The sequence below is a fragment of the Sceloporus occidentalis genome, unplaced genomic scaffold (assembly GCF_023333645.1).
Source record: "Sceloporus occidentalis isolate IW3139 unplaced genomic scaffold, rSceOcc1.0.p SCAF_54, whole genome shotgun sequence".
In the NCBI taxonomy this organism is placed as follows: Eukaryota; Metazoa; Chordata; class Lepidosauria; order Squamata; family Phrynosomatidae; genus Sceloporus; species Sceloporus occidentalis.
The window spans coordinates 317-72,405 of NW_028317034.1; the positions used below are offsets into that span (position 1 = coordinate 317).

The 72,089-nt window shown below is 38.1% G+C and overlaps 1 protein-coding gene across 1 annotated transcript; it reads left to right on the forward strand.

Annotated features, from left to right (window-relative positions):
• Nucleotides 1-927: 927 nt before the first annotated feature.
• LOC149288003 (polypeptide N-acetylgalactosaminyltransferase 2-like) lies at nucleotides 928-24,658 on the forward strand (the record flags this gene model as incomplete). The annotated part of the gene is made up of 9 exons (XM_089492147.1): nucleotides 928-1,015; nucleotides 5,538-5,625; nucleotides 9,516-9,619; nucleotides 10,254-10,380; nucleotides 12,278-12,370; nucleotides 13,916-13,999; nucleotides 16,887-17,013; nucleotides 20,824-20,943; nucleotides 24,503-24,658. Coding segments are annotated over 9 exons (987 nt in total), but the record flags the coding sequence as incomplete, so codon positions are not given.
• Nucleotides 24,659-72,089: the final 47,431 nt, after the last annotated feature.

Here is a 72,089-nt window from a genome sequence, read left to right on the forward strand (position 1 = left end):
GCTGTTTTTCTGCAAAGGGACCAGGATGACTGATCCGTGTAAAGGAAAGAATGAATGGGGCCATGTATCGTGAGATTTTGAGTGAAAACCTCCTTCCATCAGCAAGGGCATTGAAGATGAAACGTGGCTGGGTCTTTCAGCATGACAATGATCCCAAACACACTGCCCGGGCAAAGAAGCATTTCAAGGTCCTGGAGCGGTCTAGCCAGTCTCCAGATCTCAACCCCATAGAAAACCTTTGGAGGGAGTTGAAAGTCCGTGTTGCCCAGCGACAGCCCCAAAACATCACTGCTCTAGAGGAGATCTGCATGGAGGAATGGTCCAAAATACCAGCAACAGTGTGTGAAAACCTTGTGAAGACTTACAGAAAACGTTTGACCTCTGTCATTGCCAACAAAGGGTATATAACAAAGTATTGATATGAACTTTTGTTATTGACCAAATGCACCATAATTTGCAAATATATTCTTTAAAAATCAGACAATGTGATTTATGGACTTTGTTGTCTCATTCTGTCTCTCATAGTTGAAGTATACCTATGGTGAAAATAAGTGGGAGAACTTGCACAATTGGTGGCTGACTAAATCCTTTTTTGCCCCACTGTATATTGTCAGTTTTTGTTAGCTTTCGCTGTCCTGTCGTAGTAACTCTATGGAAACATGTTCTTTTAATAAATGTAATGTAATATACAGCAACTACAATTGAATATAAAAAAGGTGTTCACTTTGCCCTGTTGTAGCTGATGTATTCTTTTTTAAGGCTTCTATTCCAGGACCTCCATCAATGTAAAGAAAACCCTGTTTTGCTGATTCTTGGACATGCGTAGCAAGGAATTTGTCACTAATATTAATCTACTCGTGGCTGAAAGTATTCTAGGTGATGATTATGTTGTATGTAATTAGTATTTTTCTTGTATATCTGTTGCAGGACAGAACAAGAGTGGTGTCTCCAATAATTGATGTCATTAATATGGACAATTTCCAGTACGTTGGAGCTTCAGCCGACTTAAAAGGAGGTTTGTCACACTAATGTAAAAATACAAACGAGAACAACGGATATGTGCACAAAATTAAGTGGCAATGGGTCATACCGTAAGGTTCCATTCCATTTGCACAGCAGCCTATCTGCCTAGCTATATGTTTTAGAACATATGGATGATGAAAAGTTTTACATGATTCAGAATCATTTCTGAGGATGACTACTAATGTGGCATTTAGATCCAAGTGAACAAATCAGATTCATCAGAGAAAATGGAACAGCACCTTTAAAAATTGCTTCCACCACAGTTGCCATATCAGTTATTATAGTGTGTGTTATGTCTGCTGCGTAATCGTGTGCACTTTTTTCGTTGTAAGCAGGCCCGGACTGAGACAAAATCACAAATCATTCAAGCAATTCATCCACACATGAATCCATTAATTGTCATACGCATTCACACAATTCATCCACACATTTATTCATTCATTCATTCTCATACGCATTCACACTACCCCTTCTCCCCATCTTATCTGCCCCTTCTATGTTCCCCCTTTTCACTATGTACCCCCTTCCCCACTTCTCAATATGTACCCCTCTCCCCATTTCTCACCCTCCTCTGCCCCTTCTCACTGCACCCCCCTCCCTCACCCTACTTACCTTGTTGCTGGAGCAAGCAGCAATTGCTATCGGGACCGCAGCAGGGTCGGATTGACTTAGGGGCTGATGGAGCTTCAGCTCCAGGCCCCTACCTTAAAATAGGCCCAGTCAGGACTGGGCCTATGCGGCCTCTACGGCCGCATTAACGCAGGGTCCCTTAAGCCCGCCACAACTGCGACCCGGTCCGCCACTCTAAGGGGCCGGAAAGCCCCCACCAGGGCTGGCCTTAGGGGTCTGCGGGCGCACAGGGCTTAAATTAAAACATCGGGTTAACAAAAACTTTATTTAACATGGAGGATGTTAAATAAAGTAAAAAAAAAAAAAACCCGATGTTTTAATTTAAACCCTGTGTGGCCGCACACCCGTAAGGCTGGCCCTGGTGGGGGACTTCCCGGCCGCAGTTGCGGCGGGCTTAAGGGGCAGGTGCCCCCTTATGCCCTGCGTTAATGAGGCCGCATAGGCCCAGTCAGTCCGGTCCTGACTGGGCCTATTTTAAGGTAGGAGCCTGGAGCTGCAGCTCCATTAGCCCCTAAGTCAATCCGGCCCTGCCGCGGCCTGGCCCACCGGGCAAATGCCCGGTGTGCCCGATGGCCAGTCCGGGCCTGGTTGTAAGTCATGTGCAAAAGGCACATCGTTGAAATATTTTTTAAATGTAAAATGTCAGCTTCTTTCATTTATGTTTTGTTGTTTTGCCCCGGAGCTGACTTTTTGTGCCTTACTATTATCAGTAATGAGTTAAAAAGTGATGTTCAGGGTAAATTGAATCCTTCTTCCTCAGTGCAGGAACATATGTTTTAGTCATTAGTGAAATTGTACATCAGTCTATTGTGTACGTGGGCAATTTGAAGCAGCTATTAGAATGAATGATTTCTTTAATAGCCAGGAGAATGCATGTGTTGGCCCTCAAGAATACGTAGTGAAATCCTACATAAACAGGAGTATTTTTCATATGCAGTTTTAAACTGATGTTTCTGATATCATTACACATTAACCTAACCATAGATCTTCTTTCATATAGTAAGAAACTTATTCAATTTCAAAGCAACTGTCCATGTGCATACCATAGTTTAACCCCTTAATGGCAAAGCTCAAAATGCATTGTTTTCAATGGATTTAGGGACTACCCATTGTCCTTAAGGGGTTAACACACGGGAGATACAACATGTTGCAGTTCTAAACAAAGATACATTTATTGTAGGTCTAGTGTAAGTCTCTCTCTCTATCCCCTCTCTTCTGTTCCTCTCTTTTTCTTCTGTTCCTCTCTTTTTCTGTCTCCTTTCATTCTTTTCTTCTCCACTTCCTTTATTTGGTCTGTATCCCTCTTTCTTTTCTCTCCTTCCTTATCCCCCCCCTCGCTTTTTTATATACGTTCTCCAATTTTCCTTCTTTCTCTCTCTCCTTCCATTTATTTATTATCTATTTTTTTGCATCCAGCTGCCCATCTATCCCCAGTAATATCTTGCAAAACATCCTTACATATCAGATGATTTTGGTGATGGGCTATCTGGATAATGCAGAAGTTCACCGTGTAGAAATGAATGTCTGTAATCAAATAAACAAAATAAGATAATTTGTTATAAGAAACCTAATGAACGCAGTTGCCCAGGGCCAGACTGGTGATGGCATTTTAAGTCAAGCGGCCGACCGCTGGATAGGCATGGCTGGGCGCTATGTGTTTATGCTCAGGTAGTGTGCCGCTGGACATACCCGGCCGCTGATTGCACTCTATAGCACCGGATCTGCTGTTGGGATTTGGGAAAATGTCCTTTTTAAATTTCAAAATACACTTACCTTTAGTAGAAGCTTCAGCACCCCCCCCTTTTTTTTTTTTTATACACCCGTTTTGGCTGCTTGAAGCAGTTAGTCAATTCTATTTAAATCAGTGGGAGATCTTTTGGCTCGTGTGGGAAGATGGAGCTGGTTTGCAATAAGTATACTGTACATGTTCACTGGTATGAGCAGATGTGTTTAGTCAAACACGTCTCCTGCAAGCCAAGGAGCTGGGAGATGGAGAAGCAGTGCACATGCATAGGAGAAATTCTGATTCATGCCGAAATGGTTAATTTAAAGGAGATATTCCGCTATACATATGCATTAAGGGACTGAAACGACTGGAGTGTCCCTTTAAAGACAGGCAGTCAATGTAACAAAGACTTGGAAAATGCAAGCAGTTTTGTGTTGAGTTCCTGAAGTCAGGCCTCACTTATATTATTGCTTACGGTTTTGGAGACTCCTTCTCCTTGAGAGAGAGATAAAGATGGAGAGAGTTCAGAGAATGACTACTAAAATGTTGAATTGGTTAAATTAGACAAATCGTAAGGGAAATACAAGGGCTGCCTCTGACCTCCCCAGCCTGCCCATTTACACCATGGAGCAATGTGCTTAGCCGGCACAATAGCATGGGGCTGACGATCCCTTGTGGGGGGAAAGGCAGTGCTCATGTGTGTGTGAAAAGATGGGAAAGATGTTTTGTACATAAAATGTTAGGACAAAAGCTCATAGCATAAAACTTGAGGGTCAGGTGATTAGATTTTATGTAAGGAAAAGAGTTGAAACATACAACGAATAAGCATAAGGTCCATAGATCCATATTTTTGTGTTACAGGGTTTGTCATCTAAGATTCTTCAGCACCCTTTTAGAGGTCTTGTGTTATACCTACCGCCTTCAGGGCTTCCTGTACAGCACAGTGGCATGTGGAATGGGAGTTATAATGCGCACACTAGTCCTGCTTAGTAGGAAAGAATAGCTGCAGGAGTATGATGTTTAGTCATTACCGCCAACTACCACCAAGATCACAGAGCAGCAAATCACTATCCATAGGCAGATGGTGACACCTACTGGTAATATCAGACGATGCAGCACCATCATGAATAAAAACAGTGAGAATCTGGACCGTCAAAGAAATTACTTGTGTATAGGTATGCCTTTGTGGTATTAGATAAACATCTAGGCATACTGATGAAAGCCAATATCTATAATTTCTCTATGCCCAGTAAATGTATGCGTGCGCCTTTTATGATCCATTAAGCCACCCTGCAATCCCTTGTCTGGGAGGCAACCTTCGAACAGGCTAAGCATCCTCTGACATTTGCTGTTCAGTTGTGTGTTGTTCATTGTTTGCCTTGTTTCTTTTCACACGCGTAGCTTATCTACCACATTCTCCGTCACAGAACTGCTACACACTGCGGTTTATCTTGGACTGTTGACCGTGGTGTCTTGAATGCTGTGATTAGCCTATAGCGTTCAGCAATAATAGTATAATCTGCGCAAATTATACCGCATCCATTTCTTCATGTAAGTATTATAAATTATGGGGTTCTGAGCAATTCTATGTTTTAAGTCCAGTTTCTTGGATAGCAATAGTAATATGATAGCAGTGCATAAGAAATAGTTGGAATCACTTGCTTTGGGCGTCTATAATCATAAATTCTTCATAGATCTTCCTCATGTCCTCACTCATCTCTAAATACAGTCCTAACCGGTCTCTCCGCTCATCCAGTGTCTCATCCCTCATCTTCTGTCCTCTCTTCTGATGTCTTCTGTAACTTCTGGATGTAATGTGATATGAAAGAAGGCATTAGGCAGCAGACGGGAGGTCTTGAGAAGATTGTTTATGGTTACTTTTTTTCCCCCATTCATTTCCCCTGAAAAACCATTCATTTTTGCTGGTTTGATTTCCCAAGATTCTAATCTGTAAAAGTGTCAAGGCTTCAGTTATTTTTGGAACACATTTAGATTTATTGGCAAGTGAACATAATATCCTTGTGATGAATATATTTATAATAGGTTTCTGCTTGTAGCTCCTGTAACCTGTATTATTGGTATTGATCTGATTCTAATTTTCAGGGTCAAATTAAAGTCTTGTTCGAGTGTTAAAACATTTATTATGTTTTATTTGTAGGTTTTGACTGGAATCTGGTTTTTAAATGGGATTACATGACACCAGAGCAGAGAAGGGCTCGGCAAGGAAACCCAGTAGCTCCAATTAAGTAAGTTTGCATTAGAATCTACTAGTTATTGACCCTTTTATTCATTCTATTCACATATAAAGAATATTTTATTGGTAAAATAAAATTTGTTTTGGGCAAGACCAGAACGTCTAGAGTATTTACTTTATATGGAATTTCAATTGAATTTCTTGGCACCCTTAAAACAAGGGTCTCGGAAGCTGATCATAATTATCCGTCTTCTTAAAAACACACACACACACGTTCAATTTTGTGTCTGAAACATGTCGGGTATAGGACATAGCTTTATAATATTTAAAATTAAATAAAAAATGTTTTTCCAAGACTGATTTGGCTGGTTCGGGGATTGCTCTTTGGTGCACTGCTTAATTAATGGGCCGTTAGGGAGATCCCACATTTCTCCTGTAACTAGCCTAATTACGCCGTGGAAGTCTGGTTCCATTGCGTGCTGCTTGTGTTCAAGTGATGCATCTATATGGTGTTTGGCAGCTTATATGACCCAAAAAAAGTGATGCATCTATATGGCGTTAGGAAAATTGGCAGCTTATATGACCCATCTGGTTGCATGTTTCTGTATATTCTCAGTTCTACTAGAATGTCATAATTCCGTACAACAGCACAACAAGGGGGGTAGGTAGGATGATGGGATAAGAGCAGTGCAATATCCACTTAAATGAAAGAGATATTATGCAACTAGCAGTGTTGAGAAATGTTTATACAGAGAATGCCCAATGTGCTGGGAAAAACACAGATAATGCAGTAAGATAATAAAGTAAAATTCAGATGTGTATGTTTTTGTTTCATAAGTAACTCATACTGACTCAGAAAGGTGCTTGTAAAAATAGCTTTCTGGTTTTACAGAAGTGATACGATTTTTCTTTTTCTGTCATCCAGCATCAAGACCATATCCTTACAATACTGGGATAAGTCTGGGAAGCTAGCTGATAATAGCCTTTTTTTTTCTATTTTGGTCTAGAAACTCATTTTTCTTCTGCATCTCATTAAGAGAATCGCCTTATTGCTTCTTGTCAATATCAGGTTTTCTATTTAACACTTGGTTGAGAGAGAGGATATAGAGTTTTTAGGCCCATAGCAGCCTTTTGATAGGTTAGAAAAACTTAAATCGGTGTCTATGAACATTATATGGAATCACTGATGTAAGGTGGGTTGTGGACTTTCATTTGAGTAAAATCTGAAGAACAGTAATTGGAGTTAACTCAGCATTAGGGCTGCAACTAACGATTATTTTAATAATCAATTAGTTGGCCGATTATTTTTTCGATTAATCGGATAAAAAAATGCAATTTTTTTAAATTTAAAATAATGTAATAAAAAAACGTACAATTTACACTTTCATCTCTTTATTGCAATGGCCTCTCTCTATTCACCTTCTTATTTTACTGACATAATAATAAAAGCTACAAGAACCCAAACACAGTGTTTCTCAAACTAGGTTTTAATACAAAGTTATTAGTAAATATTAATTCATATGTTAACTATTTTTCATATTTAATAAAAACTATGAGAAAAAAGCCTTGTTTATATTTTCTTTTATTTACCAAACTGCCCCCAGTTATGCACATCTGACCCCCAGCTTGCCACTCTGCCCCCATATATGCCTTATACCTCCTATAGGCCATAGGTTCCACTGTGCCCCCGATATGCCTTATACTCCTTATATGCCAGTGATATGCAACTGAGCCCCCTGATATACCTTTTACCCCCAGATATGTCTTCTGCCCCCCTGATATGCCTAATATTGATATGCCACTCACCCCCATTTATGCCTTATACCTCCCTATATGCCACTGTGCACCCTGATATGTCACTCCACCCCCCCCATAAATGCCCTCCACCACCCTGAAATTAATTATACTCCCTGATTCACCACTCTGCCTCCCCCAGATATGCCACTTATACTCCTTATACCCCCATACACCACTCTACCTCCCCCTAACTCCCCCAGATATGCCATTTTGCCTCCCTGAAAATCATTACACCCCCATACACCACTCTGCTACCCTGAAATTCATTATACCCCCCCATACACCACTATAACCCATATACCACTCTGCCTCCTCCCCCCTCCCATACTCCACTCTGCCTCCTCCCCCCTCCCATACACCACTCTGGCCCCTCCCATACACCACTCTGCCTCCTCCCCCTTCCCATACATCACTCTGCCTCCTCCCCCTCCCATACTCCACTCTGCCTCCTCCCCCCTCCCATACACCACTCTGGCTCCTCCCCCCTCCCATACACCACTTTGCCTCCTCCCCCCCTCCCATACTCCACTCTGCCTCCTGTCGGCAACGGAGGTTCACAAGACACCAGGGAGCCGGGTAGAGAGGCATAGTGGTGTATGGGAAGGGGAGGAGCCAGAGTGGTGTATGGGAGGGTGGCTCCCATACACCCCTCTTACTCCTCCCCCCTCCCATACACCACTCTGCCTCTCTCCCGACTCCCTGGTATTTTGTGAACCTCCGTTGCTGACAGGCACTTTCACTGCAGCTTCATAGAGAGAGGCAGAGCCGTGTATGTGAGGGGGGAGGAGTCAGAGGGTTGTATGGGAGGGGGGAGAGAGACGGAAGTGAGAGACCGGCCGACAGTGAGGGGAATCCAGGTCCCCTGCAGCGTTGCGGGGGATCTGGATTCTAGTGTTATAATCCGATCTCTGTTTGAGGTTGGATTATATAAGGAGAGGAGTTTTTCAGAGCATTTGCTCTGAAAAAAACTCTTTTTATAATCGATTAAACTAATCTATAATGAAAATCGTTGTCAACGATTTTAATTATTGATTATTATCGATTTTTATCGATTAGTTGTTTCAGCCCTACTCAGTATTGCCCCAAAAACAGTGCTGACAAATTCCAGTCCTCTAATGAAGGTGTAGGGTTATACTAATTATTTATAGCATTAAACTCACCTTCTATCCTTTTATGGCTAAAATCAGATTCGTTTGTGGAAGCAAAGCTGTAGGCTGAAGCGCTAATAGAGATATGGTCCACTGCTGGAAGGTCACAGTGGACATCTTTTGTAGAAGAAGAGAGGAAATACTAATGCTGGAGAACTTCTTATACTATGCAACAGACTGCAACTGTCAGTGTTGTTCTGAGCCTTAATCTACTTATATGACTGTAAAGAGAGATTTTTCACCTAGAAATAGGATCCTCTCAGGTTCTTTTAACAGACTACATAAAATACATTTGGAGAACATATGCAGCGTAGAATAGACAGTGAACATTTAATGCTGTCCAATGACTTTGGGTTAATTTAGGGTGACCCCATGGTTCCTTTACCAGAGAAGAATATAAAATGAAAATATATCATACAGGGCGGCACATGTTTTAGCACAGCCTTGAATCATACGTTTTGTGTCGTGTTTCCATTTAACTGATCTGGTTGTTGGACCTTTGTTTTTTCTTCCACTCTGACTCCAACATGTTATTACCACTGTCCTGCTAACTTGTGTCTCTATAAAAACCATCAGCCAACCTGTCTATTTAAGGCTGTGTTCTGTATGGGTCTGTCAGAGATTTATCGATAAACGTGATGGACATACTCATTACAATTGCTCTCAAGTTGTTCACAGCACAGCAGAATTCAGTCTCTTTTAATTTAGCCTTAAATTGTCAGTGTTTCCACTTGTATGCCTCCTCCTTTCCTGTCGGTAGCACGTGTATAAGACAAATAGATGTTTCTCCACCATACGTTCCCTGATTTCACTCCACCCAGGAGTTTATAGACCATTACAGTTCCTTGATTTCAACATCTTAGAAAATTCTTATTCAACTATTGGGACTAAGCTGTTACTACATGTTAATACATGTTTTGTATGTGCAGACTTGAATATGCTGCGCCACTGTGTGTGTATTTTATTCAGTTTTTTCCTTTTTTTTTTTTTGTTTTAGAACACCAATGATAGCTGGAGGCCTGTTTGTGATGGATAAATCATATTTTGAAGAACTGGGGAAGTATGACATGATGATGGATGTCTGGGGTGGAGAAAATTTAGGTATGTATGTCGTTTTGTAATTTTTTTCCCAACTATGCCCTATTGGTTCACTAATACATAGCCGAAATCCTAGTTGTGTTTTGAACATTGCAACGTTTAATATCTCTCTAAATACTCTCTGATACAAGCAATAAAAAAGTTAAATGAGCATAAAACTGAGCTTACTGAGTATGTGAATTATTACCTATTAAAAAGAAGTTAAACAACCTGCTATTCCCGAGTCAATCGATAAGCAATTTTGCAAGCACTATGTATCTTCTATATAGGATCTTTTGTAGTTCCAAACATATTAAATTCAGTAACAAAAAGTATTCTGTTGATTAAATTGATGATTTTTAAAGTTCACAAAAAAAAAGTGTGCATTTTATATTACTTGTGCTGTTAAAAAGGGAAAAAAAAGAAATGTTGGCAATCCCGGAAACTTCCTAAAAATGCTGCCCTAATCGAATGGAGCCAGGTGACTAGCGACATATCTAGGAAAGTATAGTTGGAGGACCACATATGAATATTGGCATATACATGAATGCTAGTCCCAATGATTTATTTATTGAAGGTGTTATATGGTTGGCGGAGCGGGGGGGGTTCTTCGGTATTTTTTTTTCCTCACGCAGTCATTTTGTCTTCTTAATCTTAGAAATTTCATTCCGTGTATGGCAATGTAGTGGGAGTCTAGAAATAATCCCTTGCAGTAGAGTAGGCCACGTTTTTCGCAAGCAGCACCCATACACATTCCCTGGTGGCAGTGGAACCGTCTTCGCCAGGTAGGAACTGCTTTATGACCATTGATTTAAGAAATTACTATGTTACTATTTATTGTTAAATGCATAAATACTATTCATTTTTTACAAAAAAAAGTTAAGCACCAGTTCTATCTTTTACATTTATTTATAGTGAATCCATGTAAAATTGTTAGTGTTCTATACACCTGGGCAAGTTTATTTATCATACCATTATCCATTTACAACTCTGATACAGGAAAAGACTTTGGCATGTTGGTGCTTTCTGTAGAAGCCCAATTTTGAATATTCAGAGTGGCCCATACGTTAATTAGATTTTTTAATAGTTAGAATTTTTTAAAAAATACAGAAAAAAAACCCAGGTGTAAAGCAAGTACATTTTTACCAACAATTTTTAATTTCTTATCAAGTGCCTATTGCTTTCGGTGATGGTGACCTTGGAACAGTTTCTGGCTGGGTTTAGAGGATTCCATGTTCTACATCATGCTTAGCCAAAAACACGTTCCCTACACATTTCTATTCCGTGTTATTTATGTCTGTGATGTTCTCTTTGTACAAGTCTAACTACATTAACCCTAACTTGATGGCTGCATGTACATGTAACAGGGAATATAGTTTTGAGGCTATCCATGTTAGTTACGAAAGGGATGAAGGAGATCCAAAAGCAGAGTTTGCTAAAGGTGTCAGCTTGGGAAATATGTGCTATTAAAGGGTATCGGTGCATAACATTTATTTGTAATAAAATATAAAAGTAAGCTTCCCATTAAAAAGTATAGAAACAATAATGGTACCCAGTAATGTAAGTTGACTATAAATTTACAAACAATCTCATTTTAGTCGCTGGTATGGTTATTAAATATCAGCTTTCATTTAAAAATTACAATTATTCCTACAGTTTTTCCAGGAGGAGGCACTAGTTGAATACTTCATGACGACCATTAAAGGCAGAGATAAATGCTATAATATGTTGGTTATAAAAGAACATAAACATTTAAATGGCATGCTAATGATCAAAGCATTGCAATCCAAACCTTCAGTTTCATATTGTTTATAATTATGTTAGTAGCAAAGGAAAATAGAATTCATGTGTATTACTATGGTAAACTGCTGATATTTTATTGGCAGATTCCTCCTCTTAAAATGTTAAATCAATTTGTGTAATAATAAATGTGTAGCTGCCAATTCAACTTTTTACGACTTAGACAAAACAGTAGCATTCTTCAGTATGCCAAGTATAATAAACTATAGCAGATCTGTTATTGTATCGTTTCCGCTGAAGATTTTGTCACCTAAGAACAACACAGAAACTTTTAAGAATAGTATTCTGCTTCGGTGGTGTTTTTTTTGTTTCCATGCGACACTTGAGTGTTTCCAGCAAAAATAACGTATGAGGCAAAATTTTACAGGAGGAAGATATTTCAGGAAAGTTTTGTGTCAACAGCACTAGGAACAGCACCTTTTAAGGGTTACTGCACAGCCATATTATGTGGCTTCTTGTGACTGTCCGGAGCAGTCAGTATAACCTTTGTATGTCCATATATTTTATCTAGCATATTAGTGGATTTATTAGACAATGAGCTTAGTGTTCATATCCGTTTGCAGACTATTTCTGTTTTAGAGCGTATCAAAGTCAAGCTAATGTAGTGTAATGTGTCTTTTGAACAAGCACAGAGATCATGGAGGTTATGTATGAATAGTTGTTCTGGTGTGATGTTGATGAAACGTGATCGTATTGCCATAGTAACCAGTGGAATGGTCTTGCTGATTGGAGCATTTCATCGGTTGCCATAGTGAAATGACCACTTTTGATACTTTGTACAAGAATCGCCCTTTTATACCTAACCTCTTTTTGTGTTCTTCGCACCAGCAGACTATTATTTAACTATATTTAACTTAAATGTTCAAATATTATCTTGCCCAGAAATACACGCAGAGCTGCCGAAGTTTGGATGGATGAATACAAGAATTTCTACTATGCAGCTGTGCCATCAGCTAGGAATGTACCTTTTGGAAAGTAAGTATTACAGCTGGATTCCACATTTCACTTAGAATTACTAGGAATTCCATATCTGCCGATACAGTTATTCTGCCATTGACCTCCTGAGTTAATCAGTTATATTTCTTGAACAAGTATACTAGCACTTAAAAATGAATGGGCGTTGTATGCTTTAGGTTATTTATTGTGTGCTCCAGCTTGGAGCTTGTTTAAATGTGAGAAAAATGGCACAGCAGTCCTATCATAAATTAACATCACAAATGAAATACTAATATAATATATTTGGTGCCATCACAGTCACTTGATGGAACATATACCAAAACAAATAGCAGACAATATACTCTTGCTTCCCACAAATACTTTATTTTATATATTACACTATACTTCAAACGTCGATTTATTTTCTTTTTTTGGTCCCATCTAGCGCTTCTATAAATGATGTCAACATTTTGTTGCTCCGTGTGTAATATTTACAAAAATTATATATTATCATGCAATGTCTTTATTATAATAAATTCTGATATGACTCCTGCCAATAACTAGACCTCTATGTGGTCTAAGTATGCATCTCAAAACCAATGTTTTTGTATGTCGGTAAGGTATAAATCACAAAGAACAAATTGTTTTGATGCTTTTGTTACTGTTACACATTTTATACATAAACCCCTTGTGTCATCCAAGTAAGTCACAAAAATCCTCACAATCAACTCAACAATGATTGTGCCCCACCTAAACATTGCTGCTGTATCTGTTTTTCAGTAGAAAAAAACTGCCATTGCATCTTAGAGGGTATGTCATGGCTAAAGGTGTTTGTCTCAGTGATATTGAGCCATGACTTTGATCAATATAAATGTATAGAGAAGCATTAGAGTAAAGCAGATATTTATGGGAGTACATATTGATGATATTAGGTACTTTTAAAGGCTCCTGCATGTTATAGCATATTCCAGCTATATTGAATGGTTATCTACCATTTGCAATCGTGCCTACTTAGTGAATGGATCAGTAGATCAGTGAATTCTTATCAAAAGTATAACAAATGTATGTGGCCATAGGTATGAGCTTGTTGAGTGGCACAGTTTCTCATTTCATTGAGAAATCCTTTAGAAACCAGGTGGCCTGTCTTGCCTGCTCGTTTTTTCTTCTTGCTATAGGACCTCAACCTTAATTGGATGCTCGGTTTAGCATCAGGATAGTTTATCATAATAATATACAGCAAAAAAAAATAAAAATTATATGGCATGTTATAAGATCTAGTGAGCAGGGCCTCCATTCCCCTGATTATGTCATTGTAATGTTTAACCTTATGCCCATTTTCACATTATGGGTATCTGATTGGTAGTTGGCCCCCTGTCGTATCTGACCCATTTGTTTTATTGAGGTTTGTACCTAGTTGGCATAGCTAGCACTTTTGCTCTGCACCCCGTGTCCTTCATAATCAGATGCTTGGGTGAGGCATTGGGACAGCAACCCTCATACACACGTCACTTGTTATAATATCAAAGGTTGCTTGGTATAGTTCATGCATTAACATATTTGTCATGTCTCTTCTGTTGTTTTCAGTATTCAAAGTCGCCTAGAGCTGAAAAAAAAACTGAATTGCAAACCTTTCAAGTGGTACTTAGAAAATGTTTATCCTGAGTTAAGGTGAGATTATATTTTCGTTTTTAATCATTTACAGTGACTACAGTCATCCAGCTCAGCTTCAGGCAATACAATAATAAAAAAAACAACATGGATAAATACTGATTATTTCTGTCCAAATAGCATTGATGTTGCACTTTGCTACATCTGAAGAAAAAATTTATTGATAATCAGTGCTTTACTAGATTTGTTATTGTCATTTACAGTATCTAAAATGTGGTCTTCTAGAAATGAATCATGCCATTTCACCCATGGCAGATGCAGCTTATATATCAGATGACCTATCTCCCACCGTGTATGATTATTACAGATTAAGAATAAAAGTTTTATTGTTGTTTATAGGCAAAAGGCCACCGTACAAATTAATTCATGGCTGCTGTGCCTTAAGTTTATCTTAAAGCCATTAGTTTATTGCTCATCATGCATGCCAGCATGCACATTTTTTCAGCAATCCATCCAATACAAACATACTTCTTTCTTTTACATTGTGTCTGAGAATAAAGAAAAACTGGCTACAATATCACACAGTGCTGTGTGCTTACTGCTTGATAAAAAATCCTTTCTCTTTTTTTCATTAAACCGCAAAGCTCCACTTCATCTTTTTCTTATTTTTTTTGTTTTGCTTACATGCTTGTACACAGCAAATAGAACAGGAAATTTCAAATAATTGCTTAAATGTATGTTGTCAAAAATTATGCAGTTATTGTCTTTTATTGAAACCTTATGATTAAATATAGGCAGTCCTCCTAATGCTTTGACTACGCTTACTGTATTTTACACTTACACGGTGCTTTCAGTTTAGATCCTTATGGCAAACTTATTTTGTCTTTTATTTATTATTCCTTTTTTGACGACTAATAATGATGCACCTTGTATACCTCTGTTTAACTCCTTAACGACCAATGACGTGCACGGAACGTCATGCCATTAAACAAGCTTATTCGCTTAAATGGTGTTGCTGTAATGCCTCGATGTCAAGTCATTCTGCAACCCCGTGTGACCCCTCCGTCAGGCGTTAATGTCTGGTATACACTCTATGCTGGTGGACGCCTTTTAAAAAGAGCTTAGGAAGCGATCATTGATAAACTTCAATGGTGTCGCTGAAATGTCTCATAGCGTTGACAAGGGCCACCGCTGGGAGATTTTGCCTCACAAGATGGCAGCGTACAACCATGCAAGTCAATGGAGCCTAGCTTTCTAATCACAACAATATTTTTTTTAAATAAATGGAAAAAAAGTTAATAATAAATAAAAATGTGGTAACATGTAAAAATAATTATGCAGTGACATCAGGGGAACCATACAGTTCCAACAAAATGTAAAAAAAAAAATAAAAATTATTTTTATGAGCAAGTGCTAAAATTAGCACTGTATCTTACCAAAAATCCTGACATGGAAAGAGTTAAAATACTAGCATTTCAAATACCCAAGGGGTGTCTACTTTAAAAAAGAAAGTTGGATGGGGTAAATTGCAGTGGCGGAGTTCAAAGATGTCCCAAACAGGGCATAGGCACACACTTACCAAAATGGAAAAAGCGCACTTCCCAAATGTGGCCTTTAGCCCCCCCCCAAAAAAAACAGACAAACCCATGCATGGGTGGTATCGCTGTAGATATTGCTACACACACATTGTAGTGTTGTTTGGCCATATACCAGGAGCTGAAGTACAATTTGTGTGATAAAAAAAACCAAAATAAATAACTACCACTAAGGGTAGTAGTAGAATTAGTGCATACAAAGGGTTAAAATACCAGCATTTGCAATACCTTGCGATGTATAGTTTTAGTTTGATGGGTAAATTGCATTGGCCAGCTTCAAAGATACCCAAAATAGCACATGGGGGCACAATGACCGGATTTGGAAAAAAAAAATTTTAAATAGCAATATGCTACTTGTACTTATTGTCCTATAACTTGCAAAAAACACATAAAAACATTGGGTATTTCTAAACTCAGGACAAATAGTAGAATCTAGTTAACAGTTTTTTAAAAGAGTAAAAGATTTTTCAAATAAAAGTGAGAAAGGGAGCCTTTTGTTTTAAATAGGAAATTAGATGATATCATCAAAAAATGATATCTGAAGAAAGCCCTTCTTGTCCTGAAAAAAATATGTAACTTGTGTGGGTACACTAAATGGGACAGCAGATTATTATAGCTAAACACGAGCACCGCAAAAGTATTAACACAGCCTGTTATGAATATGCTTTGTAAAATATACAGTTGTGCTATCTTTAGTTGCCCTATGTAAAGCAGTGTGTGTGCGATAACTATATACTGTATTGTTTGGTGTATCACATATGCTTAATACGGTGTATTTGTTTGTATTTAAAATCAGAGTCGATTTGCATTACCTTTCAGGGAATCCAATGGCTTTTAGCCGCATTATCATGTAAACGCGACTAAATTTGGTTCATAGATACTGGACGTTCTGCGACTGTAAATAAATGAGACAAGGCGCCACGTCGGTCTGCAGAGATTTAATTCTGATTGATCGTTCTCACTATAATCTAATTTTATGACAAAGTACATATAAATCTGTATTTTATAGTACATTATTATACACTAATTTTGTGTTTGCCTTGTCCTGACCTAAGTTTATGTAAGCTTTTTATTTTGACCAAAACTTAGTTGCGCTGTGTCTAGTAGAGAGAATATCAAAGGTGTCTTTATTTGTTGTTTGTGCATATATTTCATTTATTTGTTCTTTGAATAGGAAAAAATAGCAGTTAAGGCTCGATGGCTTTTTCAACCCGTTTCTTAATCATTACTGCACCCTAATAAGGAACTTATAAATGTACGCATTATTATTATAAACTGTGCACCACTTTCAGATTGAATGTGTGTGTGATTTGTTGTTCTGAGTCTTTAAAACTCTGTTTATATGTTTGCAGGGTTCCTGACCATCAGGATATCGCTTTTGGGGCTTTGCAGCAAGGTACCAATTGCCTTGACACCTTAGGCCACTTCGCAGACGGAGTGGTTGGGGTTTATGAATGCCATAATGCTGGAGGTAACCAGGTATGTATGTATATATAGTATAGCCCCTGTGTTTTTAATGCTGAAGATTTACACCTAAGGTATTTAGGTTAAAGTTATATCACTGAGATATAGGTTAAGCACACAGTTAATGTTATTTCATTTCACCTGTAACTAAAACTTAATGAGTATTTAATGTGTACATGGAGCTGCTTTGATTGTGATTTAAAAGGTAGGTCAATACCAAATATTGTTGCAAAATATTATGCAATATATCTAATAGGGCATTTTTTTAAAAGTATATTTAAATTGTACTCCCTGGTCTATACATCATGGAAAGAAAAAATCTGTAATATCAACAAACAGAATAGTGCAACACCCCATAAGGTTGGGAAATAATACATTGAGATAATAATGCTAATTGTGTTTTATATGGATGTAAATTCCTCCATTGAACAACTAAACATTACATTCGACTTACCAATTACCACTGCAGATAATGGGATTTTCCTGGTGATTGACCATTCCTCTTTTGCTATGTTATAAAACACTTTTCTGTCTCTGCACCAAATCTTCTCTTTATGAATAACCCTCAGTACATTTCGTAAAATAACCAGATTGCTCCATGGCTAATTTAATAGGACTTACAAGGTGTTTTTAAAACATTAGTTGGCACTCTTTAATAACACTGCATTATAACAAGTTTGTTACCCGTATTAGAAACAATACATTGTTTAATTACATGATCCAATTAAAAAAAATGAATAAAACAAAAACAAATAAAGTCCATTAATTTAATGTAGTATTGCAATTAATCATGGAGGAATCTTGCAGTGTTTACTTTGGCTTGCACATGTGTGTGCTTTCCTCTGCATGGCATTATTTTGCTTGTGTTTTGGTTAAATTGGTGTTATCTAGTGGGAAAGAAATGCAGTATAAGGGAAATAACTGTTAAAAATCACCATTCATTTTCATTGTGAATTGTATAATGTTGCTATTAAGATGTCTGGTTGAATTTTGAGTTTGAGCCCCTGGAATTATATTCCTATTATTCTGAAAAGAACATTTTGATTGATTTATGCCTTCCATTGTAGACTGGGGGTAGGCTCCATTTAATGCATGTATTAATGACTGAATGATGATAGATTTGACCTTATATTTTTAGGAGAAACCTTTCCTGTCTGTCTTGTGCTGTGTATGTATATATGTGTGTGTATATGTATATGTGTATGTGTGTGTATATGTGTATGTGTATATATATATGTATATGTGTATATATATATATATATGTGTATATATATATGTGTGTTTATGTGTGTATATATATATATATATATATATATATATATATATGTGTATGTGTATATATTACAGTTTGTGTCACCATAAAAGACTGTATAAATATGGAAGGAGTTATTTTTCCCTATATATTTATGGTTCACTTGTGGTTCAATATTACCTTATAAGAACTTAATAGTGTAGACGGTATTTTAATTCTTAGTAGCTGTACTATCTAGGCATAGTTGATTTTCTGTTTCTTTATTAATGTGTCTATATCCTGCTTCATGGAAATGTTTTCCATTATATGATTTGGAAATTAGCTATGGATTTGAGGATGTAATTGAAAAAAATATAATTAGCTGAGAACTAGCATTATATATATATTTCAGAAAGTGTTTTTTAATGATGTGATGTTCACCACCTTTCAGTTGGCAGTTAAAACAATAAAATTGTAGCGGGTTAATTGTTTTGTTTTTTTTACCTCAATATGCTATTTTGTTTGTTGCAAATGAAGTGCTGCATATGCTCTAAAGATAGCGATGGACATGACCTTGAGGACTAGATTGGATTGCATGTACGAATGTAGTAGGTTGGAGAGAACAGAGCAGAAACATCAATATAAACTAACAATAGAACCTTTATCATACTCCCTCCTCTTAGCTCTGGTGGACATTAGCTAATGTGAGCGAAAGCCAGTGCAGTGTATTCCAAAACAAGTGGGCATTGTTGCTGGTATACTGCTTCACGTTGGTTTTTCACTTGGGGGCAAGAAGATAATTAATGTAGTAGCTGTAATCCATCAATAGTGATGAGGCTACTGTTAAATAGCCATAAAATCATAGTAGAAGGGTATTCCTTAGCATTTGAATGAACCTGTTTTAGTATGACATAAGCCACATAAATCTTGGCTGTGTCTTAAGACCTTGGTGAAATTTTTGATTTGGATCTAGGAGCTATCAAAAAAATAAATAAATCAGGAATCGTGTGTTAACCCCAGGTATGCAATCAAAGATTGTCTGTCGGGCCAATACAACATAAAACACACCTTCCTTCAGTGCTGCGCCACTTTGTACAGTACTTCAGTTATGACAAGGGGTATTTTACACCATTAAGACTCGAGCTTGTATGTTTAACCATTATTTCTCTTTTTGTGTTTAGTGTACCTGCCAAAGATTAAATTATTTAATTTTATTAAAACATATATTCATTGGGGCATGTATCTGGACTTGTTTAAACTCTCACTCATATGCTGTGCAGCAAATATGTTCGAGCTTAAATATGTAATCAGTTTATAGATTAGCGCACACCTACATACAATGCACCTCCTCTCCTCTTACCTCATGGAGACCTGTGTGCACTGCGTGCAGGCTGCCTGCTTTCTCTCTGCCATCACAGGGTCGCATAACGCTACACTCTTATACACTTGCACACACTATCCAACAACGCACACACTATCCAACAACACACACACTATCCAACAACACACACTGGCTAAGACTATACATATATAAAAATATACTCTGTGACACTATGCGCCCACACACACACACTGACTCCAGTACTATACATATACACACACATACTGATTCTGACAGTATACACACACTCACATACACTACAACCCCGCCCTCCCCATCTCACCTTGTGAAAACCGGCTACACCACTACCTATCTTGTGCCATTGTGAAACTGGCGCCTTATGCTGTCCTGCGGAGGTTTGGTGAAGCGGGTGCCGAGAAGTGCCCAACAGGGTCATGTAAGGTGCCGGATTTACAATGACCGCCCTGGTCACTTTTTACCCCCTTGTCCTGCAAAACCCTAGGTAGTTTCTAGTCGCCATGGCAATCTGGCACCCGGCTTTGTCAAGCCCTGTCTTAAGAAATACAGTGGTTTCATGTATTAAACTTGTATCTTTGACAGGTCACTGGAAGAAGCAACATTAGTTAAAATATTTTGTGTTTTAAATATTGTATTATAAGAAAAGGTAGCCATTCAGACACTTTTTTTTTTTTCTAAAAGACGTGAGCACAGAAATTTTGTTTTATGTTTACGTTTTTTTACCTTTTTCCTTGGCTCTTTCACTTGATATTTCACAATTTGTTGTGCAATGTTTTTAGCATGCAGATACCATCACTGTCTTGCTTTATTACACAAACTTGTTTCCTGTAGATGAACCAGTGAAATATTTTCTGGGATATGACTTCTCAATTGGGGATGGTAAAGAGGTGCAGGTGACTCCATTACGCCATCAACTTCTTTCCTCTTGCCTTTTCTAGCATACAGGTTCACGGACGAATATATATATAATATACAATTTATTATCGCAACTGATTAGAAAAAACGTTTTCATGAACTTTAAGTTTCTGATATAGGGAACTCTCCAACTTTTCTATTTATTATTATTATTCATGTTGCCGAGATAAAGGTTTTTATATTTGCCATGTTGGTATAATGTACAGTATGTAATTACATATGTGTCACATATGTCTGGGCATCCAGTGTCTTGCTGACAATTTCTATTTACACAAATAAAAACCAAAACAAAAGACTCTTTACCATTTTGGTCTTTTAGGAATGGGCACTAACCAAGGACAAGTCTGTTAAACATATGGATCTGTGCCTTACTGTTGTTGACAGAGCTCCAGGCTCACTTATAAAACTTCAAGGCTGCAGGGAAAATGACAGCAGACAGGTAAGCATGTGTAAGACCCACGTAAAACTCACATCAATAGCACAGAATAAACATATGAAACACAACGTGTTGTTTATTGCCTTTTTACAGGCAACCTGTGTAGAGTTGCATATGTAAAGATATCATGTATAGGTCAATGTCTGCAACTGAACTTATAATGTTGTACTACAGTATTGCCAAAATTGGGTACATTGCTCATTTGGTTGCTTGCAACAGATACAAACGATAAAGAATGCCTTCTGGTAAGTTTGGGTTTTTAAATGATCATACTGCTTGTGCTATATGAGAATACTATTTCTCTTCTACCATTGCAGTATAGCTTAAATTTAGATGAATGTTTTTTTTTATAAATTAAAATGTATAAGTTTTTCAAAGAAGGAGGAACAGGGAGAGGCACGAAATAAAAGGACCAATATACCTGCAGGTACAAGCATCATACAAATACAGTAAAAATTAGTAGCAAATACTGTGTACATACAATCGGGCAACCACACCTTGAAACCTTGCAAAAGTTAGCACAACAGAGGCACCTGGGCCAAAGGCTTGTCATCTACTAAGTGCATCAAACCGTAGCATCCGTTTTGTATAGAAACGAGAGTAGAGAAAGCCAGCTAAAGAGGGACAGAAGGTCCTACCCTAAGCAGGACCCGGCCTCAGCAGAGCTCCAACTTCCTCAGAGGAGGTGAACTGGGTCCAGACCAACCAGGTCACCTCATATTTCTCATACTGGTCCCCCTGTTCTACCAACTTTTCTTTTGCTCGTAACTCTGTCACTATTCCTTAACTGACCATCGCAACACTTCCCAGCTAACAACAACTTTATCTCCAGCATGTAGATATAGTTACTTTTTATTTAGTGGATAATCTATATATGCATTAGAAAACAGACTGAAGTCATAGAAGAATCTGTTATATCTTAGGGCGTTATTGCAGGTGCCCCCTCTGATGATTAAAGGAATCGCAAAGAAATAAAATAAATAAATAAAAGGAGTCCACTGTAAAAATGTCTCAGAGAAATACATTATATATATATATATATATATAAATATAGAAATTGAAGAAAGACAAATCTGATGCAAAATGTGTCTGTTATTAGGTGTCTGGGACCGCCCAACGCCCCTGTCATTCTTTTGATGCTTCCACATAAGAATACTGGCTACATGGAATCATTAATTAACCTTCGAACATGTCTGCCCTTTAAATGATCTAGACTTTCTAGTCTGTGAGCTCATTTTGACTCATTTCTGGAAGTTCTCTGTTAAATAAGCACGTGTTCAAAAATTGCAGCATTCTGACATTGAAGAGTTCTGACATACTTGCTGCTCCATAGAGAAATCATAAGTTATTTTTGGCTAGCTCTATTCATTGAGGCATGAAGAGCATGTGACAGGTTTGCTCACCAGGGATCTCCTGCCGTCTTCGCTTCTTATGTATTTTCATGCTTTATGTAGACCTTTGTTTGGCCTCAAGAATTTTTTGGAAAATGTGATTTGAAATGAAATATTTTAAAATAATATCTACCAAAGGAACACCTTCCTTTAAAAACATATGGTCACATGAAGCATGGCAGTACTTAGGCATGTACCTATGCTGTAATCTTGGGTGACCATTATGTGTATTCGCAGGAAAACTACCAATTATTGATTGAGATATTTAAAATAAATCATGTCCTTTGGGTGGGAGGCGGGAGACACCGGGGGTGAGAAATAGTAATTTCTCCTTGACACATATGTAGCACTTCATACTTGTTTTCTTTTGTTTCTTTTTTTTTTTTTTTATTGTTTTGTTGTTCTGGTGTTCTACACGTCCTCGCGAACTGGTGTTTTATTTCGAGGCTCTACCAAATTACCATCTTAAAACTTTGCATACTTGATGTGTTCTTGATCGCACTCTCTCTGTCCCTGGTGTATGTATGACTTGCTAAATGGCACCTTGATTCACCTCGTCGAGGGCAATAATAATAATAATTATTATATTTACTCTCAGAGACCTATGGGTTTGGTTGAGCGCTTCCTACAAGCGTTCTTCTCCTCTGTTTTGTTTTTGTTTTTGCTTTTCATCAATACATGCATGGAAGTTTAACCCCTTCAATCCCCTATAGACATACCGGGACGTCCAAAACACGCCTATTAAGAAACCCCTATGGACGTCCCGGGACGTCCAGCCCTTCGTGCAGCGCCAGGGACACATCCCTGCCGCTGCACGGAAGACCAGGCTGTCCCCACTGACAGCAGAAGCCAGCATTGCCGGCTTTCTGCTGTCCGATCTCCTGTAACCCCTGTGGGGATATCCTGCCCTCCGATGAGGCACAGAGACGCTGTGATCTCTATGCAGGTCTGTGAGGACCTGCATAGAGATCACAGTGTGATCGGTGCAGGGGGATCGCGGGGAGGGGAGTGAAAAACCATCTCTCTCACTCCCCCTCCCGTCCTGTAACAGAAAAGCTGAAAAAAAAAACAGTTAGTCATTTAAAAAGAATATTAAATAAATCATTAAAATAATAATAAAAATAAAAAAATAAAAAAAATATATATATATAAAAAAATATTAAAAAACCTTACTTCCCATTGCCCTAGCATAACATCTAGCCAGTATAACCCTCCTGCCCCCATTCACAACCCCCAAACCCATTAAGCCATAGGCATAAAAAATTATACAAAATCTTACACCTTATAGTATGCTCCCTGGTGCTAGGAAAGTCTGGAAAATCTATATAAATTAGGTATTTCTGAAATCAGGACACCTGAATTGATAAGCTTGGAGGGGATTTTCCATCACTTTACCTAATTTTGTGAGGATTCAGAGGGAAAATGTAAAAAAAATTAGTTTTTTTTTAATAATCTTCGCTAGTTTTTACTAAATTTCTCATTCTAAATTTTCAGCTAATCATCCAACTATGGTATCAAACGAAAGCTCTATCTCTCCTTGAAAAAACAATATATAGTTTACATGGGTACACTATTCACAGGAAAGGAGAATAATCGCTTAACCGACAAAATTGCTCCGGGCTTTGAGGTACCAAAAACCCCTGGGATTGAAGGGGTTAACATTCTGCTATAGTCATCCCGATACATGACATTGACACCTGGATTTCCATTTAATGCCTTGCATTAGCTCCTTGGTGAGCTTTATCTGATTCATAGCATGTCTTTGTTAAACTTCACGAAATTGTCGAATTTAAAAATTGTACATCTGTGTGCTGACTTCAATAAAGACAATTAAAAAAAAAAAAAATCATGTCAAGAAATAATTGCTCATTAGGAAAGTAACTGCCACAATCTTCTAATACAAAAACCTAATGTGTGATTTTATTTTTAAATTAAATTTATTGGGTATATTTTCTTAGCATTCATGCTCTGAATCGGATCAGTTTCACATATTTAGAGGATATTTAGTAGGTACATGAGTATAATTATTTAAGTGTAATGGTTTAATTGAGATGATGCCTTAAAGCATTAACATGATGTAAGTGTGTGTATGTGTGTCTATATATATATATATATTTTTATGTGCCTGGATGTCTAACTTTCACATGGTCTTTTTTATTACTCTTTTGTAGAAATGGGAACAGATTGAAAATAATTCCAAATTGAGGCACGTGGGTAGCAACTTTTGCCTAGATAGCCGGAACGCCAAAAATGGAGGTTTAACAGTAGAAGCCTGCAGTCCTTCGCTATCGCAGCAGTGGAAATTTTCGCTTAATCTACAACAATAAAAATGGCTCATGGTTTGGGGAAGATTAGGGTGGGGGGTTAATACCATTTCATGGACATCGGTTCTGAATGCATTGCAGATGTATTTGTTCAACGTCCTGCGGAATTATATACCTCAGTATTCCATCTTGGTTTTGGAATCGTGAGTACATTGGATATGGGGGGGGGAGTCTGAGAGGAGACAAGGCCTCGTGCACCCCTCTGCTCTGATTGGTTAGAAAGTTTGCATTATTGCACTTGAACGGAGGCCTTGAATGGAGTGACAGTGTCAATAAACAGTTATACGGACATTACCAGAGATGAGGTATACAGAGGAGCGTGTGAGGAGCTAGTCTGCTAAATGGAACATTATTTTCACATATGAATTAATTTTACATTCAGTCTTGTATTTCTTCATCAAAGTGAACCAAAAGTATGTTTGTTCCCCCCCCTGGAATTGGTGGTCTATATTCCCTTAAATCCGTTTTACTCTACAAACTTTTTCTAAGATCAACAAGAAAATATTCTTTCTGACCCTGCGGTTTCCGATGTTGGCCAACACAACTTTTTTTTCTCAGTGTTGGTGTGACCGGGATTTTCAGTGCAACCGTTCAGAAGACTCCATTAATACAATACTTTAAGTGGGATACATATTGCCATAGATCTAATTGAAAACACAATGATATCTATGTCTCACGAAGAGTTTTCATACCTTCAAGACTACATGAAGGCACTGATGGAAGAACCAGAATAATCCACTTGATTGCTGTCAGAGGAACGTCGGTTTCTTTAAATGGACATGTATATGTGTGTATTTAATGCAGGTTAATTGCTTTTATCTCATGACTCTAATGTCTTTTTTTCCCCCAAATTGGTGCATATAGCAGTCCCATTTCAGGAAGCTTATTTGACAAAATTGAAATGTATACTTCTAATTTTGCTACAATGATCTTTCAGCTGTTGATCGCTGATTAGTTGCTGTTGACACAAAGGAAAACGTTGTCTTTCATTTTTTTTTTATTTAAAATATTTGGTCGTCCTTGAAGTAGAAGAACCATTGGTCAAGAATCAGATGGTATGTAAAGTCCCCATCCTGGAACTTTGGAATGCAGCGTACAGTATTTTTTGTGATGTATGACTAGTGTTAAGATTTAATAGTCTCTTGCACCAATCATAAATTGTGAAAATGGGGACTACTCTCCACCGGCTATACTCCTAAACTGTGCTACTTTAGACCAACATATTTAACTTAACTTTAAACACTTCAGCCAGACTGTTCTCTAGTAAAGTGTCTTGGCACTTTAAGAAAATAATTGGCCCAATTCCATGCTGTGCATCACTGCAAGGAAGGTCATACCCACAGCATCTTCTCTGGCAAGCCCCTCTAGATGTACAAAGTAATCGACATTGAAGCAGACATATTTTAGGACAATATGTTTTATTGATTTAATGTCTGTATAGAATTCCCTTATTAATGTGGTATCATTTTTATGGACTTATGCAGCACTGTAGCTCACGTGATACTGAACCACTCTCTCTTTATACTGCACATCCCTTTTTGTCCTTTATAATGGCAAATTTTAGGTAACAGTAGAAAATTTTTTCATCCTAATATAGAGTTATTTGTATCACTTGGGTACTGGTGCCTATTGGATGTCATTGACACACCGGGAACCTGTATAGACATAGGTTTCTTTACTCTGTAAGCTTCAGCCCTTGTGAAGGTGCTTTACTATCATTTTCAGGTGTGGATTAACCCTAACTACATATGCAGTGTTTTCTTTCAAAAACCCATAATAAAGAGTATGAGAGGACGTTTACAAAGTCTGCATGAGATTAATCCCGTGATTTTGATATGTACGGCCCCTGCTATGTGATTATTCTTTTCTATACGTATCCTGCTTGGGTGATTGTAAATGGAAAGTATGGCATTAAAATTGTTTGTGAGGCTCTCAATGTTCCCTCTTTAGCAAAATATGTTATATCAAAAAGATACTTCCTATAGTTTTATGAGATTTGTGATGCTCCATGTGAATTTTTCAGTTCAAATATAATGAAAGTTACCAATCTGAGTGTATACTCCTGCTGAAAGCCCAAATGTGATTTTTTTTTTTTAAATAACCTTTTTAAGATGTCTAGCTGTCCCAGTTTCTAAGAACCTTTTAGCATAAAACAATTGTGTGTTTTCCTTTAAAGTGAAGTCTCTTTGGTCAGACCTCTATATGTAAAGCTATTTCTTAAGATAACTCGGTTGCATCGGCTTCTACATATTTAAATCTTAAATAATACACATCTGATTTTAGTGCTCTGTCTTTAAAGAGCACCAAACAGTGGGCTGCCTCCCCACTGCTTTATATTTGGTAAGTAAAAAAGAGAGAGGATTGCTTTTGATGTTAGGTATGTTTACATGACATGGTGTGCCAAAGTCATTTGCTGTGATTTCTGTATAAAGCATTGACTATTCCCAACTGAATATGTAAAACAAACAAAAAAAAAAATATATATATATAACAATTTACTTAAAAAAGGCCCTTGAACAGTGAGCAAAGTCTTATGGGGTCTTTGTTGTGATGTATTCTCATTGTCATCATGGAAATAATACTGATGTAATAACATTATTTTTTTTATTCAAAAAAGTATAGTTTGGTAATTGTTCTATTTCCATTTGGTTAAAATAATAAAATGGTGTCTGCTTTACAGGGCCTGTACTTGTTCATTTTATAAATGCAAAACATCATTGAAAAATTGTTTAACTTAAAGAAAATAAATACTTTATAGATAAAGTCTGTTGTGCTCCATTATTATGCATATCTTGGTTTCAAGCATTCTTTCAAAGGACTGCTATATTTTTAGTAAAAAAACAAAGTATGGTAGTATTCTTTAATTTAAACATTTTGCTTTCTGCTGCTTCCAGGATTGTACACCCAGTGCCCCAATACAGAATAACTAATAGTAAGCTGCGCCCATGTTCTATTTGGGACATCGTGCAGCTGCCAATTCAATTTACACCCTTCAAACCATATGCTTTTAAAACTAGACACCCCAAGGTACATCAACTGCTGGTGTTTTCACACTTTTAATGCACTAACTCTCGATTGCTGATCGCTTAAACACACTTTCCTGCACCTGGGCACTGCCATATTTGAAGACATGCATCGCTCAATAGGGTGAATGTGATCGCTGTGTAGAGGGTCCCTACGTGAGTTGCTGAATGCCTTGATGTCGAGGCATTGCATGAACACTGCATGACTGAAGAAAATATATCACAGAAAAGGTATGACTACTTACATACACCATACTTTGTGTCCACCAACCAGGCTATGGTCCCAGCTATGCAGGACAGTGCCTGAGAATGAGAACTCCCCCATGAAATTCAGGTCACTTATGAAATATGATGTATTTATATATATATATATATATATATACTCAATGTAGCATGTGTTTCATATGTTTTACAGGAGTTCCCCGTTGTTGGAGAAAACAGTTCCTACCTATAGTGCTGTACATTTATATTCATGAATTCTCTATGGATAATCCCGTGTTTTTCGACTCTCTTTCTCTTAATCTTTCCACCTACTATTTTCTCTTGGCATGAAAGACTGTTCTGGCTGCGATCTTTTTCATGCCTTTTTTTCATCCAAAACTGGAAAAGTTCTCACTTGTAGAACTGCTTAATAATTACCTGGTAGTAGTACCGCTTACCGCTCCTTTTTTTTGTTTAGTAAATTTTCAGGGCTCTGGCAAAACTGGCTCAGCTGCATATTATTTCATGTTTATTATGAACACAGTATTATGTAAGGTACAGTAATTAAATCAGAACTAAATGTCATTTTCCTGTAGATGTAAAAACATTTAGTGCTCCAAGGGTGATCTAACCACAGTGAGTAAAAGCCTAAGAATAATGCTGTGTGGGATCTCCAGAGAATGAAAGGGGGGCTGTGGAATATATTGGATGAATATGAAAAAGACAGTTCAAGATATGACATACTACCCCAGATATGACATACTACAGAAGATAAGAAGGGCCTTTCTGAAAAATAGAATGAGGAAGTGCCCAATCATTTTAAACTGGCATCAAGAATACCGTATTTGCTCGATTATAAGACGACCCTGATTATAAGACGACCCCCCAAAATCAAAATATTAATTTAGGGAAAAACCAAAAAACCTGAATATAAGACTACCCTATAGGAAAAAAGTTTTACTAGTAAATATTAATTCATGTAAACTAATTTTCATATTTAATAAAAGCTATGATTGAGAAAAATATATATTTTTTATTTCCTTTTATTTGCCAACCTGCCCCCCCCAGTTATGCACATCTGCCCCCAGGCTTGCCACTCTGCCCCCAGAAATGCCTTATACCCCCCCTATTTGCCACTCTGCCCCATGATGTGCCTTTTAACCCTCTATATGCCACTCTGCCTCCAGAAATGTCTTATACCCTCCTATATGCCACTGTGCCCCATAATATGCCTTTTAACCCCCTATATGCCCCTCTGCCCCTTGATATGCCTTATACCCCTATATGCCACTCTGGCATATAGGGGGTTAAAAGGCATATCATGGGGCTGAGTGGCACATAGGGGGTTAAAATGCATTTCTGGAGGTGTGTATATATATGTATATATATATATATATATATATATATATAAACTGCTAACAGCAATCACACGCCTATCAAGCCAAAGCAGCCAGTACATGCTGGAACCTGTGGATGATAGTAGTGTGATTACAGCCTCCCTATGCCATGCTACCAGGAAAAAACCTTGTCTTATAATTGAGCAAATACGGTAGTTAAGGTGGGCTACGTTTATTACTGGTGAAACCCTCTGATGTTATGTAATGATGTAGATTAGTTTTTTGTAACCTTTCATTTCTTTTGAATGAATTACACCTCTAAAGACATATACTTATGTGTTTCCATTGAAATAATATATATATATATATATATATATATATATATATTATCAGTTGTGATCAAAAGTTTGCATACCCTTGGAGAATTGGTAATATATGTATCATTTTTTAAAGACAACATGAGTATGAGCAGGCAAAGCACATTTCTTTTTCTTATGGGATTCACATTTAACTGTAGGTTATAACAGAATAGCACAATCATAAAACAAAAATGGCAACAAGAGTTCCTTACTACCAAAAAATAAACCAATGGTACTTACAGACCGGTCCGGCGCTACCTATAGGCAAGGTAGACATCAGCCTAGGGCGTGGATCAATTGGTTGAGATAAAGAGAAAAGTTATGGGAGAAGAAGATAGAAAAGGGAGAGAAAGTGAACTGTGAGGAGAGAGAATGTAAAATGGGAGAGATGAGGTACAGAAAAAGAGGAGAGATAATGAGTTGGATAAAAGGGAGAGATAAAGAAGAACAGAAATACAGAGGGTGAGGAGATGGAGAAGGAAGAAAGATAAAAAGGAAGAGGAGAGATAGAAATGAGAGAGAAAGAGAACTAAAGAGAGAAAAGAGACATAAGAAGAGAGATGAAGCAAAATGACAGAGATAATAAGAAGGGGAGGATCAAAGAGTAGGGGAGAGATAAAGAGGGTAATGATAAAATGGAGAGATGGGCAGAAAAGGTAGAACTATGTATACCATTGACTTAATATTCATTTTCATCTTATTTTAAACCTAGTTTCTAGCAGCCCCTCTTACTTACACTTGCTTGCCAACAAGGGAGAAAAAGCTTATCTTAGCGCCCCATAATAACTTAGTCTCCTAGGTAGTTGCCTAGCCCTCTTCTAAGATGGGGCGAATCCTAACCGTATGTAATTTATTCAGATTCATTTTGGAGCAATATTTTCAACAAGAGAGGTCCCTACCAACCTCATTGACTCACATTTCACTTACAGCAGTGACATCTAAGGGCTTAGAAAGAAATCCAGACTAGATTTTGCATTGCAGGACCACCAGCAACAGCAGCACTACACTAATGGATAGGCACATCCGGCAACATGCTGTCGGACCGAATTTCCCAAAGAATTGTACCATTTTTTATGAATTGAAGGAAGGTGATAGAACCACATCAGCAGCAGGACACTGACAGACAGACGGTCAGACCCATCCAGACACATGGTGTGATACTGAATTTCTCCAAAATTTGATAATTCATATGAATGAATCCCTCGGAGTAAGGAGGAGACACACAACATGTGCATAACCCACTTCTCAGGGCAGTATTTTAAAATTTAATAATAAAAAATAATTCTGGTGCAGCTTCAACAGTGGTCCTCTCACCATATTACCAGTAGAATGTTCCTGCTAATTACAATTTTCAGCATGGCTTTTTGTGCGTTTAATCACCAACAACTACCAAGCCATTCCACCTCTTAACCCTAACAAACTCAATTTATTAAAGAAGAAAGGAGAGCGCATGAATTCCGTGATACATTTGTCTGTATTTCAAAGTTTATAGTTATAAACATACTTTGTGTAAATAAAATGACATAACAGAATCTGTGTCCAATTTGGGAATACATTTCTCTTTTACACTTTACATAACGTTGTACAGATCATAATATAAATGTGTTACAATGCATGCTTCCGGTGCTAGACCAGTCATAAGAATGTTGGTTTTTTTATATATATAAACAGTCAGAATTTGCAAAAAAGTGTTTCCTGAATGGCCAGTCCAAGCTGGCCAAATAATGAAAACATACATTTTAGATTTGTAGGAATATCAGTGAAATACAAGAAATACGTTACATATACACCTGTAAATTATTATTTTTTTTTGCATATATTGCTACAAAACAACACTAAGTGTACACATACAACAATCCTAATCCTTTTGCTTGCAGATGTATAACCTTTAGGGTGCCGGGGATATTGTCATTCACTAAAAAGGAAGACACGGCACCTCCAGCCTTCAAAAGACTAAAAATTATTTTTTCTTCTTTAGGGTATAAAAGTGGTTAGGCATGAGGCTCCGTTACTTAATGTAAATATCACTTTCTAACTGGATTGCAGATACAGCTGGAAAGCAACTATACACTTTTTTTGTATTTGACATATAACACAACACACTTTGTTAATGTTAATTATGACCAATACGCCTTTGAAGCACGTACATGTGCTTGGTGCCTATCTACGTTTGGTGATTTGCAATTTGACATCATGTAGTCAGATATTTTATGTTTCTTAGCCTTTCTCTGGCTACTGACATATTTGGCTGTATTTATTAAAAATCCCACACAACCTAATCTACTGTATGCAACATCCTTACAATACAATGTATTCAGGTATCCTTATATCAACATCGGTGAGTGGTTTAGTAATTATACTTTTACTCACGACAGTAAACCATTACTGCCCACCCATTGTTAGTCTACAATTCTTATCATCCTCCATCAGATATATTGATTAACCAGTCCAGTTAAGTCAACCAGAGAGATAGTCCAACAGAAGAAGGTGTCAGTTTTACTGATCCAAATGCCATTTTATCTGAGCTTTAAATATCACTGAATTATCTCTCATCCAGACCCAACCATGTTCTTCATAATGCAAGGTGAAGCTAGGGAGCTCCTGCTTCAGTGAACCTATTGAGCTGTATTGTTCGGCATTCTTGAAGTGTTCTTTAAAGAAATGGCAATGTAAAAACACAGGGACAACTGGGCTTTAACAATAACGTTTGTCCCTGAGATACCATTGTTCTGCAAGGTAATACATAGTACAGAGTGTTTTTCAAGGTAGTACCTTGCGTATCAGGTACTTCAGATTACCATAACAAATCAAAATAATTTTGTATTTTTACTGCATAAAGTATTTTATAGGTTTCCTAAACCTCATATAGTCAACATATACATATTCTGTAATATGATTACACATCTTATACAACACAAAATTACCAACTTCACACAAGATTTTTTCATTGTGTGCGATATGCTGTATTTTTATTTTAAATATAATATTAAACTTGCCTTCCTACAGGAAAAAGTGATTTATTCTTAGGCTGTGACCTGTACAGTGGTGTTCTGTCACTCTTGACCCAACATTCTTTGTCAATATTTTGTGAATGTATGTGTGTGTGTGTTATGAGCATAGAGGATAGAGCATACCTGCTTAGCCTTTTCCACAATTAAGCTTTCTCCAATAGTTTTTTTTTTTTTTTTTGTTTTTTACCAATTCCAAGTTTTATAGAAATATTTTTTTTTTCATTCAGTTGGATCTTATATTCTAAACGGTAAATAACTAAGGACACATTTTTTATACCTATGTCCACTTTGGATATGAGTCTAGACAACCACCCAGTTCACAGTGATTTAAACTGTTTTATTATTTCCTAATTTGCACTTGTCACAGCGTTTTGGGGGTTTATTTACTGAAGCGCGAGTTTGTAGGAGAGATGCAGCTCCTTGTCGTAGAGAACAGAGTGCGATAAGAAGACTTTGTCCCAATAAGGTCCTTCTGCATGAAGACCTTGTTTGACTAGACATGATGTACAGTTATATCTGTGAGATCTCAGTTACCTCTGACTGAACTATGCATTCTGCAGGGTCACCTTAGTGCTATTTAAACGTCATCATCAGGATCAGCATTAATATGTTTTGCAAGTAAAAAACACATTATTTTTCTGTGTAATATGTCCGTTTTACTGATTTAAATGCCATTTTATTGGAACTTTAAATGTCACTGAATTATCATTCATACATTATCTCTCTCGCATTGATGAGTAAGGAATCAATCCATATTTATGTGCGTTTCTTAGTCATGTCCAAATTGGCATTAATGTATATTATCTTGCTTTATGACAATGTGCAATTTAAAGTGTTATAGTGTATATAAAAATGTAAACTAAACTAAATTAAAGTGGTTTAGACTTATTATTTTAAATTAAAATGTAATTTACCACAAGTGGCTTTTAACCTCAAGAAGGCTATGATTTAGGGGCAATGCTAGAAGTACAATTTCTGATCTCCAGTCTTTAAGTAACCTGCATTATCCTCATCACCCTTACAAAGGCTGCTTGAACCGGAACAGTACAGACACACGACAGTTTAATAAAAATATGGTGTTTTTTCTAATCTGAAACATAATTTATTTAAATGACAGATCTACGTATGGCTGAAACTGGATCTGCGGATTCACCTCTAAGTAAGATGTACAGCTCTCAAGCTTAACTTATCGTATTTTGTCTGTTAAGAGTGAATTTATTGAATACTAACAGTCAAGTGCATCCCAGTTTTATCCCCCTAATGCAGTAACTACAACCTTATATTTACAGAGCAAACACCCTCTCCCTTGTGTTCTTTTCTCTGGTTTGATTATCCTCAAAATTAGCTTACAAAACACAGCAGTCATGATCATAGTAATTATTTGGTCGTTTGCATCACTTATAAGGAACCCAAAGGAAGAATGTCCAATGGGCAAGTCAGTAAAATATTGTAATTTTACATTCCATTTCTTTCTGTTTTCTTAAAGGCCTTGTAATGAACCATCTTATTTTTAGATGTTTACATCATGCTACAAATCTCCTGATGATGTTTCAGGTTGCCTGGATATTGCTTTCATGGCTGGAGGTGACTGGAGTGACTGGAGACACTTTTTAATGCATAGTATAGGTCCTTGGATCTTATGGTTTACGAATGTATTTTATTAGTGATATAGGAGTCGCGTTACTCCATAACATGCACCTTTAGATCTGCTGGGTCCATGAGTCTTTTGGACATTGTTTTCTACTTGTTAGGTCATTGTTTTCTACCTTGTTGACGTAGGTATGCTTGCTTGCCATTAAAGGCATCATTGGGTTCATTGCTGACCCCACATGAAAGAGAAAAGCACTGTGAGAGTGTGTACACACCTACCAGGTACTCCTTAATATCAGGAGAAATCAGTTAATCTATTTGGCCCATAAATGTATTTTCGCAAATCACACTGGGGTTGTGTTCATAAACTTGCCTAGTTTAAATAAATTAAATAATTTATACAATATAATAAATGGTATACTCCTTGCTGGTAATAATGAATATGGAAGCTCATAAGGTAGCTAAGGAAGATATTGGCAACCACGTAGATAGGCAGACACAGAACACTTGTTTGCAATTCCTACTGAACCTTGTATTCTGTGGCCAAATATTTGGGATTTCAACATATTTTAGAGAATATTTTATTTAACAAAAAAGAAAAAATACTCATGCATTCACAGTAACTAAATCTAGGAAAACAAACCAAAACATTCACCCTTTCTAGGCAAACTATAGGTACAAGTCACAATGTTGTTATGCGGAAGGCAGCTATAAACGTTTTGGTGTGTCTGTGTGTGTATACAACATATGCAAAAAATGTTTACAGTTCTTGGTTAACAGTTAACCCCTTAACGTCCATTGCCGGGTCAGGCATGTCATGCAAAACGGTCACTTAACGACCTATGACGTGCCTGACACGTCATCAGACTTAAACAAGCTTAGAAAGTGATCAACGATGTCGAGGCATTCAGCAACACCGAGATCGGCATGATGGGCCATCTCTGGCCCCTCCCCGGGGCGTCAAAATCCAGCTTTCTAATCACTATGTGATTAGTAAAATATTTAAAAAAAAAAAAAAGGAAAAAAAGAAAAAGCTTAAAAAAAAACATGGTAACATTTAAAAATTATTATGCTTTAGAGGAACTATCCAGTTCCAGCAAAATGTAAAAAAAAAAAAAGTCCAAAAAGAGTAAAATAAATAAAATAAAAAAAATAAAGTTTATTATTATGAGCAAGTGCTAAAATTAGCGCTGTATCTTCCCAAAAATCCTGACGTGGAAAAATGTAAATAAAAGCATTTCAAATACCCAAGGGGTGTCTAATTAAAAAAAAAAGAATGGTTTAATGGGGTAAATTGGAGTGGCTGGGCTCAAAGATAGGGCATAGGCACAGACTGACCGAAATGGGGGGGGGGAAAAGCGCACTTCCAAAATGTGGCATTTTAACCCCAAACACCAGACAAACCCATACATGTGGGATATGACTGAACTCGGGAGATGTTCCTGGACACATATTAGGGTGTTGTTTGATAGTGACGTATACCTGGAGCTATAAATTAATACCCAAAGTACAATTTGTGTGAAAAAAATACAAAAAAAAATACTACCACAAAGTGTGGCAAAGGCTGGTGGTAGAATCTGATGCATGGAAAGGGTTAAATACTACCATTTTAAGTACCTTGGGGTGTCTAGTTTTCAAAAAGATATGGTTTTATGAGGTAAATTGTAGTGGCCAGGCTCAAAGATTATGCATAGGCACAGACTGACCAAAATAGGGAAAAAAAAGCGCACTTCCCAAATGTGGCCTTTTAACCCCAAACAGCAGTCAAACCCATGCATGGGTGGTATCACTGTACTCGAGAGATGTTGTTGAACACATATTAGGGTGTTGTTTGATAGTGACGTATACCTGGAGCTATAAATGTATACCCAAAGTACAATTTGTGTAAAAAAAAAAATACTAACACAAAGTGTGGCAAAGGCTGGTGGTAGAATCTCATGCATGGAAAGGGTTAAAATATTAGCATTTGAAATACCTTGGGGTGTCTAGTTTTCAAAAATATATGGTTTGATGGGGTAAATTGAATTAGCTGGCTTCAAAGATTCTTCAAAGATCTTTGAAGAATCTTTGAAGCCAGCAAATGACCAGATGTAAAAGTTCCAAGTTAAAAAATGTGCACTTCCTAAATGTGGCGTTTTACCTCCCAAACAACCCAACAAACCCATGCATGGGGGGTATGACTGTACTCGGGAGATGCTGAACATATATTGGGGTGTTTGAAAGTGATGTATACCAGGAGCTGTAAATCCATACCTGAAGAGCAATTTTAGCGATAAAAAACACAAAATAAATTACTGCCACAAAGTTTGACAAAGACTGGTGTTAGAATTAGTGCATGGAAAGAGTTAAAATTCTAGCATTTGAAATACCTTAGGGTGTCTAGTTTTCAAAAATATATGATTTGATGGGGTAAATTGCATTGGCCGGCTTCAAAGATACCCGAAATGGCACATGGGGGGAAGAATTACCAGATTTGGAAAAAATTGTTTTAAAATAGCAAAACGCTACTTGTACTTAATGCTCCATAACGTGCAGAAAAAAGCAAAAAAACATAAAAACATTGGGTATTTCTAAACTCAGGACAAATAGTAGAATATATTTAGTAGGTTTTTTCATTAGCTTTTTTGGATGAGTAAAAGATTTTTGGGGTAAAAGTCAGAAAATGTGGGTTTTTTTTACATTTTTCATCATATTTTATTATTTTTTTTATGGGAAATTAGATAATATGATTAAAACAATGGTATATGAAGAAAGCCCTTCTTGTCCTGAAAAAACAACATATAATTTGTGTGGGTTCACTAAATGAGTAAAGAGAAAATTACATCTAAACACGAACACAGCAAAAGTGTTAAAACAGCCTTGGTCCCAATGGTACAAAAGGTAAAACACAGCCTGGTCCTTAAGGGGTTAACATAACGTATGTAACCAATGCTGAGGTTATCCATTTCCCTGTGAAAGGTGTACCCTTTGTCATTATATTGTAATGCAACCATTTTCCAAAGATCTTGCAAGTTCAAAAGAAGTCTAACCTATGGCAACTTTCAAAGAATATGCAATACTTGGAAAGGCAAATTGCATCAAAGGAACATTGTGAAGTCATTATTCAGGAGCACCTGAATGGACGCGCTCTTGAGGATTAGATCAATTCTGGTAGGTTATAAAAAGAATTACACAATAGAACTGTAAAGCTATACTTTGTTCTCACATTTTTTGTGTCAACATCAATATAGTTTGAAAAAAATCAAGTGTGAGTGTTAATGGGGATAGCGCAGGGGACAAAATATAAATCTATATTATCAATGATAGTCAGCCTGTTTAATATTTTTTTGTGATGTTTAATGCCGTTTTGGTTTTCTTCCATCCATAGAAAGCACTTCACATGGAGAGAGTAACTTCTCCCAACTGAGGTAAGGCAGGTGGTCACTAAACCTTTAAATAAGGGCCATCTGCCTAATTATGCTATGTTTCATTCTCAGGTGGGATGGCTGTGCTTAGGTCAGGGGTGGACTAAGGCAGGTTCAGGGGCTGCACAGCGATCAGGTGCCTGTTTGCATCTCTTTGGTTGCCATAGTATGTGCTATGCCTGTTAGTGTCTGTGTATCATGATGACTCTGCCCTTGGGTTTTTATTCCCCAGGTGCATTACTTTGCATTTATCTACATTAAATGCCAATTGCCACAGCTCTGACAATTTTTCCAGTTTACCTAGATCGTTTACCATTTGGCTTCTTCTTCCAGGAACATCAACCCTGTTGCAAATTTTTGTATCGTCAGCAAATAAACGTACCTTTGTACAGAAGGGAAATGGGACAGGGAGGGATGGGGTTATGAGCTGGACTTCCAAAGCTGTATTTTAGTTGAGGCAACAGCATGTTTGTGCAGAAAAGAGAGAGGAGGAATGTGGGTAGTCACTACAGTTGGCCAGTTGAAATCACACCTATCATCTCATTCATCAATCCGTGGACATTCAATGATGAAAGCAACCTAAATTCAGAACAGGTCAGAAGCTTTGGGTGGTGATGGTGGTATAATATCTCTGCATGTTGTCAGGTAGGCAGAGTTTTCAGTGGACGAAATTAGACAGACTAGACACTGAGAAAACACTTGACGCACAGGCACCTACAGGTAGTTAAGTAAGTAATGCAACTGGCATACTGGCCCCACTGGCCAAACATGCTAGTTACTTCTATTTTTATTGCATTATTAATGTTTTCAGTTTGGGTATTCACTATATTAAATAAATGTGTTGGGCTTGTTACACATGAAATTATAATCTCCTAATAGGGCCTAATACACCAATAACAAAACACAGTTAAAATCCATACAATTAGATAGTATCAATCTAACTAAATGTTTATTGTACTAGGAACCCCACATCTGACACTCTGTAGCACCTACAGAGATTAGGGATTGCTGGAAAAAAATCCTTTACGCAGATGTTAAGCACCCTTAGGTCATTTAAGTGGTATCCTCAAAGAAAACAGGGGAATTGGTACAATAATTCTATTTCTCCATAGAAGAAGCGATTGGCAAATTAGTGACAGTCAGGGCTGCTGTGAACTTGGCATCATCAAGGGCTAAAAAGAACTGTTATTTTATTCATATAAGCAGGAGTTGTCAGGGGTTTTTAAGGGGATTAAAACTGGAAATGCTAATTGTACAGATTGTGATATTGAGCTATTTGTTAGATTTAAGTGTGCAGACCTTCTGTGGTTTAGAAAATCCATTACAGGTACCACTAGGCTCAGATCTACAATTATGCCCAGAGATCCATCCTGGGGATATAAACCTAGTAGTTCAACAACTGATATGCCCTCCATTTCAGCCACTACATATTTTAAGCTATTTCACTTTGAAGTTTGATTACTGCTAGGAGTTAAAATCGGTTAAAAAAAGTGAGTTGCATGGATTATCAACGCAAGACTTGTGTCTCGGTATAGAGAAGAAAAATGTACACCAAAAGTGTGAAACAAGAAATAGTGCTGTCCATGTTTTTCCTGCACAAATGACCCTTGAAAATGGGCAGTTGCACTTTAGCTGATAAAATCGGGTTTCCCCCCATTACATTGGCAAAACAAAACCTTGCATACATTGTCCAGGCACTGCTGGCTTGACAATCTGCCTTCCGGTACTGTAGGTTTTGCCAGAAAACTATTGCAAGCACATACCCTCTAATCCTTCCCTTGGTTTTCTATGTTTAGACCGTACCAGGGAACTTCTCCAGCTTTGACTCACTTTCTTCTTTCTCTGGGCAGCTGAGTTGAGTTTGTCAATGTCCACTTCCCCTCCTACTCCAAGCTCATTTAAGGTAGTCCAGGCCCTTAGAGAAGGCACTCCCCAAAAGAGAGAGCGTGCCAGATGACATACAATGGGAAGTTCACCAAGTATGGTTATGACACATGTGAAGTTATGCCTACAGGTGGCTAGGGAACAGCAGGTTCTGCTGATATGAAATTTATGGCTGTCTGCAATACTATAAGTGAGTTATTCTGTCTATGTGAAATACTCATGAAGGATGGGGGTGGAAAAGTATTATGCTCTCACATTAGAAATAAACCAATTATTGTTTTGTCTTGTTTTTAACATCTCCTAATTTATACCTTATTTTAATAGTAATAGAAGCTGTTAGTTCATGGATAAAATGTCCCTTCTCCCATACACAAATAATCTAATGTGGGTTTAAAGTATGCATTTATATATCTATGTACGTATAATCAAAGTTACAAATGGTTTACATTTACGTAATGGCACATAGCATTTTGTTCTTTCATTACAAGAGATTCTGGATCACACAGCTGAATATTTTTAGACAACATATATTAAAACGGGCAATCAAATTATTATTTTTTTTCTGTGAGGACTAAATATATTTTCCCACTATCATAAACTGAAGAAATGCAGAATTATGAAACCTTTGCATAATCACACACTAATAAAATAATGCTGCCATATTTATATACATAAGAAATAGTCCTTCTGAAATCTTGGTTATAGAAGCTATGTTCTACTTTGTAACCTATAAATTATTATAAAAGCACTTTGGGATTTAATATCTTCTCTACCAATGCTATAACTGTAAATTATCAAAATGAATCAAAAATAAAAACGGCTTCACAAACTTCACTATTTCTTTGGAATATTAAGTAATTAGGCTGTTGAAAAATTACAAAAAAATTGAAAATTTAAATATTTTAAAAAATACAATATTTCTGTAGTGTAACGTAAATCTCTATTATATCCACCGCGATACCACAGTTTTAATTGGCATAAAGTGCCACTGACTGATATACTGCAACATATCCTACTTAAACCCTTAGTGGTATTAATGATTTATAGATGAAATATAGCCTAAGGCAGTGTGGTTAGCTTATTAATAGGAAAGATATATATATATATATATATATATATATATATCTCGCTAAGCAGCACGGGATGGAAGGGCAGACCCTGTTAAATTAGTGATGCCATACAATAGAATTTATAGGTTTGCAGACAGGCAAAGGCATACGTCAGCCTGCTAACTGGAAAGCACTAGTTAAGTAAAAACATTTTTATGGAAGAAAAAAAAATATACAAATCAACATTTTATAATCCTCTGTCAAAATAAGTTTGTTGCAAGTACTTTATATCACCCACATCCCCAAAAGATGTTTTAAATATAATCTAAAAGAAATTAAATACAAGCTACCACATGTACATGTACAAAACATATTTCTTCATGACAAACATTCTGGTTATTAGAGAATATATCAAAATACTTAGCAAATAAATAGTATATGTTTTAATTAAAAACAGAATTTACTAAAGCAAAGGAAGTTACTGGATGCAAAGAAATAATTATGAAAACACCAAATTAAATGAAGCTTGGTAAATGAATCTATTGCACATTGATTAGAAAAAAATGATACTTTTAGATGTTACATTTGATACAAACTGACCTCTGATTACTTATGCTAACCTTCCTCATCTTAGATTCTTGTTTTTCAAACCTTTTAATGAACTATTAGGATTTTAGTTCGATTTAAAACAGAAAACGGAGCTAGTAAATCTTATTAAATCGTCACCATCCTGTTTTCTTTCTCAGAATTACAACACAGATGCAGCAAACCCTCTTGACTTAATGGGTATTAAATCATGATTTTTAGTAGGTTGGTGTAATTGAGATCAAGATCCCTGAATGATAATCCAGAGTTTCGGCCTCATGTTTTGCTTCCCGGGAAATCACCATGAGACTGAAGACAAGCTTGGTATCAATGGCAAGGTGATGTTTCTTCCAGTCCCAGTAGCTCTCGTACAAGTCTGTCTCCAAATTGAGCCCGGCTATATCTTTTCACGTGGTAGGCGTCAGACATTTTGTAGAGGATGTAGGCATTGTTTATAGCAATGCTGATGGCAAACCAGAATACTTGCTGCCAAGTTTTGTTTGGTTTGTGCGAAATGAAGTACCTATGATTGAAAAAAAACACCATTACGCAGAATCAAGTGTAAGAAATAGTATAACAATATGTGGAAACGATCTATATATATATATATATGTGTGTGCATGAATTTACATGTTAAGCTGAATGTAACTGTGATGGTAGCATTTATTACTGCTTACTGCACTGTACAACTTACTAAGCATTTATATATGATGCTGTTCAGCTTAAGCTATAACATCAGTTACCCTCTGATATATGATAGCCGAGTGTCCCCTTTATATTGATGTATTTTTGCCCATCTTACAGAATCGTCAGAATCCCCCCCTGCTGTGTGTTTGTCTGCTTTTCCCTTTCTTCAGCTTCGTGGCTGAACATACCCCAAATACTCGACCCTAGCAAGCTCCAGAGTTTGCTTGCGAGAATTCCAGGGGGAATCATTCAATGACAGCACTTTCTCGTACTTGAGTAGCGCCAACCAACTGGTTAACCCACCTTTGACTATACTTAAAATCCCATTGGTTTTCCCATGTGATCTTTGCTAAATTATTGCAGTACTTAAGTCACGTCATTGCTTTTATGCAGTAATACTTACTTGCTATACTTATCATCATATTTACAAATGTAACTGAGATGAGCAGCAAACGCTTCAACCGCCAAAGGACAAGGAATTTCTCCGCTTTTTCTTTTAATGATGACACCTGTAAGGGGAAAGCAAGTCAGGCATACAAATAATGCATCGTATTCTGCTACCTATGAAAAGTTTATTTTTTTCCCCATGAGAAAAAAAAAGTAAGATCTAGGACATTTGGAAACAAGAATCCACAACAGTTCCCTCAAAAACATTTTATTGCGTGACTCACTATGCTTTGCTATGTTATTACGGAGAACTAAGGTCATATCATTAAAGTCTTAATCATCATAAGTGGAAAATAGTGTCTTTTGATTATAAATACATCTACAAAAACAATCATAAATATTCTTTTCTACATCTTGTACACTCACCTTGCTGAACTGGTGAGTATGCATTAGTGAGAAATCGAAAATGTCCTCTGTTGTACCAGCATATCAGAGACATATTCCCCTTCATCCTGATTTCATACTCCCCGCGAGATTTTGGCACTTCTGTACTGTTCAGCATTGAGAGAGGAAGCCCAGTGCAGTCACTTTTACGGGAGCTCAACAATCCACAACAATATATATCTAAATAAACGACAGTTCACAGTGAGGGCCAGGCGGCAGATAATGTGCATGATGACCACCATTAAAATTATCATGTTTTTGGACCTAATCCACAAGGACCACATGGATGCCAAGTCATGTTCTGTTTTTTTTTATTTTTCTGATTTGTATGTATATATATATATATATATATATATATATATATAATATACATGTGTCCTTGATTTCACAAAATAGCAATATGCATTTAAAACGGCACATGCGATGTAACTTGCAATGTATTCCCCCAGTAGAACAAATAAAGCAACACTTCTAGATAGGATAAAATTTCCTATCGAATAGTAAATGCCCTGGGCGTGAGGAGGCTGGTTGTAACAGTACTTTTTCAGCTTGCATTGTTCCTGTTGTTGAAAAAGAAATTAAAACTGAAAATTTACATAATTGACCTATTCCTTTAAAATCAGGCAGTTGGCACACATGCATTTCTCTTTAAATTGCAAATGACACTGATATCTGCTACATGGTCTCCGGACCCACTACTAGGAAAAAGTATAGGCCGGCCAAGGGACTTTAATTATCCAACTAATGTAATAAAGGTAAAAGGAAAAAATGGAGGTAACTTTTCAAAGATGTCCAGTCTATACAATACCTATTTCACATTGTATTTGTGAAATATCTGATTCTGATCCATCTGGACCTTTCTTTTCTTAATCCAGTGTAGCGCACGAACAGTCATCTCAATAATCAACAAAATACCTAAACTGACCTCAAATCAATAATTGAATTACACGACGATTTGTAATAATGAGATGCAGCGGCTATGTTAATGATGTATTAACATGACATTTCCTAGCTTTCAAGCTTAAAGGAGGCTTAACATTTTGCCATTACATAAACCTGAGCTAATGTTACCATGAAGTGGGTTATACTATAGATTGGTGCAGATTTACTTAAGTAGACTAACATGTAATCCATAATATTAAAATACAGCACACACAATATTATATATTATATATCACACATTATTATTATTACATTTCACGTACCCTGCTTCTCAAATTCTTCAAAAAGATTCAGGCTTGTGATGCTCGGACCTGTAAATATGACGTAGTTTTTTCCAGCGGCATTTTGACACAGGTTTTTGGCTACCATACTATGTAGTTGTGGTTTATTCTTTAGAGTGTCGAGGCCATCCGTGCCACTTCCTTCTTTTAAATGGACGTATATCTTAAAAGAGATGAGAACCAAAGTGAGTTTATCTATCCTTTGCATATTACTTTAAACGTACATTGAACGCATTTATTTATTTTGCTTCCATAGAAACTAGCATACTTACTAAGAAAAAACAAAACTAAGATTGCCTGAGTACTTAACACATTTTCAACATATCCTCAACATTAACCTACTGTACATGGTTGTAAAGGAGCAGTTATGCATGTTCTTTATTGTTCATTGTCTGGTCTTCAAGTCTGGTGGAAGGGATAGCTTACTGCGGACGTGCACATGTAAGAAAGTTGGTAAATAAGTTCTATAGCATTTCAGAAGAATTGTTAGGGGTTAATATGTTCATGGATTCAAAACATGCATGGGACAGGGATAAGGCTTTCCTGAATATAAGATGAAACAAACAATTGGTTACGAATTGAAGTCATTCTATGTTTCTATGCAGATTAATTAATTAAGTACAACACACAGACATAACTAAGCAACGGTCCAAAGAGAGCTCAGATCTAGTTCCCAGTGGCTTTTTTGGACACATTTGTGTTGTGTTCCAAAGCCCAGCGGTTATGCAGCAAAATCAGCAGTGACTTAAATCTTCTCAAAATTTAGCATATCCCTCAGTAAATACTGAATGCTAAACATCTCAATGAAAGAGCACCTTTCACATTTGCAAATCTAAGAGTGGTTATGGTAATTCATTTCGACTAGAGCAATATATATATATATATATATATATATATATATTTTCATGTGGGCTTTCAAAGATTACTAGCCCATAATGATGACCGATTTGTGTATCGTCTGTAGTTTTCATTACATTCTTTCCACCAGTTTAGTATACAAAAGGATTATTTAATCCATTCTAAACTAATACGCTATACTTTTTACTTCTCATTAATCTACTTCGAGCAGATGGTACAATAGCTGATGAAATGGTAATACATTGGAATGCATGATTTGAAAGCTAACCTTTATTAAACTCAATCTACATCAAGGACACAAAATTCAGGATTAGTCCCCTAAATCACACATACAATCTACCTTCTGTACACTATAAACCCCCCCCAAAAAAATACAAAACCGACAAGTACAATATATGTATACACACATACATGTACTTCTGCATTTATATGACCCTTAATGTTCTTGTTGACTAAATCTTAAATGGCTTATATAATTTGTCGACTAAATCTAACTATAGCAAAGCTATAAAGGATGGTCTGGCCTTCCACAAGGAAAAAAAATTAAACCATCTATGGGATACCTGTAAAGGCAGCCCTGGAGCCAACATAAGCAATAAGGGCCTCATGACCATGCCTGGACCAAGGAAACTGGCATTCGGGGACTTTGTGTGTGGTGTTCTGCCAGCAATGGGGCAGGGCTTGACCCAGGACTAGCAGCTGGGTGGAATGGAAAGCTTTAGAGGACATCAGGAGGTGGTCAGGGGTTCCACAGCGGAGAGGAGGTTATTTGTGGCTGAAGGGGACCTCGTAAGAATCCAGCGTTAAGAATTGGTGGGGTTGATCAATGGCAAGGCGTCTTTTGGTGTACTGTTTATAATGGTTATGGTTGAATGGTTTAAGCGGCAAGAGCAAAATACATTTCGTCCCTTTGATCAGCCGCCCTTTTACCATATCCAGTGTAACGCTGACTGGCAGACGCGCAGTGGGAGTCACTATACGTATGCCAGTCAGTGCTGCACCAGATATGATGTCATATGACTGTCGGACATGGCACCACAGTGAAAGCTGACAATGAGGTAAGGGGGTGCGAGTGGGAGGGTAAGGGAGGAGTGAGTATGTATGAATGTATACTAGAATTCATGTGCTGATGGTGGTTATCTTACTGGTTTTAATTCATGACCCAATGCTGACCCAACCATCAACATACGTTTGAGCCAATACTAGATAAATATGAAAGGCCCTACTAGGTTTATATAGAAGACAGCTGAGTAAATAAGGACCATTACAAACAAATAAGGATTTAAACATCATGCACAACCTCTGGATATCTGGAGTATCTCTGTACTTACCTGGCATATGAATCCTGTAGAAGAGCACTGTCTAACCCACAGGCTAAATTTCCTCTTTTTTCTTTTGCGCAATTCTCTTTCTGTGCAGGTAGCAATGAAAACTGGATCTTCATCAATTAAAGGCTCATGTAGCACCTAAAGAATAAATGTAGTTGGACTGCTAAATTTGTCATTTTCATATTTCATAGTTTCTACAAGTATAGATTCTTTAAAAAAAAACTAGATTGTTGTGTACAGTTCTGAAGACTTCCTCTCCAAAAGGATATTGACATTTTGGAGAGAGTTCAGAGGTATGCTACTAAAATTATTTGCAGGATGAAAATTATCAGGGAAGACTAATATCTCAATATGTATAGCTTGAGGGAAGATATACCGTATTTGCTCGATTATAAGACGATGTTTTTTTCAGAGCAAATGCTCTGAAAAATACCCCTCGTCTTATAATCGGGGTCGTCTTATAATCAGACCTCAAAGTCTGACTATGAGACGACTAAGATCCAGATCCCCCGCAGCTGCAGGGGATCTGGATCCTCCTGTCTCTCCCCCCCCCCCCGCCCCACTTACCGGTACTTCAGAGTCCCCGGTGTGCAGCTGGGGCAGCGTGTAGATGTCTAGACAACTTCCGCTGCAGCCGGAAAGAGGTGTGGCTAGCAGCGGGGGTTGTCTGCGTGCATCGCGCAGACCTTCCCCAGCTGTCAAAGATCAGAGTTCCTCGCACCGGCGCCGGCGCGGGGAACTCTGATCTCTGACAGCCGGGGAAGGTCTGCGCGATGCACGCAGACAACCCCCGCTGCTAGCCACGCCTCCTTCCGGCTGCAGCGTGAGTCTACACGCTGCCCCAGCTACATGACAGGAGACTCAGAAGGACCGGTAAGTGGGGCGGGGGGCATAAGGCATTTCTGGAAGCAGGGTGCTCTGTGAAATGCCTTTTAACCCCCTTAATGCCACTCTGCCTCCAGAAATGCCTTTTTAACCCTCTATACGCCACTCTGCCTCCTGAAATGCCTTAAACCTCCCTATATGCCACTCTTCCTCATAATATGCCTTTTAACCCTCTAAGTGCCAGAGTGGCATATAGGGTTAAAAGGCATATCATGGGGCACAGTGGCATATAGGGTTAAAAGGCATATCATGGGGCACAGTGGCATTTAGAGGGTTAAAAGGCATATCATGGGGCACAGTGGCATATAGGGGGTATAAGGCATTTCTAGGGCAGATGTGCATAACTGGGGGGCAGGTTGGAAAATAGGAGGAAATAAAACCAAAATATTTTTCTCAATCATAACTTTTATTAAAAAAATAGTTTAAATGAATTAACATTTATTGGTAAAACTTTTTTCCTATAGGCTCGTCTTATATTCGGGCTTTTTCTTTTTTTCCTAAATTAATATTAAGATTTGGGGGGTCGTCTTATAATCAAGCAAATACGGTAATAAAGACATTTATAAATGTCAAGGGATTCAACAAAGTACAGAAGGAAAGTCTATTTCTAATGAGGAGACATGTTAGAACAAGAGGTCATGATCTAAAAGGTTGGAGGCTTAGAGGAAGCTTTACTTTAATGAGAGGCTAGTTGATAAATGTGGTACAAGTGGTAGAGGCTAATACAAAGGTAGAATTTAACATGGATGGGATAGGCATAAACTATACCGAATATAGACTGATTAAGGTCAGATTCCTATTAAAACTAGACTAGATGGACAGAATGGATCTTCTATCAACTTCTATGTTGTATATTCTAAGAAACAACAGGAAGTATGGATGCATTTCTTTAAAAAAAAAACGACTGAAAGAAAAAGGGAAAAAAACCTATGATGAATTTCCCACAAGCACCAAATGTGCCCCAGATTCCCCCACTCTTTTTGTTTAAGACATATGCAAGTTCCACATACTGCTTTCTCACTGTGGAATCATTAATCACTGACTAGATGGTAAGTGCCAATGATTTATGAGTAAAGAGGCTGAAGTCTGCACAGAAGGTAGAGGACAATTATTCATATGCAATTTAAATAAAATGACAGAGGGTCCATTAACTAGTCAGAGAGATTTAGCACAAATATTAGGAATATTGTTTGTAATGTTACAAAGACGGAGAAGGTGGAACAGCACCTTTAATACACTGAGCAAGCCATAAAGTGATCTGTGATGCACAATAGGCATGAATGTACTGGGAATGAGGGGGCATTATACATCTCAGCTTACACATTTACAATTTTAATATCTCAGGTATAGTCAAAATTGTATATGCTACCTGAAGCCTATTCAATTATGTCAGTGTTGACTAAGAAGGTTCCAAAAGTGTTTGTTCTTACTTGGCATTACACAATCTAGTTTACCTGTGCCAACATTTTGACACAATTAGGTCTCTTGGAGATACAATTGAACTTCAGCAGCCATGATGTATGTAGAAGTTGGAGGGCAGCCACATTATGCCTGAGAAAGCAGCAACCTTTAGTCTGTGCTAACAAATACAACTCACAGTTGCCTTTCAGTGTTAGACCAGATAATTAATATGTCTACAGCAAACATTTCAACAATGAACAATGAAAAGCTTAATGCTATAATAATTCCAATGGAATTTCTCCAAAAAAGCACATCCGCCTAATGTTTTCTAAAATATACCCACAGAAGCCCCAAGAAGCTGTGCTAGTCATTAGTCAAAACTTTTAGGTGTGCACGCTAGCTCTGCTATACAAAAGCTAATAAATCTATAGTAAATTAACAGATTCCGATTTCATAAATAATGCAGGTAAATATATTATGCCCCTCAATCAAGACTAGAAGAGCGACAGGATTTCAAAGTCGAGTCAGATGTACACAGAGTGAATGGGTCAAAGTGAAAAAGTCATACATTAAGACATAATAAAAGACATAAAAAAGGACATCAACTGATTCTGCAAACAGCAGCCTATAAATGCAGTCATGCAGTCATGCAACAGTCTGCACGCTACAATCATGGATGGGCAATTGAGCACACACAATAATGGTGATCCCTTGTTAAGTATTGGGTAGCTGTACCATTAAATAGGATGAAAGGTTTTTGTTGACTACTAATATAAACTAGGGCTGCAACTAACGATTATTTTAATAATCGATTAGTTGGCCGATTATTTTTTCGATTAATCGATTAATCGGATAAAAAAACAATATGCAAATTTTTTGTTTATTTTAAATAATTTAATGAACTGGATGTTAAAAAACAACTTAAAATTTACATTAACATTCTTATTTTGTTATGATGTAATAAAAAAACAATATTTTCAAAGTACAAAAACCCAAACACAATATTTATGAAACAAAATAACCCCAAACATTCTGAAAAGAGGTGGACTATTACTGTTCAAGAAACTTTGCACCCAGCACTTTGCACCCGGCACTTTGCACCCAGCCCTGGCACTTTGCACCCAGCACTTTGCCCCACCCCTGGCACTTTGCCCCAGCCCTGGCACTTTGCACCCAGAACTTTGCACCCAGCACTTTGCACCCAGCCCTGGCACTTTGCACCCAGAACTTTGCACCCAGCCCTGGCACTTTGCACCCAGCACTTTGCACCCGGCACTTTGCACCCAGAACTTTGCACCCAGCCCTGGCACTTTGCACCCGGCACTTTGCACCCAGCCCTGGCACTTTGCACCCAGCCCTGGCACTTTGCACCCAGCCCTGGCACTTTGCACTGTGCCCCTGCACCCAGTCTCCAACTCTGCCCTGCACCCAGCCCTGCCCCCACACTCACACCACTCTGCTCTGCACCCACACTCACACTCTGCCCTGCACCCAGTCTCCAACTCTGCCCTGCACCCAGTCTCCTGCCCTGCCCCCACACTCACACCCTGCCCTGCATCCCCACCCCCACCCTGCCCTGCACTCAGTCTCCTACCCTGGCCTGCCCCCCCCCCCCACTCTGCCCTGCATCCCCTGAAACCCCACCCCCACGAATCGCTCTGTGCGAATGGAGCCACTCGCACAGAGCGAACCGCTCTGTGCGAACGGAGCCACTCGCACAGAGCGAACCGCTCTGTGCGAACGGAGCCACTCGCACAGAGCGAACCGCTCTGTGCGAACGGAGCCACTCGCACAGAGCGAACCGCTCTGTGCGAACGGAGCCACTCGCACAGAGCGAACCGCTCTGTGCGAACGGAGCCACTCGCACAGAGCGAACCGCTCTGTGCGAACGGAGCCACTCGCACAGAGCGAACCGCTCTGTGCGAACGGAGCCACTCGCACAGAGCGAATCGCTCTGTGCGAAAGGAGCCACTCGCACAGAGCGAACCGCAACTAAAAGAAGGCGCGTGTAGCGGAAGCGGGGAACGCTCGCGGAGGTAAGTAAAAGGAGCCGAGTGCTCCAACAACTAATCGATCACTCGATTAATCGATAACGGAAATCGTCGACCACGATTTCCGTTATCGATTATTATCGATTTTATCGATTCGTTGTTTCAGCCCTAATATAAACCTCCTTGTATAACATATATAATGTACATGAAGCGTTTTATAATTGCCCCCCTACTTTGGTCCCTGTCTCCCCATGTGACCCCCCTAAATCTGAAATCTGGAGATGCCATTGATAATATTAAAAAGCATATGTATAAAATGCCTTATATTTATGCCAACTCAATAAAACAGCTTAAAATATAATACAAAACTTAAGTATTTACCTGGGTTTGGGAAGGCCTGAAAGATGAGTCAAAGCCATTCTGTAGATAGTCAAGAAAGGGTTGAATCTTATAGAGCCCATGAGTTGTCTGGCTGGAGCGGAAGGCCACAATGTGGAAGTACTTCAGAATTTTCTCAAATCTTGACTGAGTCATAATAAGAGAGATACTCTTATTACTATAAAACCCACCACTCCATATGCTAAGCACAGACTCACAATGTTGAGTGCTAGTTGATATCATGTAGCCCAAAAAGGATTTCATTTCGGCCAGAGTGACATCCAGCCATACATCGTCACTCCCAAATCTCTCCTGATACTTCTTGGCATACATGTTGGTTTGTGTAACCATATTCTTTATTACATTATCAGGGACAAACAGCTGGAAAAAATCCATTGCGCTGGCAGTAGGTGGCATTTTACGAGTGGGTCCTAGAAAAACATGAAAATATGAAATAATTAAAAGGCAATTTTAAATTATTTACATATATCTGTATCCTGATTGTTATAATGCAATGGAACATCATTTTTGAAAATAAAACATCCCCTGTCCTTTATTCACTGTGTCAAACTTTAACGTCATAGCACGGAGATATTTTTGGGATATGAAAGCCAATCCTATATGACAGTCTTTTAACTCAGATATACAGTACCTTTTTATCCTGAAAGTTAAAACACATGTTAGTTTGCTTCAATACTATAAAGAATTTTCATAGTACTTATTTAGAACCCTCCGCCATGGCCTTCTTTATTAGTAATAGGGCTCTGGGCAAAATGCTGGTTTTGTACCCTCAAATAAAACAGTGCTTTTTATACAAGTGGAAAGACAATACATGGTAATACAATGACTTTGTACAAAAAGAATGCTGTTTACAGATTGAAAGCTAGTCTTCCTTCACATAGAAAACAAAACTTTCAAGCTATTTTTTCTGTTGCTATAGCAACAATCTGTAATGTTATCTCTTCTTGTTTCTACACTTTTTTTTCTTTATATATTGTAATATGATAAAAGCTACATTTGAAACACTACAACAATATGAGTCTACCTTTGTTGTTAAGAGGTACTTTGTGGGTTAGGCCAACTTGTTTGGGTTTGGCTCACATAGGCATTATGCTTGGTTTTAGCTCTTTTTTCTTAACAATCTGTCAGGGACTTGTCTCGTGACAATTACGTATTCCCAGAGAAATAATAAATGAAATAAAATGATATAATTAAAGAATTATTCATTAAAAGGATTGGCTATTTGACAGTACTAGAAATTAGGGCTGCAAACACTAATCGATAAAATCGATAATAATCGATAATGAAAATCATTGCCAATGAATTTAATTATCAATTAGTTGAATCGATTTTTATCGATTATAAAATGAGGGTTTTTTTCCTGAAAAATACCCCTTGTTTTATAATCAGTTTGTGACTCACAGCAGTTCCTACTTATCAGTCCCTCCCTGCAATCACTGCTGGAGAAAGGGGCAGGGCCAATCGGCAGTGACTGCAGGGAGGAACAGGGAGGAAGAAAGGGGCGGGACCAAACTGTTGATTGGCCCCGCCCATTTCCTATAGCGTCCACATGGCTGTGACACTCTAACTGTGAGTATAAAATTAATATTTGGGCTGCTGAAAGTTAGGGGAGGTGGGGGTTAATTTTGGGGCAGTTATAGTTAATGGGGTATTTAGGGTTAATTTAGGGGCAGTTATAGTTAATGAGGTGTTTAGGGTTAATTTAGGGGCAGTTATAGTTAATGAGGTGTTTAGGATTAATTTAGGGGCAGTTGTGGTTGATGGGGTCTTCGGGGTTAAATTAGGGGCAGTTGTGGTTGATGGGGTGCTTAGGGTTAATTTAGGGGCAGTTGTGGTTGATGGGGTCTTCTGGGTTAATTTAGGGGCAGTTATAGTTAATGGGGTATTTAGGGTTAATTTAAGGGCAGTTACGGTTGATGGGATGTTCAGGGTTAATTTAGGGGCAGTTATAGTTCATGGGGTATTTAGGGTTAATTTAGGGGCAGTTGTGGTTGATGGGGTCTTCAGGGTTAATTTAGGGGCAGTTGTGGTTGATGGGGTCTTCTCTTCAGGATTAATTTAATGCTGAGGTTAATTTTATTAATTGAATAAAGTTAACTTAAGGTGCAGATAGAGTTAAAAGGGGGCAAGCTGAGGGGAATCTAAATCCTGGGGGCAGTGAAGATTATTAATGTATTTATTTATAAAAGTATTGTGTCTGCAAATCTATGAGTGCACTATGGCATATCAGGGGGGTATAAGGCATATCTGGGGAGGACAGAGTGACATATGAGGGGGTATAAGGCATATAGGGTATATAAGGCATATGTGGGAGGGCAGTGTGGCAAGCCTGGGCTCAAATGTGCATAACTGGGGTGCAGGTTGGGAAATAAAAACAAGAAATGCATTTTTATCAAAGTTTTTTTATCTGCCATTTGTTTTTAACATCCTACGTTAGTTTATTAAATTATTTTAAATAAATGAAAAATTTTCATTTTTTTATCCGATTAATTGAAAAAATAATCGGCCAACTAATCCATTATGAAAATAATCGTTAGTTGCAGCTCTACTAGAAATTACATTTTTATATATTTTTCTTCTTATTTATTTTATTAGTTATAAACAAGCCTGAAGTGGCAAATGCTGCCACAACTTACCTTTACTGCCACTCTAGTGGTAGATCGGTTGCTTCAGTTTGTGGCGGCCACCTAGATACACACGGCTATAGGCTGCGATAGTGCGGCCTGTGAATCTAGCGGCCACAAGTATTAAAGTGCCTTTTCTGCACCAGTGTTAATTTTGCAGAAGCGGGCATCACCTCTACAGCATGGGACACTAAAACACAGCCTGTCGCAGAAAAAAGTCCCTGTTGACACTAAAGACATACGATGGACATGGAACAATCTATCCTCCTTAATCTAACCTATTTTTGTTGGCACTTTCATAACCTTTTGGACAATGCACTGCCAGGGTGTTGAAAAATAATCACCGGAAAAAGGATGGTCCAGTTTAGAAGCCTCTTTAGTCCTGATGGTCCCGTGCTTCCTGCACGCGACACATTACACAATTTTTTGCTTAAAAATATAATTGCTTTATCTGCAGATATGTATGTTATGAATGTAGAGAGCTTTGTGATATTTTGAGGACGTCTCCTGCTACTATTATTACGATTATTATTATTATTATTATTATTTTTATTAAGGCAATGCTTATGAAGTCTTATTCATTTAAGGCAATGCTTAGGCAATTAACTTAATTAGTCAGTGTGTTTGTCTAGTATATAGGACTGACAACAGATCTAGAATGCATTCACATTACAAATTAGCAGCTGTCTGCACACATTTTATGATGTGTAAACTGGAATTTCTAAACCAAAAACAGTATTTTTTAATCCCATAGTTTGATACATTATTGGAAACAGCATTTGTCCCTTCCCAATTTCATGCCTCCCAAGTGTCCTGCTTGGTGCGGAATAGTTCTGATTTTGCCACCCTATCCCACTTTCCACCAAGCTCTACGCGCATACTCAGTAGTGCTACCTTCCAAGTTCCACTCCCACATCCCGATTCACTGCGGGTAGAAGTTGGGAGAAATGTGCTTTTTTCATTTTTGCGTATTTGTCACAGGCCATCAAACTTATTTTAATCTTAGACAAAGACAATCCAAATAAACACAAAATGCAATGTTCGCAATGATGATTTCATGTATAGAAAGGAAAAAGCTATCCAACCAACTACCTGGCCCTATGCGGAAAGGTAATTGTCCCCTTAGTTACTGAATCAACCAATTAACTAAATTGGTTTCATTGCTAATTTGGTTCAATTTCACTAGACACACTCAGCCATGATTACTGCCAGCCCTGACGAATCGAAACATCGATTAAACTGAATCTGTCTTGCAAAAGTGAAGCGGGCTAAAAGGTCTCAAAAAGCAGCAGATGAGAAACAAAGTCATTGATACGTATCTATCTATCTTGCACGGGTGACAAAGCCATTTGTAAGGCTCTGGGACTCCAGCAAACCATGGTGAGAGTAATTACCTACGTGGAGCAGCGATGAACCTTCCCAGGAGAGGCCAGCCTACCAAAATTAACTGAGGCACGTGAGGCCTGCAGCTCTTTTGTGACTTCTTGGAAGAGTCTTTAATGCGCTCCACAATAACACAAAAAAAAAGACTGTGCAAAAATGGCATACATGGGAGAGTTGCATGGCTAAAAACCACTGCTGACCAAAAAAAAACACACAGCCTTGTCCCACATTAGCCAAAAAAACATTTTGATAACCTCCAAGACTTTTGTGATAATATTCTGTGGAGTCAGAAGTAGACATGGGCCCCATTACATGTGGCATAAAGCTAACACAGCATTTCACAATAACAACATCGTACCAACAGTCAATTACGGTGGGGTTAGGGTGATGGTCTGGGGATATTTTGCTGCTTCAGGGCCTGGGAGACTTGCTGAATTCACGAATTCAGCTCTCTACCAGAAAACCCAGGAGAATGTCCAGCCATCAGTTTGCGACCTAAATATCAAGCACAGTTGGGTTATGCAGCGGGATAATGATCCAAAAAACACAAGCAGGTCCACCTCTGAATGGTTCGAAGGAAACAAAACTAAGATTTTGGAGTGGCTTAGTCAAAGTCCTGACTTAAATCCGATTGAGATGCCGTGGCATGACCTTAAAAAAGCAACTCATGCACAAAAAACCCTCTATTGTGACTGAATTAAAACAATCCTGCCAAGAGGAGTGAGCCAAAAATTCTCCACAGTGATACAAAAGACTCACTGCTAGTTACCGCAAATGTTTGTATTGCAGTTGTTGTCACCAAAGTTGGCAATAACTAAGGTTTAGGGAGGCAATAACTTTTTACATGGGTGATATAGATCTTGATTAACTCTTAACCTTCATTCAGTTAAATGATCATTAAAATCAGTTGAATGATCTGAAACATTTAAATGACAAAATAAGCAAAAAAAATAAGAAATTGTGGACACAAACACTTTTTAACAGCCCCATACCCCTTTAAAAGGTCAATGTGATACTAATAAAAGAAAAAACAAAACAGGATTTCCCTTTAAGATACTGAATCACCAAATTAACACCCAACATGTTTGTAAGTTACTTTTTTTTCTGTACTCAATAAAACATTTTCAACATATGGCAACACGCTGGCATCTGATACTTTGTACAATGAAATATTTCAATCTAGGATTGTTATTTTCCCATCTTGTCGTTTCCAAACTGCCATCTGAGCTATAAGTGATTGTAGCAAATGAAAATAGAACAAGGATGAAATAGGATAATAGGGGCGAACTAGAATTTACAGGATAGTTATGGAAAATGGATAAAAAAAAACTGACCCACCGTGGTTGAGCCCTGTTGAAAATAGTAGGATTCACTAAATCCGTTATCTTTTCATATGAAAAATTCTCAATTTTTGTATGAATATATTATGATTAGATTTAACATAATTTCTTAGCTTTTAATAATTGTTTAATTTTTGTTTTACATTTTTTTTTTTTTAAAGTATGAACTCTTCTTATATTTCATATATTTGATATAACTTATATTTGATAAAGGAACTTTCACAGATATCAAATAGTTAGAACTTACATTTGAGAATATGTAAGATATGATATTTTACTTCTTATTTTCTTACCACAATAGATTAATGAACAATTAACTGTTAGCTTAACATACTGCAATATTATTTGAGGTACAACTACAAATAACAGGTGGCAGACATAAAATGTGCTTGATTGAAGAGTTAAACCAGTTTTTCTTATAATATTATTTATTAAAACCGAGCAATCAGTTATGGTGTATGATGTTCTGCGCATCTGTCCACTCCAGATACTGAAGAACATCCAGGTGGTATTTTGCATCACAGCTAGAAATAGAACATAGTAACCTTGGGACATAATACTGCTACGGCTAGCATGTGGGTGCTAATCTCTTCATCATGTGTAACCACACTGCAAATCCTGTCATAGTATTAAGAAAGGCATGGCAAACTAACATTGTATCAAGGGATGACACACATTATCAAAGTCACTTTCAAAGGGGAAATCATAGACAAAATATGAAATAAGGAATTTTACACAATGCACAGATACTGTATACAAACCCTGATAGGCAAAATAAAAACATGATTGAAAACACTCTATGTATGAAGCACATAAATAACAAATAGCCAGCCATCGGTATCTTATCCTAATAAGTCGTTTTGGGAAACAATCAGTTAAAAAGTCATCAGTCATCATTACTCTAGTTTTCCTCCTGTGTAAGTGGAGTCTCCTGCACATAACAAGGCTGGGTAGACAAGTCCTTCCATGTTTCCAATACTTATTTCTAGCAATACCTGTATTCCCTCCTATTCACTTGTTTCACTAGTCTCTGTGTACTTCATTCATAAAATACATTTGGTTGGGTCCCACCGTAACCTTCTTATCTCTATGTTAACCAAGCAAAGAAATCATGGAGGGCTGGAGACACCGAATATGGAACAATATTATCATGCAGCTATATTACTGGACATCGCAAACTGATAAGCTACGGGTAGGGCGGTAAAGCTGACCTCATTAGGCAGCAGATATCGGCTAAGGGCATTCTCGTACTGTGGCTCATGTAGAAAACATTATTCTATCAGAGCGATATTGCTAGTGTGTAATAAATTCTAAAATCATGCAAACCTCCCCCATCCACCTGCACCTTTTTTATCCAATCACAAAGTACCCCGACTATGGGCATACATCCTAACAAACACTCAAAACACATACAGTTCTATAAAAAAGTATTTTCCCCTTCCGTTTGTATATTTGTCACACTTAAATGTTTCAGATCATCAGACAAAGATAACACAAAGTGCAGTTTATAAATAATGATTAGATGTATAAAGGATCCAACATATATCCAACGCCTACCTGGCCCTAGGTGAAAAAGTAACTGCCCCCTTAGTTACTAAGTCAAACAATTAACCAAATTTAATTGATAGTTTAGTCTTGAAAGTGAAGTAGGCTGCAACATCTTAAAAGCAGCACATGATGCTGAGGGCTGAGCATTTGCGACCTGTCCTACACAGAACTATTTCGATGTCACATACTCTGCTATGATTTGATACCTATATTACTGACACTAAGCTTATACCATACAACACCAGTGCTGTCCGATCGACTGACGCTGAACTATGAAAAAACTTCTTTTTTTCTACCTTTCTTTTTTCTAGTTTACACTGAATCAGGTTTCAGACACATATTGTACCCATTCTGGGTACCATAGTATACAATTAACGATTATGTCTCAGATCACAGATTGTTTTGCTATGCTCATTGTGAGTTGCTACTTAGTATTTGTTACACCTGTGTATTGTATTGTACGCTTATGTACTGACTTCTTCTGGAATCAAAAATTCAGATAAGGGTGGTGCCTTTATAGTCTTAGTTTTAGTTATTACAAGAATTAGGCCCTTAGACAACTGTCAGACCCTGAGGCGTATATTATATTGGGTGGTAATCCCACCTGCCGTTTCCTACATCAGTTAAAATCTGGCTTGTTAGATGGTATTTTTACATAGAAGTCAGCTGATTTGTTGGTGGTAGAGCATCCTGTGTTTTATACATTATTATTGTTATATTGACAATCTTATCTTTATTTGGCAGGGTAGTGAGTCTGAAGCCAGTGATTTTTGTTGCCTCCCCTAACAACGAGTGTAATCTAAGTTTTACTTGTTTTTTCATCCCACAATGGTGCATTATCTTGATGTTACACTCAAGGTTGATGTTGGTATGGAGTGCCATTTGAGTCTGATATCTTCTTTCTACATAACACAGGGTTACCCATAAGGTTGCATAAGAAATCACTTTTGAGACACTTTCTGTGGGCTACATTAGCTGCAATCTCAAGGTACTGGAAAACATTTTTTATACCATCTATCAGTGGAAGGCTCCAGAAAATAGATGACATCCATAATATGGAGGACAGAGTGGCCCAATTGGGGTGGGAGGGGGCAGTACAAACAGATAAACGTACTAAAATCTGGCTCCTGTAATTCAACTTTAAGAAGTGCTGCACATTGACCCAGACTGAATGATGATCATTACGCCTGAGCATGTACGCTTCTGGGGATGGCATCCAAGGTATGGCTACAAGGGTCCATTATTGAGCACCACCGCTGATGTCTCAACTATAATTTTTATCTAGGGGTTGGGTAGTGGAAGCCGTGCTATATTGTTTTTGTAACTTCTTTTGTTATTATGATTGTAATAATTGTATTTTATGATATTGAAGCTTCTCTTTACTTATACTTTGTGGTCTTCTAGTGGCCAATGACTTTGACCCTGTGTGGTTTTGCTGTATTTTTTGTGCGCTGTCCCATGGGGCACTGGTGGTCCTGCTGAGGAGTAGAGGGAGACAAGCTAAGCCCAACATGGTATTATATGGTGTAATGTTAAATATGTAATCATATGAAAACCATGTTAAACTGTCTTACTTTGTGGAATATTACCTATTGTTTATAAAAGCTTTTTACAATGATGTCCTTTTATTGAAAGATAAAGATATAAACAACCGATTTCCATTAAAAAAATCTAATCTTTTCTTCCCTAAACCTTGTCCAGTTTTACATAACTATACCTATGTTTCTTACGGCTTCTTCTTAAAAGGAGCGAGGCTAGAACCCCAGTTTTGTCACAATCATAGATACATACGGTATAATTCGACAGCAGATAAGAGTTAATCGGCCCATCTAGTCCACTCTGATTTTTCTCCTGTAAAAACTCATTGATTTTGTTTTAGATTCAGAAATGCCATATGCAACATGCAATCTCTTACTGTATTAATCTCTACCACATCTGCTACTCTATGAGAGAGTAAGAACAGAAAATTAGGTTTCTGATGATGCACAAGTGTGTCTTGTTTTACATAATGAGGATGAACATTCAAATCAAAACGCAGGCTTTAAGCTTCCCATTGACCAATTACTAATTGCACTGTACCATGTGCTCCTTCCATCTCTGACTCTATCTAAGAAAGCCTTTTCCGGTTCTAAATAACTCATCCAATATCTAATTGAACGTGTAACTAGGTCACTATGCCACATTTCCAGCCTTTTTTAACCTTGAGCCAATATACTGGAGTATCCCTTCAGCCACCTGTTTATGTTAAAAAAATCTGTTTGGGATACAGTCTTTTTGATAAAAATATATAGTATAGTCTTTAGATCGAACCATTTTTCTGTAAGTCAAAATTGTTACGTTATGCACTACTTCTTATGTCCTGTTTATGATGCCGATATATATATCAATAAATAATCTAGCAATAAAATGGTAATTCTCCTGGCCCCTAGCTACTATATGCCAAAAAAAAAGATTCAATAAAATTCAATAATTACAAGAAATAATGTTCCTCCTTGTTCATGGAAAAGCAAAATAAACCATTCTGCAAAATAACAATTATTGTTCGAAGTGAATTTCACTACCATATATGGAAGCCGAGCACTTGTCTAATTGTTAATGGATACCAACATAGACTTTTATTATGTTTTTAATTATTAATATGTTTCCTACAAATAGCAGGACATGCTTACCTGTAGCCTACCATGGAGCCGAAGGGGACTATTAGAAATTGATACACATAAAGCATTTATTATTAAAAGGAACAGTGTTCTTCAGTTTCTTTTAAAATAATTATGTTGTATAATTGTTGACACTGGTGTGCCTTCAGAGAATCCAAATGCAAAAGGAAAAATCACTAGGAATGCATGTACATGACTCCTACTATCTACATAAGCGTGTACTATATGTGCACCAACAGAGGGAAAAATGTTAAACGTGTCCTTTTAAATACAAAAACATCATATGATTCTGGTTTTCGTTGCACCTTTCGCGGATCTACGTTTCTATACATAGTAGCCAGAATTGCTTATTGCAAGTTTATAATTTATTTTACTTTGAATGGATCCTAGCAGGAGTCCAGTCTTTCCAGAGATTTTTTGAGTTCAGCATTGGAGTTCAGAAAGTATCTTAAAATATCTTTGCTTACTTTACATTTTTCTGCAATACCTGTAGCTCTTGACTCATCTCTTCCACTTCATTAATCTTCATTAATACCTTATAACTATGTACAATATACTATACTATATATATATATATATATATATATATATATATATATATATACACATACAGTAGGTATCTTATGAAACTTTTTTAAAAACATATTAATCCAAATTAAAAAAAATCCATTCTTCCTGGGCAACTACTGTAGTTTCCAGGGGACGGGCTGTGCTTTTATTTCATTTTCTAATATAGGGCAAAAGGGATTGCTGTCCAGCACTTAAGACCTTCACATACAATCACAGCATCCTTTACTGTATCATGAATGGTTGAGATGGAGGGTATACATGGGTATGCTCAGGGGTATATTTACCTTTGGGGCTGCCCAACACCCCGACCTAAGGCAGTGCCCCCAGTTGAGTCCACCTCTGTGGCCGGATCTCTGGTACACTAAAAAGCGCTGCTTTTAATGAAGTCTATGGAGTCTGTGCAAACTGCCTCTGCGGTTTTATAGCAGGGGGACTGCTGCCGCCCTAGGCTGGGATACATTACTGGGTATGAATCTTTTGGGGTGCAGAAGAACAGGCTTGCCTTAAGCCATTGTGTGCTGGTCAGTATTCCACGGGAGGCCTGGCTAATTATTGTAGTTTTGAAGTAGTTATAGTCAGTAGCGTACCTAGCGGGGGGCGGGGGGGCGGTCCGCACCGGGTGCCGCTCATCAGGGGGGTGCCAACTTGCCGGCACCCCTCCAGAGACGGACAGTAATGTCCGCCGCTGGAGGAGCAGGCTCGCAAGGGAGCGGTATCGGAGGTCAACCCTTGAACCCGGCTTAAAATCACTCAAGGGAGCCGGAGGTCTTTAACAGGGATATCGCTCCCTTGCGCCCACTGAACCGGAAGAAGACAGAAGAACTGAAGAAGAGGAGCGAAGAGGAGGAAAAGAAACTGTAAGGAGAAAAGAGGAAAGGTAGGAAAGCATTCAGTGAGTGAGAGTGGATTGGTATATGTGTGGATTGGTATGTGTGGATTGGTATGTGTGGATTAGTATATGTGTGGATTGGTATATGTGTGGATTGGTATATGTGTGGATTGGTATGTGATGATTGGTATATGTGTGGATTGGTATATGTGTGGATTGGTATATGTCTGGATTGGTATGTGTGTGGATTAGTATGTGTGGATTGGTATATGTGTGGATTGGTATATGTGTGGATTGGTATATGTGTGGATTGGTATGTGTGTGGATTGGTATGTGTGGATTGGTATGTCTGTGGATTAGTATGTGTGGATTGGTATATGTGTGGATTGGTATATGTGTGGATTGGTATATGTGTGGATTGGTGTATGTCTGGATTGGTATATATGTGTGGATTGGTGTGTGTGTGGATTGGTATACGTGTGGATTGGTATATGTGCGGATTGGTAAGTGTGTGAGAGTGATGGGTGTTATGCTGTACCATTTCCAATGTATTTTTCATTATATAATTATGCTCTAGTACATCATAACTCCCATCACTCTATACTGTTCCATACAGTGGCAGAGCTGGGAGACAGAGGCCTTGCATCCCCACCACAGGACTCCTGAAAGGTAAGTGAACTTCAAAGGGGGAGAGGGTAGATAGTTAGGAGGGGGTAGATAAGGAGAAGGGAGTGAGACAGGGGGATAGGGGGTAGATAGGGAGAAGGGAGTGAGAAGGGGTAGGTAGGACAAAAGGGAGTGAGAAGGGGTAGATAGGGCAATCATACTCCTATCATGCCAAGTCTGAGAGTACATCCTGGAATCTGGGTATGCCTGGGCATGATAGGAATGTGATTGCTGTTAACAATCATATCTATATATATATATATTAATATTGTTATTTAATTGTTTTGTCCTATTTTGGTGTGTTACTTACTTTAAATAAAAGTGTAGGGTTTTTTTTTTTGGTGTGTGGGGGGGTCATATTCGGTTTCGGCCAGGTAAATGCTGCATTTTCGGTTTCAGTCCAGAATTCGTTTCGGTGCATCCCTACTACTAATGAAGTGGTAGGCCTACACCACATCAATGTTTGGCTTAGTAAATAGTGATAGGAGTTATGCTGCACTATTGTCAATGTCTGCCTCAGTATATAGTGGTAGGTGTTATGCTGTACAACCGTCAATGTCTGCCTCAGTATATAGTGATAGGTGTTATGCTGTACCACCGTCAATTTCTGCCTCAGTATATAGTGATAAGTGTTATGCTGTACCGCCGTCAATGTCTGCCTCAGTATATAATGATAACAGTAAGTGTTATGCTGTACCACCTTCAGTGTCTGCGCCGGTATATAACGGTAGAAGCTATGCAGTTTTAAAGTGTGTGTGTGGGGGGGTGCCACATACAGGATCCGCCCCAGGTGCCAAATACTCTAGGTACGCCCCTGGTTATAGTTAGGCAGTGATCTAAGTGCTACAGCTTATGCTTTATTTAGGGTAACATACATAGTTGATGTATATATTTTTTAGGACAAGTTAAGCTATTCATAAATAGCTAGTTTATGGTAAGCTAATTTTCCTATCTTTATTCACCAATTTACAAACCAAAGTGTAAAAGAAATTTTTTTTAAAAACCCCTCGCTCCCCTTTTTAAAATGTATCCAACAGGTGTGGTTGTACATACATGTAGATTGCACATGCAGCCCATGTAGGTCACAATATACATCGAAAGTATTTTACTAAATGAAGAGTTGTGGTTTCCACTTCTCCAATTCACTATTATGAAGGGCCAACATTGCCATGTTTCTAGAGTGTGAAGGGCTCAGCTGGCCCTGTAAAAATGAATACTTTAACATAGAAATTGACAGCAGATAGAATAGCCAATTTTCCTGACGCATGTTTTAATTCTCTTACTGTATTAGCCTCTACGACCTCTATTTATCTACACCCACTTGGTAAAGTAAAACTTCCATACATTACACCTAAACCTCTGGTCTTCTAGTTTTAGAATATGACCTTTAACATTTATCCTGCCTTGAAATAAACTTCCCTTATGTACCTTGTTAAATCATTTTAAGTATTTAAATATTTAAATCACTTCTCATCTTTCTCTTCTTTCCTCCAAGCTATAAATATTTAGCTCCTTTAGTTTTTCATGATTTGTAACCTGCAAACATTCATAATTTTGGTAGCTCTCTTCTGAACTCTCTCCAAATGTCTATATCTTTCTGGAGATTGGGTCTACAGAACTGTACACAATACTCTAGGTGACATCTGACCAGATATCCATAAAGTAGGATTACCACTCAGGGACGTCAACAGAAATTTTGAAGCCTAGATGGCCCCAATGCCACTCCTATCAGCCCATCTCATGTCATTGTTCCACCCATCGCAATCTTCCCATAAACACAGGGTTAGTGCTGCCTGGGTGCAGTATTCCTTCAGCCCCCCAACAAACACCCATTCACTTACATACACACACATTTTTTCTCCTGCTCATTCTTTCCCTCTCCCAGGCACCACTATACCAATACTCACCTCTGGTACAATCAAGATAACAGCATATAGTGACACACACATGCTAACATATGCTCAAAAACAACACTTTACAGTAACACACCATACACTGATGCAAGGGATCCTAACACCATACACCAATACAGACTCTCTAACACAACATGATGATATACACACTGACGCTAATGCTCTACAGTAACACGCACAACACTATACCCTCACAAATGGTAAAATGACATTATCCTACAACTTACACTAACACACACACTGACTTTAATACTATATATATATATATATATATATATATATATATATATATATATATATATATACACACATAAACACACAAGTTGACTACATCAGCACTGGTCGTACTCCCTGATGGTCTTGTAACCACCTCCTTCTTCCTGCTCCTTTGCTTTTTGCCACAAACAAATCTCACCAATGTCACCATGCAATAAACAGGGCTGGCGAAGCTTCTTTTTCAAAAAAAGCTCAATGGGGATGGATTTTTATAACGTATAGTTAAGTCAATGAGTTGAAACCACAAATCTCCCGATAACTCTCCCTTTAGTAAATAAACTCAAACACATTAGGAGTTCAATTGTGTAATCATGCTAAAGAAACACACTCTACGTAGAAATTACCGTGATGTTATGCTTAACTTTGCAACAATGTAAAAAGTTGAGCAATACAATTATTTGAATGTGGTTTTCAGCATTGAAGATTGACATTTTGTTGGCATAAAGAAGACAAATAGGAAAGACCATCTTAGTTAACACTGTAAAAGGGTTTTAACAATAACCCTTTCAATGCTTAAAAAGGGACTTTAAACATAACATAACGAAATTATATGAATTTATATTTTATAGTTATTTAATGTGGCAACAGGTTAAACCTGTTGTGACTAAGGTACAGTGAGTGACTTGTGTCAATAAGATATGGTTAAACATTAGTTAAGTTATTAGGTTCAGTGCTGTATCTCCGCACAATGCAGAATATATGTCCTCTTTACATTTAAAGCAAAATACAGCTTCATGTTACAACATTGTGCTACAAGTTGAATCTAGATATTTAAGTTGCAGCATCAATCATTAACCCATATAAAATGTTGCCCTGTAGTATGCGGGAAGTATGAACTCACAGAAGTGAGTAATCAGTTCCCTTCTGTGAGTTTATAAAACCCACCTACTGCAGGGTGGCTGGTTTTCAAAATATGAAAGTTGTTTCCTTTAAAAGTCTAATTTAGGATTTTTTTAAAATGGACATTATCGAAATGTTAGATGAAAATTAGTAGATAAAGAAGATTATTTTGTTTGAATTCGTACTAAAGAGCTTATATGCATTCCAGGGCTCAAACTAAGCTCCAAGTATGCAAATCCATCTCCCAACTGCAACAACTACATATTCAGAAAAGCAGCCAATTATGCCACCCTGTCACATAATAATCAACGAACAATTTTTCTCAAAACAAATTTTCACATGGCACCATCTGGAAACACCACCCCCAGAACAGACATACATTTCATTTTGCACAGCTGTGACCTGCTGCACAATAATACAACAGAAGTTGGTAATAATGGTTTTGTATACCAAATGACCAGTAAGCGTCATAAGACACAATGACTAAAAGCAGATCAGTCACTTAAAAATTATATTTTAAAGTTTTATATACTGTATTGGCTCGGATATAGGCCGCCCCCGTATATAGGCCGCACCCTAAAAGTTTGGTGCTTTTTAAAAAAAACATGATGCCACTCTGTCCCCCCCCCCGAGATATGCTGCCACTCTGCCCCCCCCCCGACTTACTCAGCTGATGGGCCGGCACCGGAAGTTGTATACGCGTATTGTGTAGATGTCCCCCGCCGGCCCCGCAAGACACCCGGGAGTCTCCTCTGGTAAGTCTTGGGGGCAGAGGTAAAACGCATCGTGCGGACGGTCACCGGCTGCGGCGATGCGGGTAAACAACCTCCGCAGCCGGTGACCATCCGCACGATGCCGTTAGACAACCTCCCGTGCCGGCACCCCCCCCCGTGGAAAGTGCTGGCAGGGGAAGCTGTCTAAGCGTATCGGGGAGTAGGATGCAGGTCCCCTGCACCGCTAGACCCCGAATATAGGCCGCACCCCCACTTTAAAGACTTAAAGTGGGGGAAAAAAGTGCGGCCTATATTCCAGCCAATACGGTATATTAATTTAACTATGTTTACAGTTAAGCCGTATATATATATATATATATATATATATATATATTATATATATATATATTATACTGTATTTGCTCGAATATAAGACAAGGTTTTTTCAGAGCATTTGCTCTGGACAGCAGCAGAGGTTGTCTGCGCACATCGAGGGGGGATCCCCGCAGTGTTCACCGGTTGCCCCACTAAACACCAGGGGATGCATTGGTAAGTCTGGGGGGTGTGGCAGAGTGGCATATCAGGGGGTATAGGCATATCTGGGGGCAGGGTGGCAAGCTGGGGGTGAGATGTGCATAACTGGGGTCAGATGTGCATGCAAATTGGCCCTGCCACAGTCTGTTATCTGTATAGGTGTATTAATTAATATATGGTATGTGGCAGTTCCCTTTAAGCAGGATACAGTAAGTTCTACAGTGACAGTGACAGTGGCGGAACTACCAGGGTCCCAGGGGTCGCAACTGCGACCAGGCCCTGGAGTTCTGCCAGTCAGGGGGGCCCAAGGGGCAGATGATGTCATATGCCCTCCTGATATCCCCAGTGAATAACTAAGACCACACATGAAAACAAATCTGATGCAAAAAAATTATTGAAAAGGAAGGGAGGGAACAAACGTGTCACCAGGGATCGGCAGAGAAAAGAAACTCTCGGTAAGTAGAACTTACTGTTTCCCTGCCATCCCCGGTGACACTACAGATAGATATACCCAAGACGAAGGGTGGGAAAACATTAAGAGGACAGCCTCAAGGACCTTCTGACCGAAAAGTGAGTCCTCATGCGCCATCTGATCGAGTCTGTAATGCTGCGCAAAGGTATGGAGAGTAGCCGTCTTACAACTCTGTTCAGGAGAAATGATACACTGTTCCGCCCAGGAAGTAGAGACTGCTCGAGTAGATTGAGTAGACTGATGGCCGACACAATCTAGCAATGGAGCGCTTGGAGATGTTGAACCCCCTGCTGGGGCCGGATAAGGCCACAAACAGTGGAGAAGACTTACGTTCCAGATAAATAGTGAGGCATCTCTTAAGGGCTAGAGTATGCAGAGCTTCCTTTTCAGCAGATCAGGGAGATAGCACAACCTTCTCTGGGAAGAAACGCAGGAATGATTCTTGCATAGACAGAGCCTGAAGTTCGCCGATACGTCTAGCGGAGTACCAAAAAAGCAGTCTTCAGAGACAGCAAATGAGATACTGCTTGAAGAGGCTCAAAAGGCGGCAACATGAGCCTATGAAGGACAAGATTAAGGTCCCAGGGAACCATCTTGTTGACCGAGCAGGGATGCATATGAGCAATGGCTCTAGAAAACCGCCTGACGACTGGAAGAGAGACAAGATCAACACCCAGTAAGGCACTAATAGCAGAAATCTGGACCTTGATAGTAGAAGGATGTAGACCAAGGTCAAACCCTTCGTGCAAAAATTCCAGAATCGATCCTGGGGAACAGGAGGAAGGGAGAATCCATCTGGAATCACACCAACTGCAAAACGAGAGAGGTAACCTTCTTCCTACTGCGAAGAAGAGTCTCAGCCACTGTATTAGAGAAACCCCGAGCCCTCAGGATCTTACGCTCAACCTCCAGCCCATCAGCTGGAAGATCTCCGAATTCAGGCTGAGGTTGATCAAGTCCGTATACCGTCCGTGTCTCGTCAGTCTGGAGCGATGAGGATAACAGAAAAAAAACTGGGGATATCAGGAGGGGAGGGGCTTTTAAATGTTTTGGAGTCCTGCCCTATCTCAGGTACGGAGGAGGAGTCTATCTGTAGTGTCACCTGGGATGGCAGGGGGAAAAAAATTTCTTATAATACTTTATTAATACATAATAATTATAAATTAATATTTATAATTAAATTGATGGAAAATGTATTTCATCTGTAAACCCTTCTATTTTTAATCCTAAAATCTTAATTTAATTGTGTAAATTTGTGATTATGGCTATACAAACTATTATGTATGCTTAATTGCAAATTGGTAACATTTCAGTCCTGTAATCCTTCACTCTAGTGCTGAAAGCTGCCCCTCTACGCTGACAATCTGGTACCTTCTGGCAACCTGGCAAGGGTTACAATTACTGATCATCAATCCAGCTAAATATTCATGTGTGCCTCCACATTATGCAACAGACCTTAAAACTGATCTTTCATATTGTTCAGGATCTGCATAATTATTCACCCCCTCATTAAGTTATCTCTCCCTTATTGGTAACTTGGTCTAGGAAGCCTTTGTAAGGATGAGTGAGAAGAAGGAAGAGAACTTCAAGACAGCAAATTGAGTAGCTTAATCTTGTCCTCAACACAGGCTGCTGCTGCTGATCTCAGCTACCAAAAAGTGAATGTTCAAATATATCTAAAACAATTATAGTGGTTGACAAACATAAAGCCCAAGCTACAGTTAGTTTCAATAAAGGATTTTGTTTATGTGACAAGTTGCAGTTGTAAATGTCCCCTTTTAAGTCTGCACAGGGCATAAATGAGATAATGGGTTTTTGCTGAGGTCCCCCCCTTTTGCAAAAGTAACTAGATAGCGGGGTTCATACTAAGATGAAGCGGACAAGGAAAGAAGACAGAAGAACAAGAAGAGACAAAAGAAGAAGCAAAGCTGTGGTAAAGGAGACAGAGACACAGAAGTGGTCTGCGGAGAAGGTAGGGAGACATTGAGAGAGGGAATGAGAGAGGGAATGAGAGCATGAGAAAGTGTGGGAGAGCATTAGAGGTTTAGTCAGCTGTGCGGCAGATACAAGGTCTGAGTAAAAGACTATGTGGATTATAAAACAAGGTCATTTTCTCAGATGATTGTTTTCTGAAAAAAAAACTTTTCTTATAATTGAGCAAATATGGGTAGTTAAAATTTTGAGAATAATTGAGCAGTTCTCACCGGTTAAGCTCGAGCTTGTTTGTGATGAGGTAAGACAAGGACCAAATAAAGCTTCCATAAGCAATATAGCTTGCAATAGTGTTATAGCTTAGGTAATTAACATACATTTTAGGTCTGTGTTACACGATACACCACAGTAATTATCAGCACACCTGCCACTCAGTTCTCAGTTTCTGCCATTATAAACAGAGAAAAAAAAATGATATGGTTCAGTGTACTATAGGGTGCACTTGCCATAGTCTTCACACCAGCTCCTGTTGTTTTGGTGTTAGGCCATGCACCAGGACAGTGAAAATTTTAGAACCGTTCCTGGATATAATTCTTTCATATAACAAAAATAATACAGAAAAATGATGAACAGACATTTAGAAAAAAAATAAAAATAAAAAAATATATATATATTTATATTTTAGATATCTATATTTCCCTAGGAACAAATGTACTGTAATTATTAAATCAACTCTTCTGAGATTACTCTCTATCATGTTAATGAGTTTAACATACTTAACCATCCACTGGCCCGGCAGTATGCCTAGCACCGTGCATTTTTGTAAATGCAGCTTTTCCTAAAATTTGCATATCTCTACAGTACAAATCAAATATTACAAATCAAGTATACCAAGCATCGATTTGCAAATGTAAGATTATTTACTGAAGGAGCCCTTTTAAATATGCAACTGCTAAGCTGTTAATTCTTCAAGTATTTTCCATCTGCTCAGTTTCAGGGTGATATGCGAATAAAGAAGGAAGACTCATTTGCCCTAATTTTCCTCATATCCAGCACATATTTGCATATTAACGTAAACACCACAAATATGTCTCTCTCTCTCTTTTTACATTTTCTAACTGCACCTCAGTGAAGCCTGAAAACTGCACACGCAAGCACACATTAACACTAATACAGTGGGAGAAAGAGACAAGCAAGGCCCGTACTAGCAAATGTGCCCGGTGGGCCACTGGCCAAGAGCGCTACACACCCGATATCCCGCTCCATCATCTGGGTTCATGCACTACTCTGAGATTTTGAGCTGCTAATCTCATTGTTGTTACGTTGATATTATAATTATATTGAGGATTCTACAATTTTCTTTCACTTTCTTCTTTTTCCAATCCTCTGTAATAGTTTATCGAGTGTAAGCCTTTTGTGTAATGTTTACTTACTTTATATATTATTTTATTTGTACAGTTATGCAACATGTGAGACAACAAACCACTAAATTGTAATACAGGATTGTTTCCCTTTTTTGTGTATTGTGTACTGCCTAATTCTTAATAAACGCATTGCATTACAAGTAAAAACAATGTTACAGGCAGTTCAAATGTTAATTGTCATATGTTTAGAAGTTTTAACAAATAAATTAAAAGTATTACAAAGTATCTTAAAATGTACAAAAAGTAAAATAAGGAGAAACTATATTACCTGATGCAGTGCACTTGAAATGGCACTTTATGGTAGCCACTCATGACAATACCCTGCTCTGGAAGGTCCCTCTATTCAAAGGGAGGACACCTTCATGATTTCTTGTGGCAACAGATGTCACAGAGCTGGATAGTGTGACCGACTACCTCCGCTGACTTGTGCTCCCTTAGCCTGGGACAACACACTTTCCCCGGTTCCCCAGTCACTCGCCGAGACTCAGTGTAGGGTATAACCAAACGAAGACCGATTTATTTCTCACACACAGGGCTGGATATATCCAGCAAAACACACAAACCGCCCCCTTAATCTTCCTCCCAGAGACAACAGGGGCAGTAAAGGGATTAACAATACAATAGGGTCCCAACCTCCACTATATATTACTGGCCGAAATCAGTTCCAAAGTTTGGCCGGGGTAAATGTCTGTAGTGGTGGAACTGGAGGGGAGGGGGGCGACAACATAGTGGTGCACCATGGGATGGGCGGGGTCTGACATTAAACTAAAACAATGGCGGTCACTCCCTGGTTGCATATCCTGGCTGTCTGCCGGAGATAATCCCCTCAGCAAGTGATGATATGATATATTTCTGGAGGTAGACACAGAAGTCTTTACAAAGCCAGGGCCCATAGTCAATAGGGAGGAGGCTGGCTGTTAGGCCTCTCCAGTGGCCCCAGTGATAGAGGGTTCCATCACAATGGATTATAGATAGAGTCTCACATTACTTGCTGTACTAGCACATACAGTAACTGGCACCACCAACATCATTATGGGCAGTTGGCACCAGCTGCACCAAGGGTTGGTGACCAGCTGCAAGATGGCACCTCCTATCAGGGCTTTTTCAGACCCAAGTTCCTTATTTTATACCAAAATGGTACACTTGGCTGTATAAATACTTGGTTTTGGTAAGATGAGGATCTTTATTATGTATATTGTATAAAGTTTCATAAAACAGCTTTCATATGATCAATTAACCCATTTAAATCCTGATTTTTCTTTATTCACTTTCTCTAGGAGAATGCCAGACCAAAGTCTATGAGAGGTAAAGAATTACCGCCAATGAGACACAGGGACGCCCTGGAATTCGTAAGATACACGGAACCTGATAATTTGCGTACATAACAACTAAGTAACTGCAATGGTCCATTGGAGTTGATTACTAGGGTAATGCCCTTACACACTGACATGAGTTGATGTCTTATAAACTTAAGAGGTCTTTAAATAAACCTGTGTCCTGTATTTCCCCAAATAAGTAGTGCAAGTCAAAATAGCACAGGAGTCTGAGGTAATGGGATGGATGAATGATAAATATATAAAATATAACTTTAAAAAGGCTCCTCGGAGTTCAGGTTGGGACATTTGGTACAATGAGTATTAGCTCTCCTCTCAGCAAGGCCAGGTCCT